The sequence below is a fragment of the Prunus avium genome, chromosome 2 (assembly GCF_965620075.1).
Source record: "Prunus avium chromosome 2, drPruAviu1.hap1.1, whole genome shotgun sequence".
Taxonomy (NCBI): domain Eukaryota; kingdom Viridiplantae; phylum Streptophyta; class Magnoliopsida; order Rosales; family Rosaceae; genus Prunus; species Prunus avium.
Genome location: NC_142285.1, coordinates 9,241,395 through 9,313,483, shown reverse-complemented (window position 1 = coordinate 9,313,483; position 72,089 = coordinate 9,241,395). Strand labels below are relative to the sequence as shown.

Below are 72,089 nucleotides of genomic sequence, written 5' to 3'. Positions count from 1 at the left end.
CTCAGATACCTAGTCCCACTCTTTATCTATGTCCGTCTCTTGGCATGATGGCCATATCTTTGTTTTCCCTCAGAGACCACACCTCTCTATCGTTGGTTTCTCTATGTCTCTTGAAATCTCCCTCCCATTTCTTTCTTTTGAACCATCTTTCTTTGTTTACTTGAGAGACACTCTCCCTCCCTGTCAAGGAGTTCTCTTTTCTCTCTCTTCTCTCTTCAACCTTTTTCACGTTTATCTTTGTAATCTTCTCTACACACCACTAATATCCCTGTGCTTAGCTCTCTCTCTTCAGCTCTATATTTCTATGCCTTCCACATGCTGGGTTTTTCTCTCATTTTCTAATATTTATTTTATTAAAAAAAAACATAATTTATTTCTGCACTTGTCTCAAGAGCCTGTCTTGCTCACGCTCCTTTTAAATTGTCTGTCTCACCGTGTGTGAAACCCCATATTTTTAATATTTCATAAAATTAAATATTTACAATTATTAATCTCCAAAAACTATATAATTAATAATATATATATATATATATATTAATTGTATAGTAAGTTATGTAAAGATAGCTATTAACTAGTATAGCCTATCCAATGTTATTGCATGGTTTTAATTATTTCAATTCATTAAAGCATTTTTTATTTTATATATATATATATACAGAAATTCTCTTATGCGAACATCCGGACGTTATTATTGTGCGGACGCAGTGTATTTTGTACTACCCCTATCTGTTTTCTTGCCTGTTTACAATAGATTCCGCACGATAATAACGCGCGGACATCCGGATAAGAGAATAACTGTATATATATATATATATATATATATATATATATATATATATATATATATATATATATATATATATATATACTTACTTTACAAAAACTGTTAGAAAAACATTTATGCTTACTAAGCATTGTTGAAGACTAACGTGTTGTAATGTAGTGTTCTCAAAACCCATTAAAGCTTGAGGTGTAAGAATGATAGTTATTCCTATATATATATAAACTTGATAGGAGAGTGCTCACTAAGCACTCTACCAAGCCAACACAAAAGGCTATTTGGGAGTCTAGGAACCTACTAATTAGGTGGCACAACATTAAGCTTCATCTAACCGACTCTAGCTTACTATAAATAGGTTTACTCAATAGTTCTTTGATCATAGGTACTTCAAGTGTGTTAGTTTCCTAAAACTCCTAGATAGAAGAAAGAAAGAGTGAAGTGAGGTGAGATTTTGGAGAAGCTCAAAGTGTTTGGACTTACAACTGGGAGTTATACAATAGCTTTGGATTTGAGGTAGGGGTTCTTTCTTGGGGAGGTTTTGCAAAAATTGATTTCATTAAATATTGTGAACACTATATTACGCTTGGTAATATTGTTTGATTATTATCCTTGATATTGGGTGTTTACATGATTGTCAATTATCATTATAATTTGATTAATATTGACATGTTCATATGTTGTCGGTGATGGTTGGAATTTTTGGGTTGATAAAGAAATTATGGAAAAGAGGATAATGGGAAGAATCTTTTGTGTAGTTGAGTCTAACCATTGTAGGGACCAAGTTCAGGCGAGCCCGCGTGCATAGTAGATTAGGAAATCGGCAGTATAATTGTCGATTGGGTGATTTGGGCTTGGAGATCAATGGTATGGACAAGATGACTAGCAAAAGGGGAATTATGGGATGATTGAAATGGGTGTTAGTTTATATAATGGGGCATTCGGAATCACAGTGGTAAAATGCATGGTATGGGACATGCAGATTTGCTTGCCCTATTATATAGATTAACGGGTTGGGTAGAATTGAAGTTCATTCATACATTGCATAAATTGTACTGAGAATGTAATGCTCACCCCTTAATGAATTTATTGCACGTTTGGAATCTGAAGTTTAGTTGTGACAAGGAAACAAGAAGAATGAGTTGCATATAGTTTTGGATGTTTTGTTAAGAGTCTGTACTTTCCTGAAATTTTGCTTGTAAAATTACAATGTAAATTACTTTGGTTTAAATAGAAGTTTTATGTTTAATTCTCATGTTTCTTGCTATTTAAATTTTTAATTTTAGTTTTTCTTTTACCTCACACTCTTAATAATTAAGTAAATAAATTGGGGTGTGACACCGTGAGACTCTCACATGGTTTTTTTCCCTCCTTTTTATCTATTTCCAATGGCAGATGTTTCTTTTTTTTTGTGGTTTTTTTTTTTATTCCCCATCCCTTTACTTTTAAAATTGTGCTTCTCTCTCTTTGTGCACGACTTTCTTGCCTTTCCCACTTGATGATGGGTTTCACTTCCCCATCCCTTTATTTTCCCGCTTATTGCATGCTCTTTAACCTACCTAGAGGGTGATTCCTATGCAGAGTTATGTTTCTCAGGTGACTAGAGTTGTTTCCTAGGTACATTTGACTTGTACAACAACCCGTCATTTTATTCCTTCCTTCCATGAGCCCATGCGCTCCTTCACTTGTTGCCCTTCAAAGGGCGTTATTTTTATTTTTCTGTTACTTTGATTCTCTCAAACTGTTGTTGCACCTATGGAGTTCTTCTTTTTGGTTTCCCTTACTGGATTACTACAGCCGACTGCTACTGCTATCTCCATCACCATGTAGTTTCTTCATTTAAATCTTGCTGTGCTGTGCGCGCTTGATTTGCGGGGGAGTATTCGGGAGTTACAATAGTATTTCAGTTACAATAGTTAATCCTACTAATGATAGGAAATGGTTAGTTGTCAGTTACGTTGTTATTAGGCCATAACTCCATATTTATGTTCATCATAATGGCTTGTTGTAATTGTAGATTGTTCTCTACAAACTTTATATATATATATATATTATATAATGATCATATGAATGACTAAGGGAAAATCAGTTTCTACAATACCCATCCCCCTACCTAGCCACACCAACCATTGCCTCCCCCCCCCCCCCCCCCTCTCTCTCTCTCTCTTCCAAATCGCTCCATCTCCTCATCCTTTCTTCAACAACCATGAAAAATAATTAAAAGAAAAAAAACATGCAAGTCATCATCTCCCCATCGTATCTCCCTCTTTCTCCTTCCCCTCCGCCTTCCACTCCCACTCCTCCTTTGATCTCTCTCTATTCCCAGCTCTCTTCCATCTCTATCTTTCTCTCTCTTTGCACTCTTTCTCTCACTTTCTTAGATAATCAACAATTTTGTTGAAGAACACAAGCACCATAGCATAATGAACCCCAAAAAAAAAAATATTAAAAGGACACAAAGGAGATGACGGGGTTGATTGTTGAAATATTGGATAAACAAAGGAGAAGGACAAAATGATCAAGGCCACAAAATCTTGACCCTAAAAGGAAAGGGGCAATAATTTCCAACAACCACTTCCCCCTCATCAACTCTAGAAATTTCCTGGCATCAAAACGTGGCAGGTCACACTGAAGGGGCTTCCATCGCCAATTCTCATACTCCCATTTCCCTGGCAATTTTGCATATGTGTCAGGATAGGGCATGTATTGTTCGTATACAATGTTCCTAATGAATCATAAATCCAACTTCCACTGTATAGATCACAGCCTACATAATACCAACAAAATAGTCAAACAATATGGTAGAATATTTTCAGATCTATTTCATTCTCCGAAAGGAGGTATTTATAATACAGGTTACAAACCCTAGTAGGGTTTAATTAGGAAATAAGTGGAATCCTAATTACATAATATCTACACAAAGGAAAAATAAATAAAACCCAAATAGAATAGGACTCGCCAACACTCCCCCTCAAGTTGGAGCAAAGACGTCACGCATGCCCAACTTGTCAAGCGAGTTGAGAAAGATACTTGTAGAAACAGCTTTCGTAAGAACATCAGCTAATTGATACTCTGAACGGATGAAGGGGAAGGACACAATCTCCGCATCCAACTTTTCCTTAATAAAATTTCGATCAACCTCCACATGCTTTGTACGGTCATGTTGTACAGGATTATGAGCAATTGCAATCGCAGCCGTATTGTCACAATATAACTCCATGGGTTTATTAGGCCCAAACCCAAGGTCTTTCAACAATCTTCTCAACCATAGTAACTCAGATACACCATGGGCCATTCCCCGATACTCGGCCTCAGCACTAGATCTAGACACCACATTTTGTTTCTTGCTCCTCCACGTAACAAGATTGCCACCCACAAACATAAAATACCCAGATGTCGAACGCCTATCTGTGGCTGAACCTGCCCAATCAGCATCTGTATACCCTTCTACATTTGTATGGCCATACTTGGAGAAAATTAACCCCTTGCCAGGAGTTACTTTCAGATACCTTAAAATACGAGTCACAGCCCCCATATGATCTACACTAGGAGAGTGCATAAACTGACTCACTATATTTACAGCATACGCAATATCTGGACGAGTATGAGCCAAATAAATCAACTTCCCCACAAGTCGTTGATAACGTTCTTTGTCAGTTGGAACTTGATCGGGATATATCCCCAACTTATGATTCTGCTCACTAGGGGTATCAATCGGTTTACAATCCAACATTCCAGTTTCTGCAAGTAAATCCAAAACATACTTTCTTTGGGATAGAAAAATACCATGTTTAGATCTGGCAACTTCAATCCCAAGAAAATACTTTAAATCACCCAATGATTTCATATCGAACTCAGAAGCCAGATACTTCTGAAGTCTCTGTATCTCTACATGATCATCTCCAGTCACAATCATATCATCAACATAAATAATTAAAGCAGTCAATTTACCTTTATGACGCTTCAGAAACAAAGTATGATCAGAGTTACTTTGCACATATCCAAACTTCTTCATAGATGCAGCAAATCTTCCAAACCACGCTCTTGGAGACTGCTTTAATCCATACAAGGATTTCCGTAGCTTGCACACCACACCCTCCTTAGAAGTCACAGGGATACCTGGCGGAGGATCCATATATATTTCTTCCTTGAGATCACCATGGAGGAATGCATTTTTGACATCAAATTGTAGCAGCGGCCAGTCACGGTTAGCAGCTAAGGATAAAAGTACGCGTACAGTGTTGAGCTTAGCTACCGGAGAAAAAGTCTTTGTGTAATCCACTCCATATGTCTGAGTATACCCTTTTGCTACCAATCTTGCCTTGTAACGGTCAATGGAACCATCAGCCTTGTGCTTCAAAGTAAACACCCATCTGCACCCAACTGCTTTTTTTCCTTTTGGTAAAGGAACTAACTCCCAAGTAGCATTCTTATTCAAGGCTTCCATCTCAACATGCATTGCATCTACCCAGTTTTGATCAGATAGAGCATCCTGCAACTTCGTTGGCACACATACACTAGATAATTGACACAAATATGATGCATATGACTTAGATAAACGATGAGTTGACATATAATGGTTAATGGGATATTTAGACTTGGCATGTATATCAGGAGAATATTGTACTTTAGGTTTCCCACGGGTAGTACGTGGGGGCAAAGAATAAGTAGGCATATCACTAGAAAGTACCTCATTATCACAACTTGATTGAGGCAATGGCAGGGCAGAGGGGGGTATATTATCAATTTCATCTGTACGAGAGTCGCCAATATCACTGTTATGTCCTTCTGAGAGAGGCTCGAAAAAACCACAATTTTGGTCTGGCGACCGGTCGTCGCTTTCCTCGCGACCGGTCGCTTCCCTCGTATCGTTACTGTTATCGCTCGTCGACGCGGGCGACCGGTCGCTTCCAAGCAGATTCATTAGCGACCGGTCGCCCACTTCTACACGACCGGTCGTATCCAGACAGATTCGTTCGCGACCGGTCGTTTCCTCACTGCGACCGGTCGCTTCCCTCGTATCGTTACTGTAGTCCCAGCTCGACACGAGCGACCGGTCGCTTCCTATGGGCGACCGGTCGTTTTCATCCTGTTCTGGAAAAATTTCCTTATTTTTCACTCCGAAACTCTTCAATTCACTCCCCCTCTCCCCCTGAGTTGAAGAGGAGGGAGACACATAATAGGGTACTTCTTCATGAAATGTGACATCCAAAGTGACATGTACCTTCTGAGTAGGCGGGTGATAACACTTATAACCTTTCTGAGTCATAGAATAACCAATGAAGACACAGCGGAGAGCACAAGGATCAAGTTTACTCCTTTGATGAGAGTAAACATGAACATACGCAACACACCCAAATACCTTCGGAGGTAACTTAGAGACCGAAACCGGAGGGGTAAGAGCACATAACACATCAAGTGGAGTCTTGAAATCAAGAACCCAACTAGGAGTACGATTAATCAAGTAGGCGGCAGTTAAGACACCATGTCCCCAAAGGTGATGGGGAACAGACATATCCAACATCAGAGAGCGAGCAACTTCAAGTAACTGGCGATTCTTCCTTTCAGACACACCATTCTGTTGAGGTGTAAAAGGAGTGGTAGTTTGGTGAATGATACCTTGATCACGAAAGAATTGGGCCAAGGTATGATTCACATATTCACCGCCATTATCAGTGCGAAATACTTTAACACGAGCACGGAACTGAGTAGACACCATGGCACAAAAGTCAGGAAGAATAGAGACAACATCATGTTTAGTCTTCATCAAATACACCCATGTTAAACGAGTGCAGTCATCAATAAAAGTCACAAACCAACGGAAACCATGAGAAGTCACACGAGCAGGACCCCAGACATCAGAATGTACTAACTCAAAAGGCAAAGCAGCTTTATTATTACTTAAGGGAAAAACAGTACGGTGGCTCTTGGCCATTACACAAGTCTCACATTTGAAACTAGACTCATCACATGAACTAAATAATGAAGGAAACAAATGTCTAAGATAACCAAAAGACGGATGTCCTAAGCGACGATGCCATAACCAAAGTTGGTGCTTGTCCTTGACACTGCCACTCAGAGCTTTATTAGCGACACAATCACGAACTGCTGCAGCCGGCAACTGTAAGTAATATAACCCCCCTATCCGTTTACCATGCCCAATCTTCTCGTGAGTCCTGAGATCCTGGAAAAAACAATGGGTAGAATAGAAGGTAGCAGAAGCGTTAAGTGTATCAAGTAAACGCCCAACAGATAATAAATTGCAATGAATATTGGGAACCAAGAGTGCATGAGATAGGGGTAAAGAAGGAGTAAGATGGATGGTACCTTCACCGGTAACTGGGGAAGGTAAACCATTAGCACTAGTAATATATGGGTCACGAGGGTTATGCAACAACTCATCAAACATTTTATCATTATAAGTCATATGATCAGAAGCACCAGTGTCAATTATCCAAGTAGTAGAACCCATACCTGGCATAGTATCAGAAGCACACAGATTTTCAGATGGAGTTGGAGGACGGGCCTCATCAGGAGTCACAGTGTAAGTGGCCTTGGGACCATACATACGAGCTTTGTAGTCAGCAAACCAATCGGGGTAACCATGCTCCTTAAAGCACTTTTCAGAGTAATGATCCCCATTACAATGGCGGCACTTAGGTGGACCTTCAAGAGAGGTGGAGGCAGAAGGACGAAACCCAGCAGAAGATCCAAACTTTTTTTGCGGCGGGCGACCGGTCGCTACTTGCGGGGCGACCGGTCGGTGACGTGCTGGATCCACCTTAAGAGCCAGCGATCCTCCTCCAAGCATAGCGGACTGACGGGTATCTTCCTCCATGACCATGGCATAGGCTTTGAGAGGGGGTGGAACAGGGCTAAGAGCAAGAATACGGCTACGAACACCATCATACGGTGGATCTAGCCCACCAAGAAAATCATAAACTCGATCGGCTTCAATTTCTTTCAGACGACGAGCCCCATCAGTAGAACAAGTAAACTCATGCGGACGCAGACAATCAATCTCTTGCCAGATAGCATGAAGTTTTTCATAGAACACTTTCACAGATTCACCATTCTGACCTATAAGTATAGATTGCCGTCGGAGTTGAAACAAACGAGAACTATTCTGAGTCACAGTATAGGTCTTCCGAGCAGCCTCCCATACATCAAAAGCAGTATCACCACGTTCGAACAAGGCACGAACTGGTTTAGTCATGGAATTTAGAAGCCATGACTGCACCAGACAATTATCTTCTTCCCATTCGGTATAGTCAGCGGAGTCCTGAGACGGAGCAGGCTTCTTCCCATTGATCCAACTTGCCATACGACGACTAGTAATCGTAATACGCGCACCACGAGACCAAGAGGCATAATTGGAGCCATCCAATTTGTCAGATGTAATCAGGGTAGAGTAATCACGCGAGGGACGTGCCTCCTTCGGTGTAGAGGCACTAGTACCAGTCACAACTATGGAATCATCACCCATGATAGATAGCAGCGGAAACAAACACAACACAAAGCAGATACGATAAACACAGCACAGGCACGGGCACAAGAACCCTAAAAAGAAATTAGGGCACAGAGTAGAACACGGGTGGGCTCAACACACACAGGTCACCAGAAAGTCGGCTCTGATACCAAGTCAAACAATATGGTAGAATATTTTCAGATCTATTTCATTCTCCGAAAGGAGGTATTTATAATACAGGTTACAAACCCTAGTAGGGTTTAATTAGGAAATAAGTGGAATCCTAATTACATAATATCTACACAAAGGAAAAATAAATAAAACCCAAATAGAATAGGACTCGCCAACAAAAATGTAAGTCAAAATCTTAGAAAGAAGTACTGAGAACAAAAATTCCACTTGAAATGGAATATATTAACTCAAGCCATGGAAAGGATGAGGAGAGGAGAGGGAGCGATTTGGAAGAGAGAGAGGGGGGCAATGGTTGGTGCGGCTAGTGATCGGTTCATAATTGTATATCATTTTGTACCCTTCTAGCTTATGATTTGGTTATGTTATTGAGTTAAACTTGTGCTTTTAATTCATTTTCTATTTTGATAAGTCCATAATTTCATACACTTGCATGCCTTCTTTACTTAGTGATTTTGCTTAGTTTCTCTTTATTTTGAGTCACTTACATTTGTTTGTGTGTTTTGTAGGTTAAGATAGCAGGAGATAACATTTGATGCAATCCATGCATGTTAAGGGCTGATTGGCATATGAGGAATATGAGCTTAAAGACAAACACATTTTGGCTACAGCCCATTTCCAGCCCAGTTTCGTAGGTCAACTTCTTGGCCTTGGATCAGCATTCTCTAGGGCTCGGATGAGGAGACATTCTTCATAGAAGTTGTTCAATTGGGTGTCTAGTATAACATATCCAAAACTCAGCCCAATTGAACATATGTGGAGTCCTTAGCCCGTCCAACACTGAACCATGCTCAGGAGGATTTGCAGCTGCCAGCTTTGAGCCTTGTCTCCTCCTTTAAGCCATGTGCCTCACCCATGCTGCAACTGACTTTGGATCCAACATAATGAGTGAAGTGGGGAGGCATTCCAGCTATGAAATTCTAAAGGAGCAAGTTGGTACATGCTGGAGTTATTATAGAGAAAGCATGTGCATGCATGTAAGTCAATTCCAGTCTCTGTTCGGCAGCCAACTTGCAAGGCCCAAAACGCACACTTCTACTGCTCCGATGGGAATACTTTCTTCATAGAAGTTGTTCCAATGGGTGTCTAGTATAACATATCCAAATTTGAGCCCCATTGGATAAGTTTTGAAACCTCTGGCCTTCCTACACCAAGTCTGGTTCAGAAGACTCGTTTTTGTTCAACAACCAAAAGAAGACCACATGGGTTGGCAGCAAAAGGCAGCCACAATTGATCACCTTTGATCCCATGTGAAGAAAGCTTGAGGTGCAGCAAAAGAAGTATGGGATGAGATTGATTCCAACCACACTAACATAGACAAGATGAAGTGTGAGTTATGGGTTGTATTAAAAGAGGAATTGTGGTGTTGGATTTCATCATGTTGTCCCTCCCTCTTAGCCCTATAAATAGAGAAGCCTTCAAGCTTCATAAATCACACCCCAAGGGGGGGAGCTCTCAAACACTTCTCTAGAGCTCCCTTCCCTTCTCTCCCTCAAAATTCTCTTAGTTTCCTTTCTAGTTTTCAATTGTTGTAATGAAGTTCTGAAATTCTGATTTAGTTTTTCTTAATTTCATTTTACTTTTCATTGTAATGTACATTCTTTCTTAAGTATTCAAGTTTAATTAGTTTCCAAGTTTCAATTATGGTTTTTGTTCTTATTCATTATGCTTATAAGTTAATAGGCTAGTTTGGATGATTGATCACCATTTAGGCTTGCATGTTAGCTATCTTGGTTTGAATTAAGAGTAGACACCATGCTTTAATTCGAATTGAACTATGAATAGGAAGAGTATGTATGGACATTCGACAACAGGGATTAGATACATACTTGGTTGTTTAAATTGTTCTTCTATGCTTAATGGGTTCCTAATGCTTAGTTTTAGGTTAGACAACAAATGATCAAATTAGGGAATTAGGAACACAAGGTTAGAACCAGACACCATGGCCTAATCATACTTTAGCTAGAATCAATCCGTTAATCTAATTGAACTTGGGAACTTATTTGCTTGAGTTATTTCCTTTTTTCTTGTTTTATTTATTTTCTTTTTTCATTTCTATTTTGTGTAGGGGAAACAAATTGGATCATTCAATCACCAATCCTCGTGGGATCGACCTCGCACTTACATATGCTATACTACCAAACGGCTCGTGCACTTGCGAGTATCACAAGTTGAGGATGCAGCTGAATCTATTTTGATGAAGTGAATTCGACACAACAAGTTTTTGGCGCCGTTGCCGGGGATTGGCAACATAGTTTGGTTCTATTTCTTTTCCCTACTTGTTTTATTTTTATTTTTCAGTTTCATCTTTTTCTAGACAGTTTCCTGAGTGAATGGCGTTAATGGACAAGTTGTGTTTGTAGTCCAACGGAATAGGACAATTGCCTAATAAGCAAGAGAACTGGGTTTAAGTCCCAGCTTACACAACCCATTGGTGTTTATTACTTTGAAGCATGGAATTAGATGTTTTAGTTTAGTTTTTCCTTTTCATTTTAGTTTTTATTTCCTAATCCTTTTAATTCCATTTCAAGTTTGTGTGTTGTTTTAGCAATTTTGGACAGCTTAATAAAAATGGAGAGAGATGGCAACCTCAATCATAAGAATGGGAAGTGTGGAGCAATGGGAGAAGTCGTGACCTCCAAGTGCATCCATGATCGACCTAATCGCTTCAAGGGGAAGCATTTCAATCCTTTCTTTTCTTTGAATTCTGTTTAATTCCGTAATTGTTTTTGCCTTTTGGTCCGCGTTGGGTTCTTTGTTTTTCTGTGCTGAATCCAACCATATAAAGAACGTAAAATTTGGACTTGCTGTTGGAAAGTTATGGGCTAAAAACTGAACACAGGTCGAAGCTGGAAAACAGAGAAACGAATCTGTCCAAATGGTTATAAAAGGGTGATAAATAGGTGATAGAAAGTGCTGTTTGTGTTTTTCTTTGGTTTATTGGTTTGTTTCTTTTAGTACAACAATTTATGTTGTTTGTTTGAATTTGTTTAGAGTACTTAGTTCATTTTCGTTTATGGTTTGTTGTTTCATTTTATCTTAATTTGTTTTTGTTTCTTATCTTAAAAAAAAAATTTTAAAAAATATTTTTCATATGAGCTAACTTATGGTAACTCCAGTGAGCACCTTTGTCAATACAGTGTCTAGGAGTTCTATAGGCGACACCTTCGGTGTCTAAGAAGTTTGGGTTTTAAGCGGGACCATTGTGACCCCTCCAACCTTCCCGGATCCCCTGGCTGTGTTTTCTGAGGCCCTTAATTGGTCATCCGTGAGTTGCTTGTATATTCGTGTGTTTTTAAATTAAGTTTATTTTTATTTTCTTTGTTTTTTTTGTAATTTTTATTTTGTTTTTGTTTGAGTCTTCGTTTTTTTATTTGTTCTTGTTTTTGTTTTGTTAAGTTAGTTTATGTTTTTATTTACGTGGTTTGGTTGGTTAGTTTATTTCTGAGTGTTAAAACACATTTTTATTTCAACCTTTGCATAAAAAAAAAAAAAAAAAAAAAAACAACAACAAAACAACAAAAACAAAATAAAAACAAAAACAATAAAAAAAAAAAAAAAAAAAAAAATTTCTTCTTCTTCTTCATCTTCTTCATCTTCATCTTCATCTTCATCATGGCTTGCCTCTATTGTCTCGCACTTGTAGAATCTGCAGCAGCTCTACATGGTCATCATTTTTCCTCTGCAGTGCTTCCACATGCTGAGTGGCACAATAGAGCCGCTTCTGCAAATCTGCCACCATAGCCTTCAAGGAAGCCACTTCCTCGTTCAGCGCTGTGCACTCCCGCATCCTCGCCAGTAATCGCATGCCCAAATTGGTAGCCGAGACCGCATGGAGCACAGATAAAGAGTGGGACTCATCCACTGCCATTTTGTCAGACCTACGTGCCACATGCAGATGATCTGCCGGTGTGAGTATACTGCCAATCATGCCACCCAACAGCACTGCTCTGTTCGGCATTGCCTCAGCAAAGTTCGGTATTGCCTCAGCAAAGTTTGAGGCCGTGCCATGATGATATGTGGAGTTTGGGAAGACAGGAGTTGGAGGAGCCCTTGTCTGGGCATTCGGTGGTGCAAGGGACAATTCAAGGTTGAGATCATCAAGGTGAGCGCATGAGGATGCCATTTTTTTTGTTTCTGAATTTTTTGATGTTTTTCCTTGAGTTTGCAGGAAGAAATGCTGGGTATCATCCGCTTGCAGAGGTGTGGTTTAAAAAGACATATGCTGATGAGAGAGAGCCAACACCATTTCGGATTTCCCGGGCATGCTCGACCTAATCGCTTCAAGGGGGAGCACATTAACTTTCACTTTACTTTTTTTTCCTCCGTGTTTTCTGGTGTTTTATATTTTTGCCGGTTACTTTCATTTTCTAGAGCTTTGTGTTTCTGCTTTTTCCTTTCGGCTATCATCTTTATTTTATTTTAGTTAGGGAACTGTGCTTTCTTTTCCGTTTGTCGTCTTCGTTTGATTTAAGTTTGGGAGATGTGCTTTCTTTTCCGTTTTCTTTTTTCCTTCTGCAAACTTACTCTTTTATTTCCCAAAACAAAATAACAAAAACAAAAACAACCAAAAAAATAAAATAACTTAAAAACAACATTTAGCAGTAGAAGTCATTTCTTCTCGGTGCTTGGTGTCTCGACCATTGGAGCTTTGAGTTTGGACCTCTGGCTGTCCTCTTCCTGGGCTTCATGCACAGCCTCTTGGGGCTCACCACTTGAGCTCCCAAAGATCGCAATCTTAGCTTGAGCGTAATTACTCTCGCGATCTACGTGCTTGCGTTTACCCGGTCGGTCTAGGTCTTCCAGCTGTTTTCGCATGTCGCGAGAATACAACTCTACCATCTTTGATAGGTTTCTATTCTCGTCCCGCAATACTTCTAGCTGGTGTCGATTCACCTCCACTATCCTTGACCTCTCCCTTTTCAAGCTTTTTATAGCAGTCTGGCACTCTTCAACCATACTTCGCTCCGCCGCCAACTGACCTTTCAACACCTCTATCTCATGGGACTTCGCAAGTAGGCGATGACCCAAACTTGCGACACATGCTGTACTCTGCACGCTCAGTGCCATGGCATCACTCGCAACCCGATTATCATCCCTTGTGCCAAACACACGTATATCTTTAGGAGTCACTAAATTTCTGCCCACTCCAATGGCAACATCGTTGTCCAGGAGTATTGAGTCAGCTACTGTCACAGGCCCCCTTGCGGAGGCAAAGTAGGGCATCCATACTGGTGCCGCTGCTTGACCCCATGTCTGAGTCGGTGGAGCTAGGTTGAGATCCAACGAAAATGGGTAGTTAGAGGCCATTTGATTTCTCACTCGTTTTTCTTTTCTCTTTTGTGTGTTTTTGAGTTTGTGTTATTTTTACCCTTTCTTTTTACCTTTTATAGACTTAGTCTGCTAAACCCTAGCCGTTGCGGTTCTAAGCTCTGTGCGGCCCTTACGGCCACCCGTTTCCCAACCCCCCTTAATTGCATTTTCACCTTTCACCACCTTCAAAGTGAAAAAGTCGTCCCGCTTCACCCAAGAGGCCAATAAGTCCGGCTTGGGGGATGTGAAAGCGGCCTCTGCGCGCCGACACGTCCCTCACCCTTTTGCCTGTCACTTCCTGGGAACCGAGGCAACAGGGACCACACTCTTTCTTTTCATAAATCCCGCCTTCGCACTCCCAATTCACGTTTCATTAATTTAAAATAAAAATAAAAATAAAAATAATAATAAACGTGTGGGCTTCGGATTTCTTTGCGGGTCGGGTTTTCACCGTTGTTAGGTTTCAAAGTGTGTTAACTTCTTTTGGGTTGGGCTTTCAATCGTTTGGGTTTTGGTTTGTGTAAGACTGTTTGTTTAGGGCTTGTTGTTTCGACTGTTTTACTGTTTCATTTCTTTTTATTTGTTTGTTTATTTTGTAATTTTTATTTTGTAATTATTTTCTTTTTTTTTATTTTTGTTTTTTTATTTTTTTTGCTTTAATACCTTCATTTGTTGTTATGACATTGCTTGTGGCTAATTTTTAAACATTGAGGACAATGTTCATTTCTAGGTTTGGGGGTATTGGAGTTTAGCAAGTAAATTTGGTTTTTCTTTAAAAAAAAAAAAAAAAAAAAAAAAAAATTTAATTAATTTCTTGCTTGTTTTTCTTTTTTCTATATTTTGAGTCTTGTTTTGTTTTGAGTCACTTTCCGAACACATTTGATGAGATTGTGATAAATGTTTGCATGACTTAAATGAAATTTTATTTATTATTATTATTTTTGTAAATTTTTATTTAATAAAAAAAAAAAAAAAAAAAAAATTGGCATCGTTCTAGCATGATATGTTTGAAACCTTCTTTGCACTTGCCATTTGTTTCGTAATTTTTCAATTAAAGGATTTGCATGACCCAAAGAATTGTATCAAGCATAAATTAGACTTATATAACCATATAATGTGAGCTTTTGAGCCTTGTGCTTCATTTCATGAGTGTTATACACATACTCATATTTTCTTGTCATCAAAGTTGTTGTTTGATCTCATTATTCATTGATTTGGTTGAACACTTAAAAGTCATTCATTCTTATGCAATTTGATTTCATGACATTTAAGAAGTGATATTAAGGCCCTCTTTGGATCGTTTGTGCCTTTCAAGCTAACCTTATGCATGCTTATGCATGACTTTCCATTGTTAACCATTTTGAGCCTACATGTAAACCTTTTCTTTCATTTACCAACTATATTTCCTCGCCTTAGCCCGAAAAACAAATATTTACCTTTCTAAGGAACTCATGAGCTCTAAATCGGATGTGTTTTTCATGCTAAGTTTGGGAAGGGATATTTCAAAAAAAAAAAAAAAAAATAAAGAAAAAAAAAGTTCATCAATTGGTGAAAGAAAAGAGAAAAGTGGTGGTTGATTGAAATTTATCTTTGGGTCTTCAAAATAAATAGGCGTTTGTTCAAATGAAGGTATAAGGAGTTTTGATCATTTAAAAGAAAAAAAAATCTAATCGTGATGATTCGAAGTATTGTAAACAATTTATTTTATGCTCTTACATTTTTGAGTTCCTTGGACTTTGTATTATCCATACCTTTCATTTCTTACTCACCTTACACCCTTGGCCCCATTACAACCTATAATAAAGACCTAAATTGATCTTAAATGTCATGTGGTTGAATTGCATTCATTTTTCTACTTTTAAGTGTTTGGCATCCTTCTTGAGATCATATTGGTTTAACTCTAATCTCATGTTTATAACTGAGTGTTGCATTGTAGCCCTCTTCTGAGTGATTCATTTGTGAGAGGACAACTTTGGTGAGATTTGAAGTTGCATTTGTGCTTGGTATGATTTTTGAAATTGTGTGAAAACTAAAATTGGGGAATTTGTTGCATTTGGCTATCACACTACTACATTTTGAGCATGTTGTGTTTTGAACTTTGCCACCTTGTAAATAATGTCTAAAATTGAGCTTTTATTGTTAAAACTTTTGAGTTATGTGCATGAGTCATCCCTCTTCAGAAAATGTTCGGAAAGATTGTTTTGAGTTTACTTTTTACTTTATTTATTTATTTATTTATTTATTTTGGTTTTGTAATTATTTTTATTTTGGTTTTTGTGTTTATTTTATTTTGCTTAAGGACTAACAAATCTAATAAGTTTTCTAACCACCTTGTTTTGTAGAGTTAGGAAAACGTTTGTGGGTGTCGTATCTGTTAAACCCTCAGGAGACACAACTCCTCCTACTAGGGATGCCTAGAGGTTTAAAGGCTTGTTGCATATGCTCAATGCAATCGAGTTACCTGCGGAAGTGGTTTACTTAACTTCTTGTTTTGTTTTTATCTTTGTTTTCCTTTTGTTTTGCTCGAGGACTAGCAAAATCTAGGTTTGGGGGTATTTGATCGGTTCATAATTGTATATCATTTTGTACCCTTCTAGCTTATGATTTGGTTATGTTATTGAGTTAAACTTGTGCTTTTAATTCATTTTCTATTTTGATAAGTCCATAATTTCATACACTTGCATGCCTTCTTTACTTAGTGATTTTGCTTAGTTTCTCTTTATTTTGAGTCACTTACATTTGTTTGTGTGTTTTGTAGGTTAAGATAGCAGGAGATAACATTTGATGCAATCCATGCATGTTAAGGGCTGATTGGCATATGAGGAATATGAGCTTAAAGACAAACACATTTTGGCTACAGCCCATTTCCAGCCCAGTTTCGTAGGTCAACTTCTTGGCCTTGGATCAGCATTCTCTAGGGCTCGGATGAGGAGACATTCTTCATAGAAGTTGTTCAATTGGGTGTCTAGTATAACATATCCAAAACTCAGCCCAATTGAACATATGTGGAGTCCTTAGCCCGTCCAACACTGAACCATGCTCAGGAGGATTTGCAGCTGCCAGCTTTGAGCCTTGTCTCCTCCTTTAAGCCATGTGCCTCACCCATGCTGCAACTGACTTTGGATCCAACATAATGAGTGAAGTGGGGAGGCATTCCAGCTATGAAATTCTAAAGGAGCAAGTTGGTACATGCTGGAGTTATTATAGAGAAAGCATGTGCATGCATGTAAGTCAATTCCAGTCTCTGTTCGGCAGCCAACTTGCAAGGCCCAAAACGCACACTTCTACTGCTCCGATGGGAATACTTTCTTCATAGAAGTTGTTCCAATGGGTGTCTAGTATAACATATCCAAATTTGAGCCCCATTGGATAAGTTTTGAAACCTCTGGCCTTCCTACACCAAGTCTGGTTCAGAAGACTCGTTTTTGTTCAACAACCAAAAGAAGACCACATGGGTTGGCAGCAAAAGGCAGCCACAATTGATCACCTTTGATCCCATGTGAAGAAAGCTTGAGGTGCAGCAAAAGAAGTATGGGATGAGATTGATTCCAACCACACTAACATAGACAAGATGAAGTGTGAGTTATGGGTTGTATTAAAAGAGGAATTGTGGTGTTGGATTTCATCATGTTGTCCCTCCCTCTTAGCCCTATAAATAGAGAAGCCTTCAAGCTTCATAAATCACACCCCAAGGGGGGGAGCTCTCAAACACTTCTCTAGAGCTCCCTTCCCTTCTCTCCCTCAAAATTCTCTTAGTTTCCTTTCTAGTTTTCAATTGTTGTAATGAAGTTCTGAAATTCTGATTTAGTTTTTCTTAATTTCATTTTACTTTTCATTGTAATGTACATTCTTTCTTAAGTATTCAAGTTTAATTAGTTTCCAAGTTTCAATTATGGTTTTTGTTCTTATTCATTATGCTTATAAGTTAATAGGCTAGTTTGGATGATTGATCACCATTTAGGCTTGCATGTTAGCTATCTTGGTTTGAATTAAGAGTAGACACCATGCTTTAATTCGAATTGAACTATGAATAGGAAGAGTATGTATGGACATTCGACAACAGGGATTAGATACATACTTGGTTGTTTAAATTGTTCTTCTATGCTTAATGGGTTCCTAATGCTTAGTTTTAGGTTAGACAACAAATGATCAAATTAGGGAATTAGGAACACAAGGTTAGAACCAGACACCATGGCCTAATCATACTTTAGCTAGAATCAATCCGTTAATCTAATTGAACTTGGGAACTTATTTGCTTGAGTTATTTCCTTTTTTCTTGTTTTATTTATTTTCTTTTTTCATTTCTATTTTGTGTAGGGGAAACAAATTGGATCATTCAATCACCAATCCTCGTGGGATCGACCTCGCACTTACATATGCTATACTACCAAACGGCTCGTGCACTTGCGAGTATCACAAGTTGAGGATGCAGCTGAATCTATTTTGATGAAGTGAATTCGACACAACAGCTAGGTAGGGGGATGGGTGTGGGTGGAATCTAGGTGAGAGGGTCGAGTAAAGAGAGAGAAAGAGGTAGGGAGAGATTTTTTTTTTGTTCTAAATTTTTTAATGTTTTATTTTAATTTTTAAATTAGTTTTAATCATTAGAATATTTAATTATATTTGTATGGTTTTTTTTTTTTTTTTATCACAAACGGTGCCTGTGGTTTGACAAATTATCATCTTTGGTCCTTTATGTTTTTTTTGTTGGACATTATTGGTCCCTTATGCTACACCTCACACATCAAGTTGGTCCCGCCGTCACGTTCAATCAAAATTTTCCATTAGATTGCTGACGTGTAACATCCCGACCCAATTTTAATTATTCATTTAAATTATTTAATTATGAAATTATAATTTTGCCCTATGTGATAGGGTTATTTTGGTCACTTTTTAATCTTGAAGGATTTTGGAGAAATGAATGGTACTATTGCGTAGATTGCGTCGATATGAGTTCGTAGACACATAATGAGCTCAAATCGGAGTTGAAACAATGAAGTTACGATCAACGGAAGCCCAGTGGCACAACCGTAAATATTTGAAAGATGGTTTTTAAAATTTGAATTTCTTTCCTCTCTCTCTCTCTCTCTCTCTCCCGTGGGCCACAACCCCAAGTTACTGTTCACCGATCTGGTTTTGGCGTCTAGCCGCCACCTCCGGCCACCCCAATCGACGGGGCTGGTACAAAAAGAACCAGTGCACCGCCCTCTTCCTATCCCACCCCATTCCTACCGCCATCCACCGCCCTGGCCATTGGAAAATTGAAAAATACGGCTTATTTTACGTAAACTTTCCAATGCCCGTTCAGGTGATTTCGTCCACTAATTTGTTCAATCTAGGTATACTTTTTCATCATCTCAATGTGTTCTAACTGATGGTTAGGTTGATTAGGATCAATTGTTGCGTTTTGGAACTCGATTTATCGCTTAAAGTTTGACCGGTTTTCGCAAGTTCCAGTCACTTTTTGGCCATGGTCCAAGAACAAAAGTTACTCTACTCATTGTCTTGATCATGTAGGTATAGGTCTTGACCGGCGGTTTGAAGATTTTTCATTCGCCGGAATTTACTATGGACACCCACGCGCTGCCAGCACGTGTGGCAGTGCATGGGCCACTTTGTGGTGGGCCATTGGGTCCTAAAATAATCCTCATGTCGTCCCAAGCACGACGGTTTGCTCGGATTTGAATTTGGTTATCGTTTGAGGGTCGATCGGATTACGCATATTACGCGTTATCCGCGTTCGATATGTTCAGACCGTTGGATCGATTCCATTTTCAAATATGTTGCTGTACGCACCTCTAGGATCGTGTAGGAATTCACGGATCGTGAATCGGAGTCCCGGATACTCCGATTCAATAAATTAAAGTTTGCGTAAAACAACGACCTTCCGATCGTGCTCTCATGAGCGATCCGACCGCTCTATATGGACCAAACTTACAGGACATGTATATTAAACCTTGTTGAACTCATAGGAACTTTCAGATCGGAAATCGGAGGTCGTGGGCCTTGTGGGCCTGGTTGACCAAGTTTGGGCAGTTTGACCCTCGATTGACCGTGAGTCTTCCAAGGTAGTTTCACCCTTCGAGAAGTAGTAGAACGACCTTATTAATGAGTCTTGAATATTATTGATATATTTTGGTTATGTTGGGATTATGAGATTGTTTTATAATATCTTATGGAATTCTTGGATATTATTTTGATAATTGAAGTTATGGAATAGATGAGCATGGGATACTTGATTGGTGGATTGTGAAAGTGAGCCTTGGGTCTCAGCTATAACTATAAGGAAATGAATGGACGTTTGTTTCTACGTGTACTTTGTTATTTTATTATGGAATTTCTTGCATAAATGAGTTTTTATTGAAAAATTGATTTAATTTGGATTAATGTGAAGATGGGATCTCTAAGGTTACTATTTATCATTATTTAATATTATTATGATTATTATTAAAGTATATGGATTGGGTAATAGCGGGTTGTGTACGAAAGTCTATTATTTTAATCGTGGAATATAATATTTTATGGAAATTATGTGTAAATAAGTTTTGATTTTTATTTGAATTACTTTTGGGTCTTTGTGGAATATATATGCTTGAGAGTTTATTTTCTATACCATGAATAAATATTTGGGGAAATTGAATTATAATATTTATATAAGGGTTATGAACCTCACCATTATATGTATTTTCCCTGGTCACTACCCCACACGTGGCGTTGAATTTTCTGGCATGTGGTAAAGAACCCAGACACATTGGATATTGGTTGTTTTATTTACACGTGGCGTTGGATTTTCCAGCGTGTGGGCTTACTTGGGTTGGATGGGCCACACATAGCGTTAGATTTTCCGGCGTGTGTGCTCACTTGGATACTGGTTACTTTACCACATATGGCGTTAGATTATTCCAGCATGTGGTAAAGGATCCGGATATTTTGATTACTGTTACTTTACTACGGGTGGCGTTGGACTCTCTGTCGTGTAGTAAAGTAATGGGGACATGAATAATGACTATTATACTATATCGGGAAAAAGAGTAATATTTAAAGGAATTGTGCTTAGCATATGTGCATTGTTAAAGGGATAGGGTTGTTGAGTTATGAGTCTTAGGTACGGAGTGAGTAAAGAAAAGTAGGTCTGTTGTTCATGGGCTGAAATATTGCGATTTTATTAAAAGGGAAATGATGATTCTAGAATTATAATTGTTGGTATGATTGAAAATAATTGTATATTATCTGGTTCGTGATTTTTGGTTTAAGAACTACGTGTGGCTTGATCCCTCACAAAGGGGTACGTAGGTAGCCTGGGGTCTAGCCTAGGTGCAGCCGCAAAATAAACTATTTGAGCTGTGCTTGTATTGTTCTAAGGTCTTCTCTGATTATTGTTACGTTCAGTGTTACGAGTGTATGGATTTGCAAACGAGTCAAAAGCTAGAACGTTTTAGAAAATCCAGCAGGTGACGTGAAGTCTGTGAATCAAAGAACGGGACCAGCGCTGGTAATGGACGATGCAACATTAGGAGCAGCGCCAAGGACATCAGTCCCAACTAACTCTAATGTTGCAATGGATGTCGACCCATGAAAAGCTGATGACAGGGTCCTACGATGGGGGAGGTAATCCGTTGGAGGACGATCATCAGGATGCATACCTTGAAATAGTTCATAGCCAAAGGGATCAAATCTCAACTCATCGTCATAATTATCTGGATCCCCCACGAAATGGTGCTCAAGGAGCTGCTAACCTTGGTGGCCCTGATCTGCTTGTTTTTGGCCTGACACTCCATGTCTCTATCAGGTGAAGCATCCACCAGTTCTTACTTAAGGTGATCAACCTCGATCAGTGTAGTGCTTTGCCCGCTTCTCAGGCTACCCCACCTAGCTTGGCCCTCCAAAATTTTTGAAACTATGTTTACATGGAGATTTTTCCAAAACATAGTATTGCCTTGACATTGCTACAGCCAATGGACCAAGTCTGCAGCCAGTGAATTTGCTGACTTTGCTGGTGTTTCAGTCTCCCCTTCTTTAGTAATTGAAAGTGTTGGGTTTGGTGTAACGCTAGGGTCCATGATTTTTGGGTATTTATTGTGGGTTGGTGTCAGACTTAGTTGGGGAAAATTGGGACTTAATGTAACGAGAGTGAAATGAGTGGGGAAGGTAATGGCTGCAAGCAGGAGTTAATATGATGGAAGTTTTCTCTTGATGCAGCTGGGTTGAGTAACTGGCGGGAGTAATTGGGTGGGAGTTATTACCCAATTGCCTGTATGACTGTTTTCCATTTAGAATTTCCCAATTTCCTAGTTTTCCCTTTTTTTTATTTAAATAATTTGCCTAATTTGGCAAAATTACCAACTTATTCAATTTGTCTAGTACGGTAATTTTCCTATTTCCCATTTTTTTCCATTTCAATTGGTCTCCAATTTTCCAATTTTCCAATTTTCTTATTTGCCTAATTTCCTTTTTCCTATATGTTCCAATTTCCTATATGGCAATTTTTCGTATTTTGTATGTGTTTTTCGGGCATATAACGTTTTTATTGCCTTACACATTGCTCCGCTCTTCATTTTGTATTGTACTATTCTTGTTTTTCTATATGACTATTTTTCTGTTTTCCTTTTATGTCATTTGGATTTTCCGTATTTTGGTTGTTCTTCAAATTTTGTCATTTTCAATCTTTGTCTAATTTGCATAAATTCGGAATTTGGCAATTTCCTAGTAAGCTATTTTTCCAATTTTGCAATTTTGCAATTCCGTTTTGTATTTTTTTTAAATTTCCAAAAATTGCTTAGTTACATACTCCATTTTTTGCCATATCTTTTGCATGTTTTATGGCATACCTACTCCTAAACCCTATATTACAGTTGATGTTTTCCTTTGATCCTATACAGCGAGTATGTATTGCATTTATATTTCCGTTTGCCGTTGTCTTTATTGTGTCTGTATTATAGGTCTTTGTCTCCTTTGTATTGCCTAGATCTTTGGTTTTTATTGCGTTGTTAGTGCCTTTTTATTATGTACATCACTATTTTGTTATGTTCGTTTTTGGACATTCGGAATTTCCCATGTTTTCATATGTTTAGGATTTTACAATTTTCGAGTTAGCTTTTTCCTAATTTGCCTCAAGTCCACAATTTCCAATTTCCCAATAAGGTTTTGTTTTTTGTTTGTAATCCAATTTTATTGCCGTTATTCTGATGCTTATAGCCAAGGAGTAATTGGTGTACAGGGCAATTCCATCAAATTAATGCACCAACTACATACCCAATTTCCTTTACTATAGAGGTCTAACTAATTCCTTCAATAAAATATAAATTAGACAAGTTGTTATATATAAGAGAAGCATAGGCACCTTCTTAACGTGAGGTTTGGGAAAGGTAATTATTCTTAACTCACTCAAAGGCAAACATTCTCCAGAAAACCTGACCATATTGTTGTTTACAAGTTTGGAGAAGTCAAAATTGCAGACTGAAGCTAACGTTTTATTTTTTGTAGACTGGAGCTGTGAATTGTCCCCATCGATATTTGAAGATGTCTGACATACGCTCTCCAAATGACCATGTCAGTTTCTCGGGAGACCAGCCGTGGCATGTGCCGTTCTCATCTCCACCTCTGACTCCAAATCACGATCCCACGATCCCACTTCATCTGGAAGTGAGGCTGAGAGCAATGATCCGCTTGACAAAATCTCTGCCGTGAAGCACAACCTCCAATATTTGTCTAAGGCAACGGATTGGTGGGAGAGCAAATGTGATATTCATGGCCAAAGGTTGGGAAACTTGTCCAACAAGTTGAACAAATCATATGCTGGAGAAGTGAAGCAAACTCTAACAGCAATAAGTCGAAGCAAAGAGTTAGAGTCCCTCAAGTTAAAATTGGAAGAGACATAAAAATATGCTGTCCAACAATTCACTAAATCTGAAGAATATAACTATGAAATGGTTGAATGTTTCAACAACGGCTTCGAGATGTTCCGAGATTATGCTTCGGTCGTCTCACCAGACTACAATTGGAGAGAAATTGATGTAGCTGGTGTCTGGCAGGTGCTAAATATGAGTAGAGAGGGAATGGCTCATCACAGCCTCGTGCATGCAACGAGAATGAAGGCCAAAATCATGGGTCTTTTGATGGACTTCTAATAATTTGCATTTGGTAGGGTTTGTGCAGCTGGGTGAGGGTATGTGCTGGTTCGCTTCAATTTGTGGTGGGTGACGCGATGTGAATGTGTTGCCTTCGTTTTCCATTCACAGTGTGGTATTGTTAGGGTTAGGTGGCTATTTATTTTGAATGTCTAAATTGAAGGTAGTCTGAAATGGATGTCTGCATATTGTATGTATATTGACCTCATGTTGCCAACCTATTGTATGTATTTTGCATCTCCTTGCTTCTGGATAGATGTGTGGGACAAAGGGCTCGTGGTACCTGCTGCCCACCCTTCCTCCTCTGCTTTGAGAACCGTGGATTGTTGCATTACTATATAGAAAAAAAAAAAAAATTGCGTATGAAATAAGCCCAAAGACTCCCGTGCCTTTCTTGGTTGATGGGAACTTCCCCCATATTTCTATCAATGTCTTCATGTCGCATGACCTCTTAATATTACACCACTGAATCCCCAATCATGCTACTCAAAAGTGCGCCAATTGTTTGTTTATTTTGCGATTGTAACCTTATATTGTCTATATATTTCATAACAATGACGGGCCACTCCAAAAAAAGAAGAAGCACAATTTGAAAACAGAATCAGAAGTACATCCCTAGTGGTATCGATTAGACGTACTAGCCAATTTCGTTTCCCAAAATGAAAATTGATGCATATTCCTACTACTAAATGAGTACAATTTATCTGCCATGTCTACAAAATGGATATAGTTTATCTTCCATGTCTACAAAATGGATACAATTTATGTGCCATGTAAGGCAATTAGCCACTGCCACTGACTATACAATATTACTGACATGGCCGCAGACCCTGTAAATGATTTCCTGTTGCTACATAGAATAACTAAAGCAAATAGTTCTATCAACCTAGATGGATCGCCATATAAAGCAGCTCCACCAGAGCTTTGATGTCTACATATTCATATAAAGGAAAAACTGAAATAATTAAATTCAGACTGAATTCCCAAGTGAGTAGTGAAGACTGAATTCAATTGAGAAACATTATCACATTTACCTCATATATACGCCTCCCCCTTGAAAGCTTCTATCGCAAGCTTCAGTCGGTAATAGGTGATCTTGAATTGGTCAACTTTATCCAAAGAAATGCCGGCACTGAGATACTCGATGAATTTGACTGTTATGATTCTGCAAGAGGTACTGTCGGGCCAATAAGTTGAGAAATTAGAACTGCACTTGTTTACAACATCGATAAACTCCACTAAATTAACATAGCTTATCCTAAAGTATGCACTATGCAGCGCGTAGGCCCCACCATTGGGTTCGGCGCTCATGCAATGGGTTCCCACGCAGTATTAAATTTCAACCATTCCTCGTGCATGTGGGCTCAACGTGGGGATTAGGCCCAACGTTAAACCCAAGGTAAGAATTAGGCTCGGCGAGTGATATTTGAATGGGTTTGGTAATAATACAGTCGTTTATTCGGACTTATCAAGTCCAAGAGAGGAAGAAGAATTGTTTGTTTGGGTTCAACCGTGAACCTCTCACGACATCATAGGCTCAATCCGAAGGAACTCAAATCTAAATCAAATTATTTTTCCCCTCCACCCGCGATGTGTGTAGAGAGAAAAAAAAAAGGGGGGGGGGGGGGGGGGCACTATGGCGACCAAATCCCATGTGACCTAACCCGTATGCCATGATTAAAAGACGTGGGGTGGTCGAGCTTCCCTCCCACTAAAGAAGTGTGGAGCGTGGAAGACATAGCCCAATCATCCCATGATTGGGGAGTGGAGGATGGTATGCGCAAAGCTAGGGAAGTGGAGCTAAACCCAAAGTGACGCAGTACAAGCAACAAAGCAACAAAGTTTTCAAACGAAAACCTTGAGTAACAAGAAATCTGGATTCCACCAGAAATTAAGAGGAATTCTCTTGGGATAATTATATTAAAATCTGAGATGCTGAAAAACGTTCACCAAATCTGTCTAAATACACATCTCTCAACCCTTGAGCTGCTAGGGGAGTTATTACATTAAAACTGAAAAAAACAGAATTTATTTCGAAAATTAACTATGAAACTTTGAATGCGGTTTTAGAAGGCCAAACGACCTCAGAATGCCAAAATCCATCATACATCACAGCAAAACTGTGAGTTTGACTCGTGGCGTCGTTCCCTTTCTGAAATGGTATTTTGCATCCTAATCGGAGCTTGGACAACAAATCTGCAAATTCCCGCTACGTCCTTTTTCTAGCTCAACCGCGATAAAATCTGCCATTTGTTCTACATCACAAAGGGATCGAAACACTAAAAAATCTTAACCATACCTCCAGCAAAGGTGCGAGAAATTGAATTGAGCATTAAGAGTTCGCTGCACAAACACTGATTTGAGTGTCGGAGTGGCTTTTGCAGGTACTCACCCCATTTCCATTGTTCGTTCTCGGAAACGCGATCCGGAGTTCTTTTCAAACAAGGAAGTGTGCGAACTTCAATCAAGAACTTGTGGAGGTATTTCTTCCTGAAAGAAATCCTGCTCCAGCAGTGATATGTGCTGACAAGACTTGCGTGTGCGAATGTCGGCGAGGAGAGCCTCTCTATCTATTGCAAGCCTGTTGAATTTAACAACATTCTCCAACGCTACCCTATAAGAAATGTAGTACCTTTGAAACAAAACTTTTCCGCATATATATCAGAAGAAATCAGTTTACAAAGGGGTCATAATAGCAACTATGTCCTTAGAAGTCATTTTACAAAAGGGTGGAAATAACAACACTCAATTTATATTGACAATCAGACACCCAAAATTCAATTCTAGTGTGTGTATCTAGACAACCAATTACTTCCGCATTTCCGTTAAATATTTCTGATGTGTTCATAAATTAACTGCAACAAAACAAAAGTCAAAGAGAGACGGGAATTTAAAAAGAAGGGAAATAGGGAATTAACTTTGTGACAACCAACAAATCTTTTTACTGTACTTAATGCGATCTTTAGATTATGTTACAACGACTTTGTGAATTCATGTATTGTCATCTACCAATAATCATTTCAGAGATGAGATTTAAAGCTTTGTGACTAATCAGCACTTGAAGGAAGCTTCTTGGTAATACTAATTAGGATGATTATCCTAAAACCACAATTAAACACAATTTAAATATGTAGTTTAGCTTGACCATGCTTGTTGTGAGAAGAATAAATATAAATGCAGTTATAGTAAGGCAGAGTAGTTGATAAACAAACGCATTTCCGTTAAATATTTGGTCCCTTATAGTTTAGTTATTTGAGCTTTTTTTGTTCCTAGTCTTTTGTTTGACCGGGTCGAACACCTCTTGTTTGAGCTATTTGTTCGTGCTCGGACTAATCTTATGTAATAAGTATATCAGTTTTTATCATCCAAAACATTTAAAATTCCGAATTCTTCTGGTTTCATTCACACAAGTGGAATATTGAAGTCCTAAAATCTAACAAAGTAACGAAAAGAATCAAGGGTTGATCCTTCTAAATGTTAACGAAAGTGAAACAGAGAGAGAATTAAGAAGAAGATGAACTTTTCTGTATTATTTCTCAGATAACTATACAATACAGAGAGTTAAGCTTTATAAGGCTCTAACTGATTACAACGGCTTACTAACTGATTCTAACATCAGTCAATGACTAAGTGACACTTGTCACAATCCTAGCTCTACATCACAATCCTAGCTCTACATACTCTAACATTCCCCCGCAAGATCATGGGTGGAGAATCCAACCATGAGATTGGAACAATGCGTAAACCAAAGAAGCAGAAAAAGCGTTGAATTTTGCTGCAGTTGAAGCAGAGTAGACTTTTTTTTTTTTTTTTTTCTTTTCGTTGTGTTTGGAGCACCAATCCAAAGCTTGAGACATAAGAGTACTCATGTGAAGCATAACCCAGCAAAGTTGGCCAAATTGACACGTATAAAAAAAACAGTACCAACTCCAGGCCATCATTTTGTTATAAAAAATATAAAAAATATAGTTTTCCTTTTCCGTAAAGCCAAACACAAAGAAATATTATATTATAAATAACATATAAATAAATAGGAAAGCTTTTAAGGTATAATGAAATTGAAGAAAACAAAATAATAGGTAAGTAAAAGGAAAATAAATAATAAGTAAGAAGGTGAGTTTGGTACGGTGAAGCACGTCAAAGACGCTGTCCTAAAGCCTTTGTAGCCTCCCTACGTGCAGGTACTGACGGTCTACAAGACTCCAAGATACGACCCCTTGTACACAAACTCAAGATCCGCTATGAGCACGTTCATAGACGGATATGGGTATCCAAGTCACAGAACCATTGCCAAAATAATAATATAAAGTAGAGAATATATATAAAAGTAGAAAAGGAGAGAATTAGTTTATGGTGGTGATTGTGGTATGTGATATTCTGATGGTGTAATGTGTGTATATCAAATGTGAAGGAGGAGTGGCCTTTTATAGGCATCCAAAAACATGTAACCTTCACCAACCATAAAAGTTCACCAACCAAAAAATTAAGGCATTCACCAACCAGAAATAAAACCTAAATATAAAATATTTATAACCCCCACAATAAATAAAATAAAACAGAAAAATAATTAAATAAATAAAACGGTTAAAATTTTAAAACCTTTTTAAAATTCCAACACATTTTTCCTCCAATGAAGACATGCTAAACCCTCCACTAATCCAGAGAGAGTATAGGAACCACAGACAACTCAAATACACCCTATAAAACTTTGGCAACTGATTAACAAGTAATATCAGAGGCATAATACATGCACCATCAACACTTCCAGTCAACGAATTTTGCTACCTTATTGACCACAAATGATTAACTGTGTGCCTATGAGATTTACCATCTGATTCACTGTATGAACCATCAAGTATCCCAAATGTGCCAAATAATTGCATCCTCATTAAGCAAGTCAAATCAATTAAGTAATCAGACCCCCCACATATAGAAAGAGATAGAATAAGAGAAGAGGGAAATTCTTTGTTCCCTAAAAATTTAAAGAAAGGAGATAGAAAGAAAGAAGAATTGGGAAATCCATTTGTTCCCTAATCAGAGAGATTGTAGAAAGGACATAGAAAAGAGGAAGAATTGGGAAATTTTGTGGTACCCTTAGAGATTGTAGAAAAGAGATAGGAAAGAGGAAGAATTGAGAAATGTTTTTGTTGCCTTAGATATTGGAGAAAAGAGATAGAAGAGAATGAGAAATGGGAAATTCTTTGTCCCCTGAGATAAGAAGAGTGAGAAGAGAATTGTGACAGAACCATATAAGGATTGATTGATTGATTGAAGATTTTCTTGTTCTCCAAAGAAGTGGAATTTAAGAGTCAAGAATAGGGGTACTGAGATTTTGGATGCACTAAAAAATTGACAAAGCAAATTACAAATGAACCATCAATATTTGGTCCATGGTGATGTATTCAAGAACAGGAAGGTGATGTTATAGCAAGGATTTCAATATTTGATTTGGGAGCATCTACAATAATTATCAAAGGTGGATAGAAAGCTTGAATCTTTGAACATAGTATTTCTCTAATTATTGAAATCAGAGAGATAGAGGATGAACAACAGACATACCAAAAGAACATCCATAGGATCCAAATAGCAGGAATGAAACTAATAAATATGAAATCCACCATAGTTGAGGAAATAGAACCTCCGTAGGCAGACATGGAATTGAAGTCAGCGAGTCGAATCAATCGCAAATCAATGGAGAATTATGCGAAGCAGATATGAATTTGTAAATCCCCAATTCGAAGGCTTGAAATCAGCAATCTCATATAAAAGCCCCAAAATTGACTAGCAATCGAACAAGAACATTGGAAATTCCCAAAACAGCGACAACCCTATTGAGACGTACTCGAATCAAATATGAGAATGAAAATCCCCAATAGCAAGCTGAATAGAAACCCACACCTTGATTCAGTTTGACAAAATTGAGAATCCAAGAATGATATGGAAGAAGCAGATATTGACGTCGATTTCCATGGAGGTCCAGAAAAGAATGCCAAGGCATAGAAAGCGGAAGCAGAAGAACTCAGGATCGATCCATGGCTCTTGATACCATGTTAACGAAAGTGAAACAGAGAGAGAATTAAGAAGAAGATGAACTTTTCTGTATTATTTATCAGATAACTATACAATACAGAGAGTTAAGCTTTATAAGGCTCTAACTGATTACAAAAACTTACTAACTAATTCTAACATCAGTCAATGACTAAGTGACACTTGTCACAATCCTAGCTCTACATACTCTAACACTAAACCCTAGGAAGAGGCGAAGGTAATATTGATTCTCACTCAATTTTGGTTTTCTCTGCATTTGCATTTACTTTATGTCTTTCTTCTAGATAGACAACGGTATTTTTCACCTACTATCATGTGAAATACAACATTACGACGGTGTTTATTTACCGTCTTGTGAAATTTCATACTCCAACGGTAGGTTATACTAAATCATCGTCTGAAATTTCATATCATGACAATTTTGTAATCATTGTTGGTATTTTACTTTGTTGAGTTGTATTATGGCTAGTTTTTTTTATAGCTTTCCTTGACAACTTTGTAATAGGACATGTAATGTATTTCCCAAGCTCAAGGTTATTAGACTAGGTTAAATTGTTATCTAGTTACTCTCCTTTGGCTTTGATCATCAATGGCTTAACATAATCAAGGGATGACAAAGGTAAATTTTGCATTACATTCATTAGAATGCATTAGGTTATGACTAGTCAACTTGTATGTGTTTGACTAGTCATCTTTTGTGCATCATGAGGTCCTAACAAATTTTGTCTTATTCTCATACATTCTTCTACTGTCATCTGTTTGTTTCTGACCTATGAATTTTGGGTAAATGGCCCCTTCATTCTCTTTGGTAGCCGTCACTTCAGAAAATATGTTTTTGAGAGGTTGTGAGTTTTTCCTCCTTTGCTCTCATTTCCTTTGGAGTGATTTCTTCTTCTTTTCATAAGTGAGTTTTTCAAATTGTTTTTGAAAACTGATTTGAAAATGAAATATGCATCTAGCTAAATTAAACACATACTCTTATAGATCTAGGTCAGATTCTAGATTGATTTCTCCAAGAGTATGGTTTCTTGAAGAAATTGATCACTTAATTTTGAATCCAAATTTATTGTTCTTGTTTGGAGTTGAGTTGTGTAAAAGAAGAGGAGGTAGATGCACGAGCTGAGGAGGTAGATGCCATTGCTATGAAGAACTAGCTACAAGCTTTGCTAAGTTTGGAAAAGAAGATTGTATGGAGGAGGTATAGCTTGTTTCCTAAATAGATCTAGGTTTCTTTCAGCTTGCATGTGATTTCTCTATAAGAATCTTCTTTGCTTAGTGGATTGCCTGGTCGGATGATGACTCCTAGTTTTTCCCAATGGTGGGTTTCTGGGTGAACAATTTTCTGGGTTCATTGTTCATGTTTTTCTGGTGTTGTGTTCTTGTTGTTGACTAATCATCACATGAATGTTGCTATTTATTTGATCTTGATGTATTCACACACACTTCTAACCTTAGTTGTTACTAGCACATGAGATGCCTAGATTGACAGGTCCTTTTGAGTGCCTAGGTTATCACTAGTAATCTTCTAGGCTTGTAGGTATATTGGTTATTTCCTCTGTGTGTGATTGTTGCTAGTTTATGACTAACAGTTGACTAGTCATATTGATCTCAGGTTAAGTTAAGCTTTGTGCAGTTGGTAAGTTTTTAAAGTCACTTTTATTTTACCCCCTTTCACATAAGTACCAATTTCATACTTGTTCGACAAGCTATCTTATATATCTAAATATTTATTGCAAAAAATAAAAACAAAGCAACTGCTTTTCTCTCTTTGCATTTTGTTTTATATTTTTTTTTTATGTCTTTTTTTTACAGAATTGTGGTTTTCTCCACATTTGCATTTTTTTTTGTCTTTCTTCTAAATAGACGACGACTTTTTCACTTAACGTCATATGAAATGTTACAACACGACGATACTGGTTTACCATCGTGTGAAATTTAATATTACGGCAGTATGTTTTACCAAACCATCATCTTACACACATACCACGACGATTAAGTAACCGTCGTTTTTATTTTACCTGTTGTAGAAGCTATCTTATTTATCTAAAGATTTTTTTGGAAAAAACAGAATCCAGGCAGCTGCTTTTCTCTCTCTGCATTTGCTTTTATCTTTTTTTCTTCTTTACAAAATTTTGGTTTTCTCTGCATTTCTGTCTTCCTTCATTATAGACGATGTTTTTTTACCCACCATCGTATAAAACGTAACACGATGACGGTAATTGTGTTTCTTTGTTTGACTTTTTACACTATGACGATAGGTTGTAATTTACCGTCGTCTTAAATACCATACCACGACTATTGTGTTACCTTTGTTTTTATTTTACTTGTTATACAATCATATATATATATATCTAAGGATATTGTTTAATGCTTAAAACATAAACGAGGCAAGTGCTTGGACTTTGGTGAAGGAATCCAAATAGATTACTCAAAGATAGAAATGCCACCTTCTATGAAAGTCCTATGTCAATATGCGGAGAGAGGGTAGCAATGGAACGAAGGCGAGAGCGAGGACGAGGGCGGACTGATGAGAGAGAATGGTGAGGAGATGGTAACGAGCACGACAACAGTTGCGGACAGTGGTGTAGACGATACCATACCTGACCCAAAGCCTAACCCTAAGTTGATGGCGTTAGTCCCTCCTCGCACACAAAGAGATGTTGTAGGTTGTACATCAAATCATACACAGTTCACCTCCAACCATTATTAATTATCCTTTCAAATTTACCGAACGTTCTTCAGTTTTCACAAGGCTTTAAGCTTTTTTTTTTTTTTTGGTCAACCAGGCTTTAAGCTTTTCAAGTTTAAATCCAACTCTCTTTTAATTTATTTTTATTTTTATTTCTAGTACTTTGAGAATTGTTTGTTGCATGATAAACATTAGAATCCACAAGACAATTTTCTAAACAAACAACAACGCTACTCTTCACAAAGGATGTCTTATTATTTACAAGCTCACCTCAACATATATATATATATATATATATATATATATATCCTCCAATCCAAGAGAAAGTTATCCTCCAATTAATTTTGGAAACTAGGGGACTTCTTATATATTGCTGAACACTGCAACGCACATTCAGCTAATCCAAAAAGAAGCACGAGCTTGAGAATGCCAGTTTCTAAGAAGTGGCCTAAAACAAAACCACAAAAAAAAAAAAAAAAAAACTAAAGTGAAACTTGTGTTGAGAAAGACAAGTATTTAATTTGGCTGAAAGTAAATTACGTACCCATGTAAAAAAATCATAGGTTGGCCTGTGAAGTGGATGCAATATCAAAATCAATATGCCTCCGCTTTCGAAGATTATTCTCAGGTTGATCCAAAGACAAAGAATGCCATTGCTCTTGATCATCTTGATGATCAACGTTGTCGTTAGTAGTAGTCATTGCTCCATGAGGCCTCTTTTGGGGACTTGTTCGTCCTAAAGACAAGGAAACCTCACTATTGACGTTGGTATTATCATTGTCATCACCACCATCATCATCAACCGTCATGACAGCTGAGGGTTCATGATCATCCACATGAGTATCATCACCATTACCATCACCATCCTGAGGGTACAGTAGGTGGACCCCACAACTCAGGAATTTGACGCATTTGGACCTCCCAACCCAATCAAATGTAAATGTTACTTCACAGCAGCTCCCTCCATCCGGCTGTCCCCAGGATATATTCCACGGAGTGTAATAAGTGAACCACACATGAGTGGACTCCGTCATTGTCAAATAATGACCATGGGGAAATGATTCAACAAGTCTTCCATTGATCCTAACGTGCACATCGCACATCAAACGATATTCCCCACTCTCCATAAATCTGTCATCACTTTTCGTATACTCGAAAACAACACACACAACCAATCCTGCCTTCTCCCACACTAAGTTCCAAGGAATTTTAATAAACCGGGAAGAGGGGATCTCTAAAACAGGTTCATGCACTATACAACAACTGAACCACCTGGGGACTTCATTGCCAGGAAGTATAATTTCGAAACGAGAGCGCTTGAGATTCCTGCTGCATTTTTTGTAGTTAAGAATCTTGATTTGATAAGAATATTGGCATTAAACTTAACAACAATTTATATATATATAGAGAGAGAGAGAGAGAGAGAGAGAGAGAGCGAGCAACCTGATTTTGAAAAAAAATTCCAGCTTTGCCAGGTAATAATCACCCTTGTCCGCGCATAGTCTTTGGCAATTAGTCAAGTCTAGAGCCTGAAGCTCTGGTAACTCATCATGTTCGAATATACTTGGCAGCTTCGAAATTTTTTCCAATGATTTGCAATCGGCAAGGTTGAGGTCGTTCAGTTTTTCTGGAAGCGCTTCTGGAATTTCTCGAAGCAGCTTGCAACCAAACAAGTAAACTCTATCCAAATTGACCAATTTGCTTATGCACACAGGAAGGGCAACAAAATTGTTTCCCGAAAGATTAAGACTCAGGAAGGGACCACTTTTGGAGAGATTACACTTGTCTTGTGAAATATTTGAGTCAGCTGAAAGCGGCCTTGATCCAGCTGAGGATGAAATTTCCGAGTTTATCATGTTTTGTAATGTGCCGAGTTTTGGGCACTCTCTGAGATCCATATGCCCATAAACTTTCGAGTCCACTGAGATATGCAATTGATGAAGGTAATTCTCTTATGCCACTTTCTTGGATTTCCAATCCCCTAAGGGAATCCATCTTGTCTACAATTTCTGGGAAATTCTCAAGCCTTTTGCAACCGCTAAGAATCAACATCTCTAGAGATTTCAACCTAATCATTGGTGGAAAATTCACAAGGTTGGTGCATCTTGAAAGGTCCAATGTAGCAAGTTTATCATGAAATCCTATAGAAGAATCGACCTCAATTAAACTCTTACAACCACTAAGGGTCAAGTATTTTAAGTTTTCCATTCCAGACAAGTCAGGGATTTTTGCTAGGAATTTACAGCCTGTTAAATTTAGGGACATCAACTTCGCCGGATTCTGTGAGACCAAAAAACAAAAAGGAAATGATCAAATGATAAGGTTCCAAAATAAATAAATAATAAACTCTTTGAAATGATAATGGATGAAAAAAAAACTTCAAAGTACCTTACACCCGTCTCCAAGTTGTTTGATACGACTGCAAGGCATACTGAATAGGACAAGATCCTTTGGTTGGAAACTGGATGGCAAATATTGCAACTCACAGTTGCCCCAATCAATCACTCTCAACTTGTTGGAGAGATAATCAACGGTATCTCCAGAAAGGCTTGCATTATGGTTTATAAAAAATTCAAGGTTCTTCATGGCTGAGAAGCATTTTGCATTCAAAGGTATCTCATCAGGTTTGGGCAAATTTACTATGATGCCTTTAAGTGTATTTGTCCCCTGTACGTAGTATTGAAAAGCAATATTATTAACCAACCAAGCCCTTTTATCAAATAAAAATACGAGTACTGTTTCAAATTTTGTTTTCTAGAGGAGATTTGATAAGAAAAATATAAGTTACTTGAAGCCTTTTCTCAACCGAATATAAGAATATGTGTAGATACATATGTATATTCTACTTACAGAATTGTCAGCTAGAACCTCGCACACATCCTCATGAAACCACAATCTGCTACGTTTTCCCAGCTCATTGGGAGATTCTTCATGAACAATATCCTTACCCATTTGTTCAAGTAAGTCGTGCATCAAAATCATATTGCATTCAAGAGTTATGATGGCATTCTCTACGAGCACCCGAATACAGTTCTCAGGCAAGTTAAGCTTAGGGCCTTTAAGTACTTGTGTCACATAGTCCACATCTTCACCCTTAAAAAAACATGCAATGTCCAGAAAAACTTGTTGCACATGATAATTCAATCCATCATAACTTGTTCTAAGTATTTTCTGAATATCTAAGTAAGGATCAGCTTCATAACTTCTTAATGTAGCATCCCAATACTCTAATTTTTGATTACGTAGATGTGAACCTAAAATTGTCAGAGCTAATGGAAGGTGTTGACCATAGGCTATTGCACGCCTTGCAAGTGCCAAATAATCACCTGGAGGCTCCTTTCTTTTGAAGGAAATCATACTGAAAAGCTCAAGTGCATCTCGATGAGCTAATTTTTTGACCTCATATATTAACTCAATTCCATGACGAGCTAGCAATCCCCTATCTCTTGTTGTTACAATAACTCTACTTCCCTTACCAAACCAACCAGTTCCAGCTAACTTTTCTAACTGATCCAACTGATTCACATCGTCAAGAATTAAGAGAATCCTCTTACGGCTCAGCCGGTTCTTGATAACATTGATTCCTTTATCAAGACTGAACAATTGGAAGTTTATGCTTCCTAGGACCTGACAAAGAAGAGCCTCTTGTAATTTGATTAGTCCTCCATACATTGATTTTTCTCTAACATCGGCCAGGAAACAGCTACCTTCAAACTTGTTTGCAATTGAATTATAAACAGCTTTCGCAATTGTTGTCTTGCCTATTCCAGGACTCCCCCATATCCCAACCATGCAATGACCATTTCCATCAACACCTAAAAGCTTATTGACATCTGTTACACAAGGCACTATTCCAACTGGGTATGCTGGCCCATCCAAATATGTGTTGTTGAGTATTTGAACTGATATCTCCTCAACGACTTTATTGATAAATTTAGCTTCATACCTACCATTTTAAAAGCATATGATAGATTTAATGTTTATTCATATATTTATATTTTCATATTTATTATAAAACCGTATGAAAAGAATAGAGATTAGCTGCTGGAATATATATTAAAAGGCCAACAGAGTGAGGAATGTTAGATATGTTGTGAAAATGGACAAACACTTTCACTCACTCCCCTAATGATCTTGTTGTTGATGGACTTTGTGACACACACAAGGATGGATGAATCACACACACACACACACTAGAGAAACCAACCAAGCACAAAGTGACACAAGTATTTTAGAGGTTCAGCAATTGCCTACATCCTCTTGGTGATCCCCTTGAGAAATTCACTAATGAAAGAATAAGTTACAACTTTGGTTTACAAAGAAACCCCCTTAGAACTCTATTCTCTCCCAAGCTCTCTTTTCTCTCTCACCCCTTGCTCAACACTTGATACACTTGTGAACACTCTCACAACTCTTGGTGTTCCCCCCCTTTGGTGTCTAGACTACTCAAGACTCAACTCAGCTCTCTCTTGAACTGATTGCCTTCTCTCTCTTCCTCCCTTGGTGAGATAACCTCCCTTTGAACACAATAGCTCCCAGCTACTTGACAACTTTGAGATTAACCACACCTCTTGATGTCTTGCTTCCTCTTCCCTTTAATACACAAGCCTTTGGACTTCAGAAGAGACTCCTTCTTTCCTCCCATGTTCTGCCCTTGGTTACCTAACATGGACCACAACTTGGGCAGACCAAAGGCTAGGCATTGATAGCTGCAACTTCAGCCACCCTATCTAGAGCTATAGGGTAGGTACTCTTTGAAACAAGTCAACTATCCTCATTCAATGGTGCTCCAGCTTTTCCAGCACCTTGCTAGACCTCCTAGAACCCATAACACACCTTAAAGGCCCGAGAGATTAGGTAGGGAACCAATACATGTGAAATGCACCTTGAAAAACGCATGGAAAAACGACTCAGCACGTCTGGCGACCGGTCGCACGTTCCTAGCGACCGGTCGCATTGCAACCTGTCTGAAAGCGACCGGTCGCTTGCACCTTGCGACCGGTCGCTGGTCACGATTTCCAGCTTCTCCTCCAGACTTCGAATCTGCTCAAAACGACCGGTCGCAAATACCCAGCGACCGGTCGCTTCCTCCTTCACTTGCATACTTAATGTGAGCCATTTTTCCAACAAGATATATGTCTTAGAAACCAATTTAAAATGGAATATTCTAATGACATAATATAATTAATATAATCAAAGAGGCGTGAATGTTACTCTCAGATACATAACATACACAAAGTAACAAGTCCATGGATAAAGATATGAATGGAAAGCAATCTAAAGAAGTTAGATTCACGAGACCTTTCCATCATAGTAATATTGAATCCTAAACTGTTCCTGGTGATATGATCACCAATTAGACAATAATGGTAATCCGCAAAGACTAGTACACACTATTTCTGCTCAATTGAGAGGATGACTAGTCTCAAATTATTCGTGTAGAGACATTGAGACATGTGTGTAGGTGCTCTATAAAGATGGAGTTCACTGAACATGATCAACTCAAGAATTCTTGTATGGAAGACTTACTCAGAAGTATCAAACAAAGAATTTTAAGTTATGACAATGCAAATTAGTCCTTAGACGTGAGACATCACGGTTGTCTTGTGTATGGGTTATTTGTCTTTGAGAGCACAATATAGTCGTATCAAAAGGATGTGACTTTAAAGTGTTCCTCAAGATACTCAGCCTATGCACAAAGGCATGTGAATATACAATAAGGAATCTCTACTCTTAGTAAGAAGAGATAATACTCTAAAGATATGAATCGTTTAATCTTTGGCCAAAGTACAAGATGAGAATTGAAACAAGAACGTTTGCAATTGCATCCAACTGAATTATATAACCTTGAGATGTCATGTTAGGGATTTGACACGAGTTATCTATATCCCAACAACAAGACATAGAGTATTGTAATAGAGAAGGACCAAATTGCATTGTAATCACAAATTTACTAGGTTCCCTAAACGAATTTTATTTACCTTGGGTAACCATGACATACTGCTAGATGTCACTCATGGTTTGTGGAAGCCCTGTATGGATCGAGAATTTTAAAGATAATAAATGATTTTGAGGCTTGGTCAAATTCAAAGTCAAAGGTCAAACTGTTGATTTGAGACTTGACGTGGTCAACAAAAGGTTGACTAAGACCAATGCTTGTTAGACGAGTTAGTCATTTATCTAGTTAAGTCATTAAATCAATTAAACTAATTGGATTAGTTCAATGAATTAATTAAAGTTATGAAACTTTAGTTTTGGTCCTACATGACTTCAACATTATTTATAGGAAAATGGACCTTACAGACTTAGGCAAAGTGTGACACATTGTAAGATTAATGTGGTAGACCAAAGTAACCCAAAAAGGCCAAGGAAGAGGAGGGTGTGGCACATGTGTGACACTATGTCTCTACATAATCATAGCCATAGCACAACACCTCCTTAAGGTTTCAAGTTAGGCATTTAGGAAGAGAGGAAAACATCAAGCCTCCTCCCCAATGTCCCTTGGCCGGCCACCATAGAGAAGAAAAGGCTAGCACCCATTTCTTCTCTTGGTTTCTCATTCTCCTATTCTCATTCTACCTTGGTGAATATACTTTGGGGAAGCATGACTTCATTGTGCCTATTTGGAGAATAAAGTGGAGAGTCAACAACCAAGGGACCATTCCCTCTACTTGAACACCATCCTTGGTTTCAGGATTTGCTCAAAGGGTATATGTTCTTAATCCTCCTTGCAATAGTTAATTAGAGAGTCATTGGTGCTACTTTCATAAACCTATTAAGATTGGGACCTAAGATGAGACTTTTATGAACCTCTAGCTATTTCCTTGTTTTCGCTTTATTTGATTTCATATTAGATATGCATATGGTAAATAGTTCATTCTCTCATAGCTTCTTAGGATTTTAGAAATCTCTACAATAGAAATTCCCTCAGGGAACCTGCCGGTCATACATTTGTGTCAAACACGTTCACTTAAGCATAGCAAAGAATATGCTGGTCATACACTTATGTGAAACAGGTCATCAACTTGTGTGAAAATCGTTCACACAAGTAGAGTGAGGGATATGATGGTCATACACTTGTTTGAAATACATTCACAAAAGCAGGGCGAGCAATGTTTTGACCATACACTTGTGTGAAACACATTCACACAAGCAGAGGGAGGGATATACTTATCACACACATGTATGAAACACATTCCCACAAGCAAAGCAATCACCTCTAGTCCAAGTGCACACAAACTCTGAACTTAATGGAATTGCTGAATCGGGGAAGTATACTTAGTTCACTTTATAATACTCGTCTTTAACATTTCAAAGCCTTCTCATAAATCCTCAATAACTACTAAACGCGCCGATAACTTTAAGAAAAGTACGTAACTAAACTCACTACATCCATATGGATCATCATTTGGCCCGCATCCCTCGTACCAAAGTGGGTAGCCTGAGGACCGATGGGCCAAAGCTTGGCCCAACCTGCTCTAAGGTTGGGTAAGGCTTGCGCTTAGTGCCTCTTTTTTTGTCAAGTTCAAGTTTAATTGTTCAATAAAGAATTTGAAAGCTTATTTTGGTTTTATTAATTTTAATGGAGGAAGTTGCTTTAATTTTCATGATGTCAATCTTAGTTTGGGATAGAAGTAACACATTTTCATAAGAGTTTTTAAATATATTAGCTATTGGTCTAGGTTTAGTAAAAGAGTTTGACTATTATATTTTGGTTTCCTTCAGTTATGTAGTAATCTATCGAACAAACTACAAAAGAGCCCCCGAATTATGAGGTCATTTTCAAGTTCATACTCACTTTTAGGGACAATTACACTTACATACTCAAACTCGCAGAAAACCTACAATTTACCCACTCCATTACATAAACCATTAATGAATTTGTTAAATGCTTGTGTGTCAAAGATGGGACCCATTGTTTAATGACATGGATTCCACGTGGACAAAAAACAAATAAACTATTATACAAAGCAAGCAAAATTATTAAATAATTAATTTCCATTTAAAAATCAAAAGAAAATTAAAAATAATTGTCCCTCTTCTCCCAACCCCTCAGCCCAACTTACCCTACTAGACCCAAACCCACAACCCAAACACCCACCTTCACGATACTGTCGTCGATGCCAACTTGCCTATCCTCGCTAGAATCCCTTCTCTCCCTCCCTCTCTCTCTCTCTCTCTCTCTCTCTCTCTCTCTCTCTCTCTCTACCTCCAAATTCGCCCACCCAACTATAAGATCCTTGAGCTTGGGAAACAAGAACGATGACCAATCCCACATTGCTTGGAGAGGGAAAGATGAAGTGCCTTATATGTGTTGACACTTTTCTTCCTAGTAAGAGGCCTTTTGGGCAAGATAGTATTAGCTTGAGCCCAAGAACAAAACCATGAGGGGGAGACCCAAAGTGGACAATATCTTGCTAGTGGAGTCGAGTTGTGCAAGTAAGGACGCTTGGTCCCGAGGGGGGTGGATTGTAAAATCCGTGAGCTTGTGAAGCAAGAATGGTAAGTAATCCCACATTGCTTAGGGATGGAAAGTTGAAGTGCCTTATATGTGTGGACACTTCTCTTCCTAAAAAGAGGCCTTTTGGGCAAGATAGCATTAGCTTGAGCCTAAGAACAAAACCGTAAGGGGAGACCCAAACCGGACAATATCTTGCCATTGGAGTTAGATCGTGACTCCAACACCCTAGCCCCACGCCTAGAATTTCTGAGCAAACCCCAGTGCAGTAGTGCTTTAACATTTCTGAGCCCTGACACCCCACACCTACCCTCCTCCAAGCACCCATGCCCCTTACCTAGCCACCCCAACCTTGTCGACCCCATTCCTATATGTGCAACTCCAACCCATTGCCATAGTGGATTAATCAGTTTTTCACCGATTTACACCGAAAAGATGAAAGAATGTGTATTTAATTGGGAAATTAGGGATTTGAGGTTGAAATTGATTGAGTTTGAGAGTGGATTGCTGCAGGTTTGGGTGTGGTCGGGTAATGGGAGAGGAGAGGATGGGGTTGGTTGGGGGGGGCGATAGGAGGATCGCTGACATGGTGAGTAGGGGAGACATTTAATTTTTTTCTTTTAATTTTTAATTGTTCTCATTGTAAGTTGTGCCTTCTCCGGGGCTCACAGTCATAAGCAGAGAAAATGAGCCTCCATTTGGACTCAAACTAGTAGATGGATCAAATGACTCTCCATATGAGATCATACTAATTCAAGGAACAAAATTACAAGGTTCTAAATAAGTTGATGGTAGTGAAAACAAAGTAAATACATAAACCCATCAGATTTTATGAAGGAGAGAGTTAAGGTGGTGGGGTGGGTCAGATGGGCTGAGAGTGGTGGGGGTGGATCGGGAAGGAGGAGGGGCGGAGAGAGAGAGAGGAGAGATTTAGATTTTTTATTTATAAATTTGTAATTATTTAATATTTTAAAATTATTTTTAAAAAGTAGATAATTTTTTATTAGTTATTTGTTCATGTGGAAGTCCATGTCATTAAAAAAAGGGTCCCACAGGAGTTAAATTGTAAATTTTCCGCGAGTTTGAGTATGTAAGTGTATATGTCCCCAAAAGTTAGTATGAACTTGAAAATGACCACATAGCGCGGGTGGTCTTTTTAGTTTGTCCTAATATACTATTGTTTAAGAGAAGAGACTTTATCCACCACTATTGAAAAAAAAAATGTGTTACAAAAAGATTTAAAACACTTAGAAAAATTAAAAAGCCTGGCCCAATGCCAAACCCTTTGAAACCTAGGCTCAGCCCGAAAAAAAACCATAGAATGAGGCCCAAACCCAAAAATTTTAGGCCCGATGACCAACGCTAATCCATCATATGCGTTTCAAAGATTTCGCCGCAAAAATGTTTATAGAAAATCCTGTGGTCCAACACTAAAATCTTATCTAACAATTTCCAAAACTAAGTCGTAAACACTGATGACACCAAAACACCATGATTGACATCGTCCGACCGAAAGTTACTAATTGAGGTCGAATGGGCCCCACATCACGACTACACCTTCGAAAACCGACTCGGGTTCCTAGCGTCATATTTTCCGATCCAGAAGTTGTACTAGGCCAAAATGAGTCACAAATGTGCATCGATCCTATCAATTTGGCCACAATCCAACAGTCGGATCTTTGTAGATCGCACGATCTGAGCACGACAACGAGAATCGAAGATCCAGGACCTAAGGAACTCTGATTCTTGATTTGAAAGTTCATAAACAATCCTAGAAAACACCCACAAGGGAATACTAAAAAGTAGGAGACGGTCTAACGGTCTAATTTTCATTGATCGCCATGACCATCAGATCACATCATCGAGAATCATTCATTTGGGACCGACAAACGTCTGATTCTCGATCCATCAGTTTCTACACCCTCCTAGTACCACCAGCAACAAGATATCAACATTTAAAGTGAATCTAACAGTCCGATCATTGTTAATCAAACAGTCCATATTAGAAATTATGTCCTATATATATATATATATATATAACGCAATTATGTCATGCAATAATTATTAGAAATTATGTACCCGCCCTCGTTGAAATGCAACCCAGACAAGTTTGCTGCTTCCGTAAGAGCTCTCCTCCATTCGAGTACTTTCTCCATGTCATCCTTGAATTTGAGTTCATGGTCAACAAGTGCATCACCAAAACTACTTCTTTGATTTCGTACATCTGAGGGATCCACCTTGTAGAAAATTGGCCTAACGAGTTGTTGCTTTGATTTTTTTATATTCAAGGATCTTAACAAGTTCATCCAAGCACCAACTTGAAGATGCATAGTTTTCTGAGAATACAATGACAGAAATCTTTGACTCCTCGATTGCGTTCAGAAGTGCAGGTGATATTTCTTCTCCTCTTGGAAGCTCATCGTCAATGAAAGTGTGTATTCCCTGACGGTCCAAAGCGGTGTATAAGTGGTCGATAAAAGTTTTGCGTGTATCTTCACCTCTATAACTCAGAAACACATCGTATGTCCATGATTGAGTGAAAGAAGAAGAAGAAGAAGAAGAAGAAGAAGAGGGAAAAGAAGGAGATGGAGGAGAAGAATGCTTTCTCATCATTCGACTGTAATAAAAGTTAAGATGGAGGAGAAATGTAAGGTTCTTAGCTTTACTTAAACGGATTCTTCAGTAATTTTGACTGTCACTTTATAAACTGAAAAAAAAAAAAAAGTAAATACATTACTCATATATTAATATGGTACAAAATAAGAATAAATAACGTCTTTGACGCAACGAGAGAGGAACGGAAGAAGACCGAGAAGAAGTTCGGTGAAGGAGCAAAAAACATGAGCATTCCAAACCTCATGCCAAGAAAGTAAACTAGAGTCCAAAAAGGAATAAAAGAAACAAACCAACTATAGCGCCAAATATTAATAAGCGTATTTTAGAAAGAAAAAAAAAATCACACAAAATATGACTCATCGAACAAGTTATGGAAATAAAGTTGCTTAGCTGGAGTCCGGTTATCTATATATATAAAGCAAAAGGCAGAGAATGGTGAAACATTCAAAATACCAAAGAATGTCCTTGGTTAATGCAAATATTAAGAATTGAAATTATTAATTAAATGAGGATAATATGGTAAATTCACACTTTTTCATATTAAAAAAATTTAAAATGAAAAGAAAAATCAGATAACGGATCCTCTTTTTATGGAACACAACTACCCATTATCTTTTTTAATTCTAAAATAAATTTAATTTTTTTTAAAAAAAGCCTCTCGCAAACGCGAAAGCGCGTGCAGAGAGGCTAGTTAGTATTAATTCACCAAAAACAAATTACACAGGCAGTTGTAAGTAGGAAAAATTGAGTTACAAAAGGAAAACTCTATAATAAAAAATTATATATATTTTTTTATGACTTTTTTCTATTGAGAGAGGCGATAATATACCAAACTCACACATACTACATGGATTCTAGGACACTTCCTTGACTATAAATTTATTTTTTAATAATATGGGATCTTATGATTCTTTTGGATATTAAAATTCTTTATTTTAACTAGCCCCTTGGCACACGCACAATTGATGGGGAGAGTTTCAGACAAGCTTTTACTCTCAAAGGTTTTGGGTTGACGAAATTGCCCATTGCACCGTCAAAGAAATTGACAAGAATACTAACTTGTTATTGAATTTCTACAAATATAAAAATACAATGGCAAAATTGACGGAATTGAAACTACTGGGTCAAAAGTTGTTGAGGTACCAAACTACAAGGACTAAACGTGACTTTTGGCCTTACATATATAGATGAAGTAAAGGAATGAAGTTAACTGATTAATATTTTTTTTGATAACTTGCGTATTAGTGGTCTCAGGTTTGAATCCAACCTTGATAATGTGTGTGAGAAACGCCCCTTCCCTATAATTTAGAGTATCCTTTGTACTAAAAGTACATATATAGATAGTCTTTCTTTTGATGTCAAGCAACATTACATCAAAAGAGAAAACAGGCAACTGAGGCTATCAGAAGTAATTTTCTTTGCAATAGCCCGTTTGTTTCTTCCACGAGAAAAGAAAGAAAGAAAGCCACCCTGCCAAGAAATGATGTGAAAAAATTCTATTGACATAGTCCACACGACAGAAAAATAATGAAAAAGATTCTTTGCAAAGGCACTCATAATAATTGCCTTGTGTTCAGATAGTCGACACGACTATTGGGCTTACAATTGCAGCTAATGTACAAAACTTCAGCAGAATCGTTTTTCCAAGATTATACAAATTCTATAACAAGGTTCCAAAGTAGATTCTTTTTCTTTCTATTTTTGCCGTTATCAGCACGATAGTTTCCTTATCACCTTCAATGTGAATTAAGTCGAAGATGAAGAACTTTCGTCGCAACTGCAAGTGATTAAATAGTGATATTTGTTGGCGTGAGTTATTTTTCTGGGAATTTGGTGTCAGGACAAAATGGACACAAAAACTTTACCTTCATATTTCTGGAGATTTTGTCTCAAGACAGAATGGGCAGATTCATGACTCCATGATTCTAGAGATTATTTCTTTCCCTTTTGTACAAATATTTTATAATTAGGAATATATCCCCAAATAAGCAATGTCAAATGGGCACTAAAGACAACAAACAATTCAATCCCAACTTTCCTTTCAACTTGGTATCAGAGCAGGTTTCGGCCTTTCTCTAGAAGCCAAAATAAAACACAAAAAATGCGTAAATCCTAGCCACCATCTGTTCCTGTTTGCACCCAAATTAAACAGCCAATGAGGGCAAGACACGTGGAGGAAACTGGGCTTGGTCAGAGGCACCCTCGGCACCCTACCTGCCGATCTCTCCATTAGGGCAACGTCCTCTCCTGGGACACGTGGCGCGCTCCCAAGCGACGCCCACAGTCCCACATCGAAATAATCAACAAAATGCACACCTCCCAAGAGCTATAAAAGGAGGCCAACTATCCCAAAATGGAGGTAATCAGAACTTACGGCATACAAGCCTATTGATCTGTCAGTTAAACTTTCTATTCCCGAACTTACTTAAGCATTGGAGAGCCTTCGGCCGGTACCACACCGGTGCCCTTGGTCCTACCATGCGTTTGCTTTTATTGCAGATCGCACAGTCTACCGAAGCATCAAGTCTACCGAAGACACAAATTTACTAAGTTGACCCTCTAAGTCAAAGAACCACTTTTTGGCGTCAACAGTTTGGTGCCGTCTGTGGGAAACGATAAAATCAACCCTTTATCCCGAACATATGGGGACCACTGAAAAAACTACGTTCGTACCGCGAGAGGGGATGCCGTTCGGCATGCCAAGCGGGGTAAGCCCTGCGCCAGCCCCCTACACACCGGCAACAAATCCCCCTGCGATCCAAGCTGCCGACAACGCGGAGCTTTTAGCACAAGTCGTGTCCCTTCGGCAGGACATGGCTAGGATGCAAGAACACAACAATCTCCTCTCGACCAGAGTGGAAGAAACGCAACTGCTGTTGAACCAACAGCAAACGCAGAACATGCCGACAGACCGATCGTCCGAAAGCCTACAGACTCCTCGTCGGCAGAAGAAGGGCAAGAAGGTGGCAAAGGCAACGCCTGCGCCGTCTAAACAGTTGGTGGTCCCGGCATCCAAAAATAAGCCCCATGTACCGAAGAAGGTCTATTCCGATTGCCGACACCGGCTGCTGGAGCGAGAAGTCGAACGGCATTCCGAACGGCAGTAATCGCCGATCAGGATCAACGCCCGCTTGGACGATCCCCGACTGAAGAACATGGGGAGAAAGTCTCCGATACGGAGGACACCAGTCCTGGAATCCACGGCAGAGTCTGACCATGAGTACACTCCTTCCACCAACCGGTCATCTCCCTACCGTTCGGCAACCCCGACGAAGTTCTCGGAGGTGAACCCTGCCAGGTCCCAGCCGCGATCGGTGCATCAAACGGCGGAGGAGATACCGGACAGAGACCCAGTCATCCGCCTCCTCCTTCAAAGGGTACAGAAGATGGAGGACGATCGGACTCGTTCACAGGAGCCGGACTGGGGAAGGCTTCGGCCAGGACCATTCACCGAGCGCATAAGGCACTCACGGCAGGATAGGGATGTGCAGCCCCTCCGCATAACCCCCTACACAAGGGTGGAGGATCCACTGACGCACCTCCATTCTTTTCAATCGGCAGTAGGATGCCGAGGGCTAAGCGACGAAGGCCTTTGCCTTCTGTTCCCTTCCTCACTCACAGAAGCAGCTCTGAATTGGTTCTACCGTCTGGAACCAGGGACGGTCGACTCCTTCGACGAGCTGAACCAAATCTTCCTGAACCACTTCATGATTCAGACAGACAGACTGTACTCTGCCGATGATCTGTATACCATCCGACAGAGGGATGACGAACCATTGCGCGAGTATGCCGCACGATTCAGCCACGAGTACTCGAGATGCCCGGATACCGATGACAGGGCAGCCTACGGCGCCTTCAAGAGTGGCCTACGGTCCTCACACTTTCGGTATCTGGTGCACAGCAGCAATTGGCGTACGTATGATGAACTCATGAAGCAAGCGGCAATCCACGCCAAGGCTGAATACTTCAACTCGAGGGCCGAGCCCACGGCTCGGCAGAGCGAACCAGTACAGCGCCCCTCCACGGCACAGGCATCGCCGTACGCACCACCAACCCAGACTGCGGCGTACTCTGAGAGTCACAAACGCAAAGATGCCGGAAGCTCCCAAAAGGGGCATTCCAAGAAAAACAAGAGCAGGTACGGCAGGGACAACTACCGAGCCCCACTAACGGCACATAACCAGGGAACAGAGGTGTTCACCCTGCTCAACACCTCCTACGAGGCAGTGCTGCTGAACGAAAATGAGATAATCCCGAAGCCATCGTTCAGAAAGCCTAATCAGCAGGATGACAGGGATACCGGGAAATTCTGCCGATACCATCAGCAGAATAGCCACAACACCGAGGACTGCATAAGCCTGCGAAAAATCGTTGAGCGGTTAATTCGGGAAGGCAAACTGGACCAATACATAGCCAGGCCTCAGCAGGCGCCAGTCCCGAACGCCAATCGGCAGATCAACATGATCAGCACGATCAGCGGAGGCCTAACCCTTGCCGGAGCATCTAACCGATCGATGAAGCAGTATGTCAGGGCGGCACAATATCCCCAAGTCCTCGGCATTGAAAGCAGCCGGCATACAAAGATGCCGAAGGTCAGGTGGGAACCCATCACCTTCTCCGAAGCAGAAAAGGAAGGGATCATCTACCCACACAACGACCCTATGATCATCCGGGCCGACATCGCCGAGTTCGATGTCGGACGAATTCTGATCGACAATGGCAGTTCGGTAAACGTCATCTTCGCCGATGCATTCAAAGAACTCGGAATTGATGACAGCCAAGTCAATCGGCAACTCTCGCCTCTCCTTAGCTTTTCAGGAGACCTGGTCCAGCCGATCGGCAGTGTCAGCTTGCCAATCGCCTTCGGCACAGCACCACGAAGAACCATGGTCTACGACCAGTTCCTTGTGGTAGACTGTCCTACGGCGTACAACGTAATTGTCGGCCGAACGGCGCTAACGGCAATAAAGGCCCATTTGTCCCCCCACATGCTACTCATGAAGTTCCCAACCTGCTACGGCACGGGGGCAATCAGGGGCGATCAATTGAGCGCTCGAAACTGCTACGCCACGGCGTTGAAATCGGCAGCTCCCAATAAGCAGAAGGAAACCCTCATGGTCGCAGACTTGCCGAACGGCAATGAACCAGTGGACGATCCAAGGGAGGAAACGCCCACTCCAGTGGCACAACCTGCCGAAGATCTGGAAACGGTGGCGCTGGACGAGAATCAACCGGACCGGTGTGTGAGAATCGGTACCATGCTGAATGCCACCCTCCGTGCCGAATTCATCCAGTTCCTTCGGCAGAACTCAGAGGTCTTTGCTTGGTCCTACAACGACATGCCAGGCATATCCCCAGACATCATCAGCCACAAACTAAGCATCTCGCCGGCATTCAAACCTATCAGGCAAAAGCGCCGATCCTATGATGCCGAACGGTATGAGGCCATGAAGAACGAAGTGGACAAACTCTTGACCATTGACTTCATATGGGAAGCCATATACCCGGACTGGCTGGCAAACTCAGTCATGGTTCGGAAGGCAAAGGGCGGATGGCGAATGTGCCAGGACTACACCGACCTCAATAAGGCCTGTCCAAAGGATAGCTTCCCGTTGCCACGCATCGATCAGCTGGTTGACGCCACTGCCGGTCATGAACTGCTCAGCTTCATGGACGCATACTCTGGGTACAACCAGATCTTCATGCACCCTGCCGATAGCGAACACACGGCGTTCATAACTGACAAAGGCCTGTATTGCTATAACGTCATGCCGTTCGGCTTGAAGAATGCGGGGGCAACCTATCAGAGACTGGTCAACCGAATCTTCGCTGAGCAGATCGGTAGCACCATGGAGGTCTACGTAGATGACATGCTAGTAAAGAGCCGAACGGCAGGGGAGCATTTAAAAAACCTATCGCTCATGTTCGGCATCTTGAAGGATTACCGAATGAGACTCAACCCGACGAAGTGCGCCTTCGGCGTATCTTCCGGAAGATTCCTCGGTTTCATGATCAGCCAGAGGGGTATTGAGGCAAACCCCGATAAAATCAAAGCCATAATCAACATGGAGGTGCCGAAGACACAAAAGGACATCCAGAGCCTTACCGGACGAGTGGCAGCCCTCACTCGCTTCATCTCCAAAGCTACAGACAAATGTGCACCGTTCTTCAAAGCCTTGAAAGGGGGCAAACACCATATAGAGTGGACTGCCGAATGCGATAAAGCGTTCCAAGACTTGAAGGACTACATGGGCCGAGCACCGCTACTGTCGAAACCCCTCCCTGGAGAAACGCTCTCTCTATATCTGTCGGTATCCAGCACTGCCGTCAGCTCAGTACTGATACGAATCCCAGAGAAGGCAGAGCTGCCGATCTTCTACGTCAGTAAGGCCCTTCAGGGGGCAGAGTCTCGGTACCCCCCACTCGAGCAGCTGGCTTTAGCTCTGGTCGTTTCTGCCCGGCGGCTAAGGCCCTATTTCCAGGCCCACACCATCATCGTTCTGACCAACCAGCCCCTTCGGCAAGTTTTTCAAAAACCAGAAACATCCGGAAGACTGGTGAAATGGGCGATCGAGCTAGGGGAATTCGACGTACAGTTCAAACCTAGGCCTGCCGAAAAGGGACAAGCCGTAGCAGACTTCATCGCTGAGCTGACACCTTCGGAAACTTCAGAAACTGAGAAAACCCCTCCACGGGAAGGCCTACCGAACGGCAGTCGTCTCGACCAGTCAACTCCTTTCTGGATCCTGCATGTTGACGGTTCGGCAAACCAACAAGGATGCGGAGCAGGTCTGGTACTCACCGCTCCCGATGGAGCCAAAATTGAATATGCCATCAGGTTTGGCTTCCGAACGTCCAACAACGAAGCCGAATACGAGGCACTTTTGGCTGGCCTACGGCTCGCCAGAAGCATGTGGGCAATTCAGATCAGCATCTACAGCGACTCGCAGCTAAAAGTGAACCAGGTGACTGCCGACTTCGCAGCTAAAGACGCATCCATGACGGCATACCTTACGGCAGCACACCAACTGCTAAACAAGTTCCAGGCATACGAGATTCGGCAGATACCAAGGAACGAGAACAGTCATGCCGACACCCTCGCTAGACTGGCTTCGGCAATCAACGACAAAGTGGGTCGAAAGATCCCCGTCGAGATACTGGCCCTTCCGAGCACCGCCACTGCCGAGATCTGCGCTGTAGAGTACAACGATACGTGGATGTCGCCTATTCACGCTTACCTAACAAACGGTACCCTCCCTACGGATAAGGCCAAGGCCAGACAGCTGCGTTACCGATCGACGAGGTACATTGTCATCAACGACATTCTGTACAAACGTGGCTACTCGACCCCCTACATGAAATGTATCACCGAAGAGCAGGGCGAGTATGTCCTTCGGGAGATCCACAGTGGTGTCTGCGGCGATCACTCCGGTTCTAAATCCCTGGCCCACAAAGCCTTTCGGCAGGGCTACTATTGGCCATCCATGCACAGGGATGCAATCGCGATGGTAAAGAAGTGCGACAAATGCCAGAGGTTCGGTAACATCCCGCACCTACCTGCCGAACCCCTCACGCCTATCATAAGCCCATGGCCATTCGCCCAATGGGGACTCGACCTAATTGGGCCAATGCCGCAAGGCAAAGGACAGGTCAAATACGCAATCGTTGCCGTGGACTACTTCACGAAATGGGTTGAGGCCGAAGCCTTAGCCACCATAACGGCAGCCAGAGTTGAAGAGTTTGTCTGGACCAACATCTGTTGCCGCTTCGGCATTCCCTACGCCATGATCACTGATAACGGCAGACAGTTCGATTCGGCGCTCTTCAGGCAGTTCTGCACTCGCCTCAAAATCAACCTGTTCTTCGCCTCGCCAGCTCACCCTCAATCGAACGGCCAGGTTGAAGCCGTAAATAAGATCATCAAGAAACTCTTGAAACGGCAACTCAACAGTGCCAAGGGCGCTTGGCCGGAGAAGCTTCCCGAAGCTCTGTGGGCCATACGGACATCCTACCGAACCTCCACAGGGGAAACTCCCTTCAGCCTTGCATTCGGCTCAGAAGCCGTCGTTCCAGTTGAGATCGGCGAGTCTTCTTACCGAACGGAAAGCTTCGAGCCGAAGGCTAACGAGGCAGCACTCGCGATAAGCCTGGATTTAATCGAAGAACGGCGAACGGTAGTCAACCTTCGGAATGAAGCTTACAAACAGCGCGTCTCTCGGTACTACGACTCAAGGGTCAAACCGCGTTCCTTCAGAATCGGGGACTGGGTCATGCGCAAAGTTTCGCTTGCAACCAAAAACCCAACGGAAGGAACCCTCGGACCTTCTTGGGAAGGACCTTACGAAGTCATCGGCATCCTACGTTCCGGTACTTACAGGCTCCGAGGCACAGATGGGAAGACCCTCGGTCACCCGTGGAATGTGGACCATCTCAAGAGTTATTTTAAATAAAGCCCCCTAGCCAACGGCAGGGAGGAATTTGTATTTTTGCCTACGGCATATATAAATAAAACGAGATTATCCAGTCCCATGTATTCGGAACGTAACTTCCTAGCGGTATCCGCTCAAAAAATATTTCGGTAGGGCTCACCAAAATGAGCCACAGTAACATTGCCTACGGCAACTAAAAGTAGACCACTGCATGCTTACTGCCGATTCCAACTTAGCTTGCCAATTTTTATTCCAAGTTAATACAATATGTACGAGCCTACGGTAGTACAACGCCCTAGAATTACCTACGGTATTCTCATCGCGCAAAGACTACAAAGCTATACGGTATCCTAGACGTGCCCACGGCATCTCCATAGGCGAAAGGCTTTGTGGGACCTTGTTCCTACCGATACTTTGGTTTGTATACCGAAGGTAAGGGCACTTTGGTTAAATCCAAAGCAAACCGACTTCTAAGTGGCCAACGGCCCAATCGGTAGTTATCCTACAGTTATTAGCCTACGGCAGTAACAAGCATGGATAAGAATTCAAACGTAAATTAACAAAAACACAAGTTTGAAAGGACAAATTACTTTGAAATTAAAAATGCCCTCGGCATTAGTGTGCTCGGAAATTTTGCCAACGGCAATTATAATACAAAAAATTACTATTATAAAAATACAGCTCATGCCACGGCAGCACGACCTCCCTGCTCTTCGGTAGCCTCAACCGCGGCATCGACGGTCGCATCAGGGGCATCCTCGGCACTCGGACCCTCGGCATCCTCAGGGGCGTCTTCCCCCTCATATTCCTCGATCATCTCTTCTGTGAGGCCTTCCGGTAGGGGAGGAGGATCGGCAGCGAAGTTCAGGTTCAGCTTCTGGCCCGGATTAAACCGCTTGAAACGGTAGATGAGGTCGGCCATCTCCGAAGCCAATTCATTATCCACCAAAGAGGTGAACTCAGAGGAGGAACGGTATCCCCCGATGGCTTCGTTAACGGCAGCCTCTATCTCCGCTGCCTTCGACCGCTCGGACGCCTCCAGTGCCGTCAGCGCCTCCACCTTCGCTCCTTCGGCATCCCTGGCCGCCTGCTCAGCGCCGTCCAGAGCCTCACGCATCTCGGCAAGCTTTGCCTCATGCGCTTGAATCTGCCGTTCGGCAGCATGCATGTCCTGCACCAGGTTGGCGTGGTCCTGGAGCGCCTTTGTAGCGTCGGCAACCTTGGAGTGGCCGTCCTCGTAGAGCCGTTTCGCGCGTTCGGCAGCATTGATGGCTCTCTTCATGCACAGCCACATGTCCATAGACGCCTGAGAAACGAAGCCACAAGTCAGTATCAAACGGAAGATAACTATTGACAAAAGCACGATTGAAGTTCGAAGGTTACCGTGGCCTGCAGACGGAAGGCGCGCCCAGCCTCCTCCCGAAGAGCCCTCTTCGGCAGCTCGTCGATCTCAGCAAGGTCCATCTGCGAACCCACGATCATGTGGTTCGCAAACTGGACCGTCTTCGAAGGACAGGCCAGTGTGACCACCTCGGTAGGCCCCCCTTCCTTCTCAGCGGCAAGGATGGCCCTCTGGGAATCGGCCAGCCGCGCCCGCTTAGGAGTGGATACGGCATCCAAATCCACCTGAACGGGCCGCTTCCCGGACGCCTTGGAGGTAGGCGCCTCGGCACCATGCCTCGGACCGAGTGTCGGTTCTTCCACCGGCACCCTTCTGATCACAGGCTAGGCCTGGCGCTGCCTCTGCCGTTTCGGCTATCGGCTGCTCCTCGACGTCCGCCTCCGAGACCCTCTCGGCAGAGGCCTCTGGCTGCCGTTTCTATTTCTTCCCCTTGGCAACCACTTGGAGGCGCCTCTTCGAGGTCTCCGACATCTTCTTGGCCTCGGCAGTCTTCCTGGCCTCTGACACTGCAGGAACGGTGGAGTTAGCAAAAAAAAAAAAAAAAAAAAAAAAAAAAAAAAAAAAAAACAACTCAAGTGAACTTACTCTCGGCAGGGTTCACGAGATGGGCTCTGACGAGGTTCTCGGTAAATAGGAATTGTGGGTATTCCCTGTCACCGGCAGGAACTCTCAGCCGAACTCTGTCAATCTGCCGAAGCTCTGACTGTGTTGCCGATGGTTGCTTCAGTTTGCCTACAAAAATAACGAAAGAGGTTAATCCATTGAACCGAAAAATCTGATCTACCGATCGGCATGGTGGCAACCTACCGGCAATCTGAAAAGTAGTTGGGATATTGAAGCGAACGGGAACCCCTGAGGGCGATTCCCAATCGCCAGAGAGGAGAACCCGCCGATTCCTCCAGGACTTCTGGGAGGTTGGCACTGCCGTAAGAAAATGGCCCATTTCGGAAGCCCTGAGACAGTTCGCCTGGACCCAGCCACCATGATCGGTACTCTTCGATTTGGTGATGCTGTACAGGTGGGAGAATTGTTCGTAGGAAGGCCCTTCCTCATCGGCAAGTCCGAATGCCGTAACTACCCCCATCAGAACAGCCCAGAAGTTCGGATTGAACTGCCCAGGGGCATATCCAATCTGGGCCAAGATTCGCTGAACTGGGGGCTGCAACGGTAGCCTAACGCCCTGCTGAAGGACGTCAGTGAAGAACGCAACCTCACCGTCCTGGGGGTTGCTCAGAGATTCGGTAGGGCTTGGAATCCTCATCCCTACCGATTGAGGAATCTTGAACTCCTCCCTGATCCTCGCCAGCTCTCGGTAGGTCAGCTTGTTGGGCGGCAGATAGTCTACGTCAAAGAGCTGCTCTCTCGGTACACCCATCGGCACCCTTGGGTTACCGCTGTTTACTATCGTCACCCTCGGTACGGTAGGTGACTTAGAAGGCTCTCCACGGCCTGAGGTGGAAGCCTCCGGACGGTGACTGGAAGATGCCTCCGGCATCCGAACGTTCTCCTCAGATTCGGGATTCGAGCCCAGCCCAGCTTGACGACCGCTGCTATACACGATCGCCAACGGTAGGGGCTGGCTAGTCATGAGCCCCTTACCGATCCCATGGGTAGGCGCAAGTCTGAACCTCTCGCCCACCACTTCCACCTCAGAACCACTATCGGTATCGGTATCTTGGGGTGACTCTTCACTATCAGTAGTCTTCCCCCTATCTGGAGACTCCTCCTCAAAGGCGTTGGGCTCACTCTCGAATCCCGACTCGCTATCAGACATCTACAAAAGCAACGGAAGGAAACTAAGGGCCATGCATGGAACTATCCTACCGATGCCTACGTCTCTACCTATGGCAACTAGACTACCGAACCACATCCCACTTGCATAAAGTTCTAGTCTAGTTCAAACCAAGGAAGGACGTATGCACAATGAAAAGAAGAAATGAAAATTACAAAGTTACCGAACGGTACCTTATGTATTGGGAGTAGAAAGCTCAAATCGCTTCTAGTACCGTTTGCTGTTGCCGGAAATCGCCTGTATTGCCGTTTGCTCACGCCGGAAATCGCCTATGTTACCGTTCGCCTTCGTCAGAAATCGCCTGGACAGAGCTCTCGCCTTACTCACAAATGCAAAGTGAGTTTAGCCTCAGAGACTCCCTCTATTTATAGGGCGAAAGTTGCAACGGTACTCCTCGAAATTCCAAACGACGCATTAATGGCCCTGCTCCGCGTGATAAGACACGCCTCGTGTCGAGCGCTGAATGGGATCTCTGAGAGCACGCTGGGTGCAGAAGACGAAGCGTCATTCTATCCCATCATAACTCCTCGCTGTGCGCAAGGTCGCATGAGAAAATATCAAACTCGCCCAAGTTAACAGGGCATCGGCAATAATCTCTCGGAACCCTTTAAACATACTAAGACCTACCGAACGGTAACCCTCGAAGTGGCGACTCTTGAGTTTCCGGGCAAGTCTTTGAAGTCGATCGGCACCAGGACAAGGCCCCAGCGCGCCTCCCTGATAGACTACCGAACGGTAGATTAACCGAGTGATTACCGAAAGACATACAAGTCCCCGACCGGGAAATCTCGCTCGAGAACTTGGGGGACTCCTGTTTGCACCCAAATTAAACAGCCAATGAGGGAAAGACACGTGGAGGAAACTGGGCTTGGTCAGAGGCACCCTTGGCACCCTACCTGCCGATCTCTCCATTAGGGCAACGTCCTCTCCTGGGACACGTGGCGCGCTCCCAAGCGACGCCCACAGTCCCACATCGAAATAATCAACAAAATGCACACCTCCCAAGAGCTATAAAAGGAGGCCAACTATCCCAAAATGGAGGTAATCAGAACTTACGGCATACAAGCCTATTGATCTGTCAGTTAAACTTTCTATTCCCGAACTTACTTAAGCATCGGAGAGCCTTCGGCCGATACCACACCGGTGCCCTTGGTCCTACCGTGCGTTTGCTTTTATTGCAGATCGCACAGTCTACCGAAGCATCAAGTCTACCGAAGACACAAATTTACTAAGTTGACCCTCTAAGTCAAAGAACCACTTTTTGGCGTCAACAGTTCCCATTGGTAGCAATCCCTAACCACTACGGCGTCATTTATTCCCATTGGCAACAATCCCAAAACAAACGTCGCCATTTGTTCCCGTTGGCAGCAATCCCAAAATACAATGCTGCCATCTATTCCCGTTGTCAACCCTCTCAAACCCGAAACCGAGAAAGAAAAAAAAAACTTCACCAGTCTACCTAGATCACCATGCCAGGAGGGTTCCATCGAGCAAAACCCTTCCAGTGAGGCACTTGTCATCACCTCGACAGTCACCGTTCATAGTGACTCTTTCGCTACCAGTCACCAAAAATGAATAGGTTCTCTCCCTTCTCTCTCACATGATCATCCCTGAGGTGTCAGAAGCCACAGGTAATCAAGGAAAAACCTTCATTGCATCAGAAAGTCGTGATGCAGGTTGGATTATCGATTCTAGTGCTACAAAATCATATGATATATGATAAAATTTTCTTTCAATTTATTATGACTTTTCCTAGCAAAACAAGTGTGGCCATTGCGAATGGTGAATCAAAGCCAGTAAAATGGGCTAGTTCAATTTCTCTCTCTCCGACTTTGTCCTTACATAATACCTTGCTCGTTCCTGCCTTGTTAACAATTTGTTATCAGTTAGTCAAGTTACGGAACAACTGGATTGTCTTGTATTTATGTTTCCTATGTTTTGTTTGCTTCAGCAGATTCTGACGAGAGCGATTATTAGGAGTGGTACTAAGAGAAGGGGTTATATTATGTTGATGACATCACACTTGGAAGAGTTCATCAAGTTTGTGGCACCAACATTGAGGTAGAAAAAATGATTTGGTTATGGCATCAACGGATGGGGCATGCATCCTTTGGTTATCTGCAATCTTTACTTCCTTCGTATTTTAGTGGCGTAAAAATCTCAAACTTTAAGTGTGAGATTTATATTCTAGCAAAAAGTCATCAGGCTTTTTATCCACGCAGTTTGAATAAAAGAACGACTCCTTTTTCTTTAGTTCATTAGGATTTTCGGGGTCCATCCCCTATTACCATACCGTCTGGAATTCTATGGTTTGTTATTTTTGACGATGATTTCCTAGACTGACGTGGTTGTATGTGATGAAAAATAAAGTGAAGTCAGCTCCATTTTGCGGATGTTTTATCAAATGATCCAAACACAGTTTAAAGTATTTTAGAGTATCGTTTGTACTAAAAACATATATATATATATATATATATATATATATATATATATATATAGCTTTCTTTTGATGTACAGCAACATTACATCAAAAGAGAAAACGGCAACTGATTAGGCTATCAGAAGTCATTTTCTTTTCACCAACCCGTTTGTTTCTTCCACGAGAAAAGAAAGAAAGAAAACCAACCTGCTGAGAAATGATCTGAAAATTCACATGACACAGTTCACACGGAAGAAAAATGTTGAAAAAGATTCTTTGCAAAGGCACTTATAATAACAATGACATGGAAAAATTGCTTTGTATTCAGATAGTCAACACGACTATTGGGCTTAAATTTGCAACTAATGTACAAAACTTCAGCAGAATCGTTTATCCAAGATTATATAAATTCTAAACAAGGTTCCAAAGTAGATTTTTCCGTGTTTGGGTTAGTTAGAGGCTGACGTGCACCCGGTGGTGACATCTTAGTGGATGGCCTTCTAACTAAGTTTTTCCTAGTTAGTTTAATTTCTCTTTGCCTTGATGTTGTGTGGTTGAGTGGAGGTGTTTGTTCCCTCCTTCCTGGAGACTTTATGTTGGTTTCTCTTTATTTCAATGAAGCATCTCTTTGACCAAAAAAAAATTTGGTTCCAAAGTAGATTCTTTTTCTTTCTATTTTTGCTGTTATCGGCACAATAGTTTCCTTACCACCTTCAATGTGAATTAAGTCAAAGATGAAGAACTTTCGTCACAACTGCAAGTGATTAAATAGTGATATTTGTTGGCGTGAGTCATCTTTCTGGGAATTTAGTCTTAGGACAAAATGGACAGAAACTTTACCCTCATATTTATGGAGATCTTGTCTCAAGACGAAATGGGTGGATTCATGACTCCATGAGTCCAGAGATTATTTCTTTCCCTTTTATATTTAGGAATATCCCTTGTAATTAGAAATATTTACTTTCCTTGTTTTACTCTAGTAGGGTTTACACCATTGTGCACCATTGTGCTGTAAATACCACCCAGTTTGAATAAAAGAACGATTCCTTTTGCTTCAGTTCATTCGGATGTTTGGGGTCCATCCCCTATTACTATACCGTCTGGAATTCTATGGTTTTTTATTTTTGTCGATGATTGCACTAGATTGACATGGTTGTATGTGATGAAAAATAAAAGTGAAGTCAACTCCATTTTTCGGACGTTTTATCAGATGATCCAAACACAGTTCTTTCATGTTTCTATCACCTCCTCCGTTAATCTTACTATCGTATTTTTGGATGTGTAGGTGTAGCTTATGTACATCTCCACAAAGATCAAAGGAGTAAATTGGATCCATGTGCTCTTCGTTGTGTGTTTATGGGTTTCTCTCCACAACAAAAAGGATATCGGTGTTATCATCCGTCTTCCGGTCGGTGGTATACTCCCATGGATGTTATATTCCAGGAGAGTGAACTGCTTTTCTCCCCTGAGTTTACCAAATGTGTTCTTCGGGGTAGACGACTAATAATTAGTCGGAAGAACACATTTGGTTTGAGATCAACATGGGAGAAAGAACTATAACAACCGGTGATGAAACAGGTACTAGAATCAGCATCCAAGCCTAGCCTGATAAACAACCAATGCCATTGCTGACCAGTACTAAAATCAGCATCCCAGCTGAGCCACAAAGTAGCCAAGCCGAGCCAACTGAAATCAGCATCTCAGCCCAGCTAGATACATAACCAATGCCAAAGCCGACAAATGCATCCCCCTCGCACACCACAACAGTACCCGCTCAGTCTCCTCTGAATGTTCTTGAGGTAAGTAATTCGAAACCTAGTTCAAATAATCCTATTGATATTGTTGGACAATCTTACCAGTTTCCTCACAAAGCAAATAGTGGAAAATTGTTGTGAAAAAAGGACAAAACAATTTCACTCACTCCCCTAATGATCTTGTTGTTGATGGACTTTGTGACACACACAATGATGGATGAATCACACACACACACTTGAGACAATAACCAAGCACAAAGTGACACAAGAATTTATAGAGGTTCAGCAATTGCCTACATCCTCTTGGTGATCCCCTTGAGAAATTCACTTCATGAAAGAATAAGTTACAACTTTGGTTTTACACAGAAAAACCCCTTTAGAACTCTATTCTCTCCCCAAGCTCTCTTTCCTCTCACACCCCTTGCTCAACACTTTGATGCACTTGTGAACACTCTCACAACCCTTGGTGTTTCCCTCCTTGGTGTCTAGACTCTCAAGACCCCAACTCAGCTCCTAACTTGAACTGATTGCTCTCCCTCACGTTCTCCCTTGGTGAGTTAACCTCTTTTGAACACAATAGCACCCAGCTACTTGACCACCTTGAGATTAACCACACTATGTTTCTACTTCAGCCACTTCCTCTTATTCAACTTGTTTTCTCCCTTGTGTTATCTTACTTCATCCCATTACCTACACAAGCCAATGGACACAAGATAAGGCACCATCTTGTCATCCACGTTCCTTCCTTTAGTCTCCCACTTAGACTAAAGATCAGATCATGCAAGTAAACAACTCCCACTTCAGCCACCTTCCACTACACCAGAAAATGGAGAGTGAATCTTTCAAAGCAAGACAAACAATTGGCAATGAGTGCTCTCCCAACTATCCAGCAGGTAGTCAACCCTCTTTTACCTCAGAAGTGACCCACTAAGCCTCTGAAATCTTGTGGAAAGCGATAGCCCTCGAAAACACAGTTGAAAACACGTAAGAAAACGTCACAGCACGATTTGGGCGACCGGTCGCCAGGAACTGGCGACCGGTCGCTTTTGGGCAGAGTCGAAACACATTGAATCTGTGCTAGGGCGACCGGTCGCAAATAGCTGGCGACCGGTCGCTCGTCTTTTTCGATTCAGACATTAAACCTGCTTCAAAACGACCGGTCGCCCAAACCTTGCGACCGGTCGCTGCCTCCATCACTTGCAACCTTAATGTGAGTCAAATTTCCAACAATCTCCACCTTGGCGAACCATTAATCACCCCGTGAACCATTGTTGACTTCTAGAACCTCTTCAACCTCTTAGAAACCGTTCTAGTAATTTCCAAGAGCTCCACCATGGCAATACACCTCTTGCCTCAATGCACCTTTGGTGGAAGGTGCTCCACCCAAGCCTAAACTTGAGTAACATGGACCTCTTGTGCAGAAAAGAGTTCCCCCTTGCCAAATTCATTGCTCCTTGCCTCCTTGGAACCTTGAATCTTGGACTTCCCTTGATATGCAAACCACATACCAAACCTTTGTTCACTAAATCCCCATTTAGCACCTCTTGCTCTTGGATTTAAGAACACATTTCTTTTCATCAATGCACTTCTCCAACTTTCCCGCTTCATGCTCCCTATAGCACTCCGAAATGTGGTTGGATCTTCTTGGTCCATCCATCCAAAACCTAGGGAAGGTTTGATGGATTCCTTGGGCCCGGACCTTGCAATTGATGATGACTCCACCTCAAGTAGAACCCCTTTGTGAGTTTGTTGTTGTTGCCCTCCTTCTTCAGCCCTTGTGTCAAGCTCCACCTCAAATGGAGTCCCTTCCATGACCACCTTGGCAAGAAGCTTCTCTTCAACAACATCCTCCCCATCATTTCTTATCTTGACTTCACTTTCTGCAGCTTTGAAATCAAGCACCTTTGATGATGAACCGTTAGTCATACAACCTTGACTAACCTTCCTTGCCCAACTTCTCTTGAGCACACTTGCAGCTACATTATGTTGGACCGGCTCCTTGACATTAAGACTTGTTGCTTGCTTTTCCTTGGTACAAATCTCTGCACCACTCAAAAGCTTGTATGTGTTGTTTGGTTGAATCTCCCCTCTCATAACCACCACAGAACCTTGTGTGACCATGAGCTTCCCTCCTTTGGCCTTGTAAGAACAACCTTCTCTATCCAAAGAACCAAGAGAGACTAGATTCGTTCTTAGTGCAGGTACAAACCTTACCTTACTAAGAGTCCAAACTTCACCACCTTGCAACTTGATCTTCACAGTCCCTATGCCCAAAACTTCACATGTAGTTTTGTCTCCCAACATAATCTTGCATGCATCCTTATCCTCATATGTGTCAAACATCAACTTATTTGCACACACATGATATGAGCACCCGGAATCTAAAAATCCAACTTGAAGAAGAATTCTTACACGAAGAACTTGCCATGACTTCCCCGTTACTCTCCTCCGTAACCGTCAAGAGTTCATCACATGTGTCCTCATCACACACGTGGACTGAACTTCCAGCTTTCTTCATCTTGTTCAGCTTCTCCTTCCATACCGGACAATCTCGTCTCCAATGATCCATAGATCCACACTCGAAGCACCCTTCATTGTCCTTGGACTTAGTATTCCTTTTGCTGCCCTTGCCTTCTTGCTTGCTTGAACGCCTCCCTGCGAACAAGCCAGCTTCTTGAGAGTTCTCCTCCGAACGTTGAGACATCCTGTGATGCGTCATCACATCTTGCACCACCTCCTCAAAATTCAAAGTACTCTTCCCGAACATAAGTGTAGTTCGGAAGTGCTTATAAGACGGAGGCAAGGATGTTAGAAACATGAGTGCCTTATCCTCCGTATTATACAACACATCCATTCTTTGCAAGTCAGCAACACATCTATTGAAGCTGCTCAAATGCTCCATTAGATTACCTTCCTCCGCCATCCGAAGATTTAGGAGTTCCTCCTTGAGGAAGAGCTTGTTGGACAGCGACTTCCCTGCAAACATCTCTTCGAGCTTCTCCCATGTTTGCTTCGTTGTGTCCTTCATCACGTTGATGAGCACCTCATCGGAGATGAAGTTCTCGATGGCTCCTCTAGCCAACTCATCTAGCACACCCCACTCCGCATCTGTCATGGTAACCGGCTTCTTCTCTTTGCCTTCCAAGACAACACTGAGATTTTGTTGTGTAAGGGCTGACTTCATCCTCCTTTGCCAAAGTGTGAAGTTCTCCTTCCCTGTGAAAGGCTTCAACTCCACCTTCATGCTGACAGATTGTGGTAGCCTCTGATGCATAGAGCTACTTCCACCTTCAGCTTCCTTGTCACTTGCCATCTTCAACACACTAGCACTTGCTGCTCCAACACAGCTCTGATACCACTTGTTGTGAAAAAAGGACAAAACAATTTCACTCACTCCCCTAATGATCTTGTTGTTGATGGACTTTGTGACACACACAATGATGGATGAATCACACACACACACTTGAGACAATAACCAAGCACAAAGTGACACAAGAATTTATAGAGGTTCAGCAATTGCCTACATCCTCTTGGTGATCCCCTTGAGAAATTCACTTCATGAAAGAATAAGTTACAACTTTGGTTTTACACAGAAAAACCCCTTTAGAACTCTATTCTCTCCCCAAGCTCTCTTTCCTCTCACACCCCTTGCTCAACACTTTGATGCACTTGTGAACACTCTCACAACCCTTGGTGTTTCCCTCCTTGGTGTCTAGACTCTCAAGACCCCAACTCAGCTCCTAACTTGAACTGATTGCTCTCCCTCACGTTCTCCCTTGGTGAGTTAACCTCTTTTGAACACAATAGCACCCAGCTACTTGACCACCTTGAGATTAACCACACTATGTTTCTACTTCAGCCACTTCCTCTTATTCAACTTGTTTTCTCCCTTGTGTTATCTTACTTCATCCCATTACCTACACAAGCCAATGGACACAAGATAAGGCACCATCTTGTCATCCACGTTCCTTCCTTTAGTCTCCCACTTAGACTAAAGATCAGATCATGCAAGTAAACAACTCCCACTTCAGCCACCTTCCACTACACCAGAAAATGGAGAGTGAATCTTTCAAAGCAAGACAAACAATTGGCAATGAGTGCTCTCCCAACTATCCAGCAGGTAGTCAACCCTCTTTTACCTCAGAAGTGACCCACTAAGCCTCTGAAATCTTGTGGAAAGCGATAGCCCTCGAAAACACAGTTGAAAACACGTAAGAAAACGTCACAGCACGATTTGGGCGACCGGTCGCCAGGAACTGGCGACCGGTCGCTTTTGGGCAGAGTCGAAACACATTGAATCTGTGCTAGGGCGACCGGTCGCAAATAGCTGGCGACCGGTCGCTCGTCTTTTTCGATTCAGACATTAAACCTGCTTCAAAACGACCGGTCGCCCAAACCTTGCGACCGGTCGCTGCCTCCATCACTTGCAACCTTAATGTGAGTCAAATTTCCAACAATAATCACTAGAAAAATATTCGCCAGAAGGCAAAGTGAGATATGCAATTGCTGACTATGTGTCCACACATAGATTATCTACACAGTGTCAAGCTTTTGTGAATCAAATGGAAGTAGTTGTAATACCAAACATAGTAGAAGAAGCTCTGAGAGATCCCAAGTGGACCGATGCTATGAAATTGGAGATGGAAGTGTTGAAGAAAAACAAGATTTGGGATACAGTCTCATTGCTCCAAGGAAAGAAACCAGTGGGATGCAAATGGATATTCGCAATTAAACATAAGGTAGATGGGACGATTAATCAGTATAAGGCAAGGTTGGTGGCGAAGGGATATACACAGACGTATGGTGTTGATTATCAGGAGATTTTTGCTCCAGTAGGCAAAATGAACACTATCCGTGTATTGTTGTCTCCAGCTGCAAATCTAAATTGGCCTTTGAAGCAATTTGATGTGAAGAATGCATTTCTTCATGGAGATCTAGGAGAAGAAGTTTACACAAAGTTCCCACATGGTTATGGATTGACTAATAACACTGAAAAAGTATGCATATTGCGAAAGTCTCTTTACGGTTTGAAATAGTCTCCTTGAGCGTGGCTTGGGAGGGCAAAATGGGTATCGAGCATGGGGATCCCCGAACTTGGAAAATCTGCGACAGATATAGACTGGGGATGGTATTGACGTCATCTCCGTCCTCGAACTTGGCCCGATATGTATATATTTAATTTTGAATTAATAAATGTATAATATAATGCTTAAAACATTCAAATGGTGATGCCAATTAGGGGTTTCCAACCCCTGACCTCCGAGATAGAAACTCACAAGCTTACCACCAGAGCACACCCACACTCTTTATTCTATAATTACATCTACAATGTTATTTAACCCAACTAGCCTACTGTAAGACCCTTACAAGTGCCATGGCCAAGTGTGGCAACAGCCGTGGAAAAGGTTTGACAGCAGTTGTCGAAGAAATGAGCAAGTCTACCTTGGAAGCCTCGACAGCGCATGTGGGACAAGTGCGCAGTGCAGCAGCGCGCAGCGCACAGTGCAGCATAGCACAACAGCGCACGCAGGCAGCGCATGCTGGCAGATCGTGGGCAGTTGCTGGCAGATCGTGTGGGCAGTTGTCTAGCAGGTTGTGCATGGGTTGCTGGCAGATCGTGCAGGCAGGTTGCTGGCAGATCGTGCAGGCAGTTGGCTGGCAGGATGTGTGACGGTTGCTAGCAGTTTTGTGTGCGCAGTTACATGGGCAGTTGTGAGGAGAAATTCAAGCAGATGTGCAGCGAGATAAAGGGCATGTCTGGGTGATCACTTGTGAGTGGCATGCGGGATGCATCATGTGGTGAAGGCAATGTCAATGTGTCGGCATGACATGGCCTTGACATTGACACATGGCGCCACGAGCAAAAAGGAAGCCTTAAGAATAGGAGTTCGTGGGTTCCTTAGTGGGATAGTGGCATGGCGGTTTTTAGGAGGAAAATTACCTATGTCATGGTGGCTGCATGCATGGCAGACACATCACCAAAGCAGTTGGGGTTGTGCAATTCCCTAGAATTGCCAACCGATCTGTTTTTCTTAATACTCAAACACCACAACAGCATTGAAATACTATAACAATCCTGTAAGCAAAAATTCCAGAATATGCAAACAATTGCACAAGGGACACACGATATGTTGACGCAGTAAAAAACCTCAAGATGAGGAAAACAACTGCGGGCACTATGCCGGAGAACAAATCACTATGAGAAAGAATACAAAAAGGTCTTACAAGTCTCAACTCACAAGACTAACGCTCACCAGGCAGACTTGCCTACTCGCCTTTGCTACTCAACCTAATCAGCGATCTTGTCTTCCTTCGTCAACAAGAGATGGCACAACTCTGGTCTCAGCTGCTCACACCTCAAGGCACGATTGCTGATCACCAACATGCATAATGCTCATGAACTCACACATATATGAAAAGATGATGATTTAATCACTCATGGAGGCTAGCAAGGAACAACCACATGAGTTTTCAATGTGAACTCTCAAAAACCTCTCTGCAAATATTTTGTGGTACTTAGCTATTCAACGTTGCAGACCTAAAAGCAAAATGGCTAAGTTCTTTTCTTATATTACACGCTTCAAAACTAGGTCAGAGACCAAAAAAGGCTTTTAGCAAAAATGGGCTTTTTAACAAATAAAATATTTCATTAAAACCGATAAAGCCACTAAATTAAAAACCCAGCTGTAAAGACAAAAGAACCATTTCGCTTAAATAAACATCAAACTAAGGAGTATAAAACCATCATTAAAAACTCACTGATGTCTAGCACTAGATTACGTAAGACTGAAACCATATATCAGTTATGTACATCTGATAGCCACTTTTGATGATCTTGCAAATATGCAAATATGAATGCATGGATGCAAAACACACCTTGGCATTGTCTCTGAGCCACACTGATCCAGGATAGCAGAACGTCACTTGAAAAACTATAGGTTACACTCAAAGACCTACTCTATGTTTTTGTAACAGGAAATTGCCAATATAACAAAAATTGGTCCTAACAATCTCCCCCTAAACCAATTACAAGTGAGTGAAAACAATTCCTCAAATATGACCACTTGCAATATAGAAGGTAACCTGAATTTTGCACCACTAAACCAAAAATAATCAGTGAAAAGCATGTATGACTGAAAATACAAAAAGTAAAAAAAAAACTCAAAACGTTTACTCCCCCTTTTTTGGATAGGCAATGGCAAACTCCCCTTCAAGTAAATAACCACTTGCACATCAAAAAACCACTCCCAGAAAGAACAATGGAGGCAAAAGTTCCAAATTATGAATTCTCGCATGAATGTATGAAAAAACGTAGGTAATAATGAATGAGCAATGAGGCACACAAGATATGAATTTTTCAAACCAGTGTCACAAACGAGATTTCTAAGCAAAGCTTGTAAGGAGATATCAAGTCAAAATTGAAGAGTAACAATGAGAACCCACAGCATCAAGTGTTTTTAAATATCTTTGCACGTTAGGCAACAACATATAATCAAGGTTAGCAAAAATTCACAGGAGTCCTTGGTATGAAAGTGAACCTGTTATAAAAAATATAGTTTTCCTTTTCCATAAAGCCAAATACAAAAACATTTATATTATAAATAACATAGAAACAAATTGGAAAGCTTTTAAGGTGCAATGAAATTGAAGAAAACAAATTAATAGGTAAGTAAAAGTAAAATAAATAATAAGTAAGAAGGTGAGTTTGGTACGGTGAAGCATGTCAAAGACGCTGTCCTAAAGCCTTTGTAGCCTCCCTACGTGCAGGTACTGACGGTCTACAAGACTCCAAGATACGACTCCTTGTACACAAACTCAAGATCCGCTATGAGCACGTTCATAGACGGATATAGGTATCCAAGTCACAGAACCATTGCCAAAATAATAATATAAAGTAGAGAATATATATAAAAGTAGAAAATAAGATAATTAGTTTGTGGTGGTGATTGTGGTATGTGATATTTTGATGGTGTATTATGTGTGTTTCAAATGTGAAGGAGGAGTGGCCTTTTATAGGCATCCAATAACATGTAACCTTCACCAACCAAAAAAGTTCACCAACCAGAAAATTAAGGCATTCAATATAGAAATAAAACCTGAATATTAAATATTTATAACCCCCCACAATAAATAAAATAAAACAGCCAAAATAATTAAATAAATAAAACGGTTAAATTTTTAAAACTTTGGTAGTCTCCATTTGAGGAACCTGAGTATATATAGTATTGAACTCGGCACCTTTGACCTAACTTCAACATATCTCACACATAGTATTAGTTGAGACTTGGATGCGGGGTAGTGCTATTTATGGCCATGTGTTGCTTCGATTCAGCTGCACCAAAATGGATTCAGCTGCATCTTCAACTTGTGATACTCGCAAGTGCACGAGCCGTTCGGTAGTATAACATATGTAAGTGCGAGGTCGATTCCACAGGGATTGGTGATTGAATAATCCAATTCAGTTTTCCTACACAAAACAGAAGAACAAGAAAGAAAATAAATAAAACAAGAAAGAAAGAAAAGAAAATAACTCAAGTAGATAAGTTCCCAAGTTCAATTAGATTAACGGATTGATTCTAGCTAAAGTATGATTAAGCCATGGTGTTTGGTCAAAACCTTGTGTTCCTAATTCCCTAATTTGATCATTTGTTGTCTAACCTAAAATTAAGCATTAGGAACCCATTAAGCATAGAAGAACATTTTAAACAACCAAGTATGTATCTAATCCCTGTTGTCGAATGTCCATACATACTCTTCCTATCCATAGTTCAATTCGAATTAAAGCATGGTGTCTACTCTTAATTCAAACCAAGATAGCTAACATGCAAGCCTAAATGGTGATCAATCATTCAAACTAGCATATTAACTTATAAGCATAATGAATAAGAACAAAAACCATAATTGAAACTTGGAAACTAATTAAACTTGAATACTTAAGAAAGAATGTACATTACAAATAAAAGTAAAGTGGAACTAAGAAAACTCGAAGGAAAATTTAATAAAAACATTATTGTTACAACAATTGACAACTTGAAAGGAAACTAAGAGAATTTGAGGAAGAGAAGGGAAGTGAGCTCTAGAGAAGTGTTTGAGAGCTCCCCCCCTTGGGGTGTGTTTTGAAGCTTGAAGGCTTCTCTATTTATAGGGCTAAGAGGGAGGAACATCATGATGGATTCCCACACCATCCTTCATATTTTGCTGCTGCACCTCAAGCATCTTCACATGGGTTCAAAGGTGATCAGTTGTGGCTGCCTTTGCTGCCAACCCATGTGGTTGCCTTTTGGTTGCTGAAAAACGAGGTTTCTGAACCAGGCTTGGTGTAGGAAGGCCAGAGGTTTCAAAACGTATCCAATGGGGCTCAAATTTGGATATGTTATACTAGACACCCATTGGAACAACTTCTATGAAGAAAGTATTCCCATCGGAGCAGTATAAGTGTGCGTTTTGGGCCTTGCAAGTTGGCTGCCGAACAGAGACTGGAATTGACTTCATTTCATTTCATTTCTTTCTTTTTGCTTCACATGCATGCACATGCTTTCTCTATAATAACTCCAGCATGTACCAACTTGATCCTTTAGACTTTCATAGCTGGAATGCCTCCCCACTTCACTCATTATGTTGGATCCAAAGTCAGTTGCAGCATGGGTGAGGCACATGGCTTAAAGGAGGAGACAAGGCTCAAAGCTGGCAGCTGCAAATCCTCCTGAGCATGGTTCAGTGTTGGACGGGCTAAGGACTCCACATATGTTCAATTGGGCTGAATTTTGGATATGTTATACTAGACACCCAATTGAACAACTTCTATGAAGAATGTCTCCTCATCCGAGTTGTGCAGATTGCTGAAATGAGACCTGCAAGGTGACTTACGAAACTGGACTGACAAGGAGTGTGGCCCAACTTTGGTTTTGTCTTTAAGCTCTTGCTCTTTGCCAATCAGCCCTTAACATGCATGGATTGCATCAAATGTGATCTCTTGCTATCTTAACCTACAAAACACACAAACAGAGGTAAGTGACTCAAAATAAAGAGAAACTAAGCAAAATCAATAAGTAAAGAAGGCATGCAAGTGTATGAAATTATGGACTTATCAAAACAGAAAATGGATTAAAAGCACAAGTTTAACTCAATAACATAACCAAATCATAAGCTAGAAGGGTACAAAATGATATACAATTATGAATCGATCACCATGTGCTCATCTTGATTCTCATGAGAGTTACTAGAGAATAACACAATTCTCATTGTTGCGGCCTCACGACGTCTCTCACTTAGGTGAGTTCTCCAAGAGTACATGTGACTTGCACCCTGCGGGAGTTTGCCCGCCTCGAAACTCATTCAGGGATAGATCCCTTCCTAACGTCACATAAAATAGCACTTTTTCCTTAGGGATGTGCAGAAGAATATCTCAAGGATATCTCCATAGTTTTATGAGTGCTATATATGAGTCACGCAGTATGGATGTTTCTACCACATTAAACTTCCTTCATGGGATCGCTAATCACAGAAGTTGGGTTACCTCCCTAGGTGACTCCCTTATGGGCTTAAGCACATCCCCCTCGACATTTTACATTAATAGCCTCCTCCACGAAGCATGCATATCAGGACTACCCTTCACAAGGCATATATAATGTAGGTCATGTCTTTGTTCTCCATTTTAGCGCGCTTTAAACCTGCATGTTATTAAAATATTTCCTACACAATCTTGCACACAAATAATTAGTGGATTTCACCTCAGTATAATTAGAAATTAAATATGCATTGTTATACAGTTAAGCATAACGGAAATACATCGTACATTAAATCTTATGATCACACTACTACAAAAAGGGCAAAAGACGACCAGGAAACAACGACGGTAGATAAAAAAAAAACCATCGTTGTTTTTTAAAAGACGACGGTAATAGAAACCCGTCGTAGAAACATAACTTAAACACCTAAAAAACCGGTATACGCATAGATATTTTTAAACCACGACGCACCAAATTAAAAAGCGTCGTCTTATTACAAAGGTTTTGTTCCGAGTTAAAATCTGAACCTAAAAACAACGACTGCAGCTATGAAATCACCAACGTAGAAAGTAAAGACGACGATTTAAAAATAAGACGCCGTGTTAACTCATTAATAAAAACGACCCAATTTTCGTAGTCAGCGACGCATTAATTCAAAGAAATCTACGACGGTTAATTACAAAAAAAATTCACCAATTTAAATTAAGTTACCACGAATGTAAATATAAATTTATCAACTTTTTAATTACTGTATACTACGACGGTATCCATAACTCTACTGTCCGCATAATTGTACTAACCACGACGGTTTGTTAAATTAACGACGTACAAATTTTTTACCATTATACGTCTATCATTATCTACAAACCGTCGTCTTAATTTTAATTGCTTTTTAAGATTTATTTATTTGATTTTTTTCCCTACGGCGGTAGATAAACAGTATGACAAGATTTGTGATAACCCACGACGGTTTATATAGGAAACCGTGGTCACTATCAAATTAAAGTGAAGTCTTACAAGAATGAACAATGTTCCTCATCATAATCGAACCAACACACAAAGGCAATATTTTAGAAATTGATGATGTGTGTGTCTTTGTGTCTTTGAGATACAAAGACACAAAGACACACACAACAACATCCAAAACATTTGCTTCCAGAAAAATGACGACCGCAGCAGAAAGACAATTTTTGAGATGATGTGTGCGTGTTTGTGTCTTTCAGATACACAAACGCGCACACATATCAACATCCAAACTGAAAAATGAAAGCAAGAAGAAGTTCAGACAGAGAGGTGATGTGCCTCCAGAGAGGTGAGACAGAGCCAAGGGCAAGAACAAGTTGAAACCCTAAATGAAAAATGAAGACGAAAGAAAGACAGAAAAACCCTTATTTATAAACTAATCTTATATACCACGTCGGCTATATTAAATTATCGACGTTTATATGAAAACATAAACGTCGTTTAAAACTAAAATAACGTATAAATTAATTCACAACGACGCCATATAAAAAAACGACGTTGTCATTTTTTGGAAAACTAATTTATTGTGTAATTAAAAAAGTTACACGTCGGTATGCGTAATTAAAACGACGTGCTATTTATTTTTCACGTCGTTATTATTGAGTATAAGGTCGTTGGGTAAATTTAAAAATGACGGGATACATCTTTTTGACGAAAAATGCGTCGTGTAATTGGATATAAAAACAGCGTTCCTTAAACATATGCGTCGTGGAAACTAATGTAATAGGGAGGCATAAACCTATAGTGCCGTATAATGTCTCATACCAGGGCGTTTCCTTAAAACTATGTGTCGTTTTATGACGCGGTCTGTTAATATTTTAAACTTTTCGCCTACCTGACCTACACTTGCACTATTTCCAAACCCAAGAAAAACTTTCAAGCTTCTCTCATTTTTCATTCTCAAAGCGCTGTTTCTGTATCTTCGAGAGAAAACTTTTCGTCTTCCTCTCCTCTTCGTCTTTGTCTCTGAACTGAAACACCAAATTCTAGGAGAAAACTTCCATTGCACACAACTAAGTAAGCATTTCTCACTATTTTTGTTCCTGTTTTGCATGCGCATATCATTTCGTTTTTTA

General features: G+C 40.8%; 2 protein-coding genes across 2 annotated transcripts; one reads left to right on the top strand and one right to left on the bottom strand.

The window, feature by feature from the left end:
* Positions 1 to 33,169: 33,169 nt before the first annotated feature.
* Positions 33,170 to 43,680, bottom strand: LOC148296426 (disease resistance protein RML1B-like). The gene is given in 7 exon segments (XM_088248524.1): positions 33,170 to 33,964; positions 34,085 to 34,538; positions 34,540 to 34,892; positions 35,001 to 35,279; positions 35,463 to 36,558; positions 43,150 to 43,358; positions 43,360 to 43,680. Coding segments are annotated over 7 exon segments (3,507 nt in total).
* A 3,161-nt stretch (positions 43,681 to 46,841) lies between these two features.
* On the top strand, positions 46,842 to 52,136 carry LOC148296425 (uncharacterized). Its single transcript, XM_088248523.1, has 3 exons — positions 46,842 to 47,557; positions 47,663 to 49,274; positions 49,929 to 52,136. The coding sequence occupies exons 1-3, from the start codon at positions 46,842 to 46,844 to the stop codon at positions 52,134 to 52,136; spliced, it is 4,536 nt and encodes a 1,511-aa protein (XP_088104649.1).
* Positions 52,137 to 72,089: the final 19,953 nt, after the last annotated feature.

Excerpts from the sequence above, each read along its gene's own strand:
- LOC148296425 (XM_088248523.1), top strand. The coding sequence starts at position 46,842 with ATGGGGAGAAAGTCTCCGATACGGAGGACACCAGTCCTGGAATCCACG. Across the intron at positions 47,558-47,662 it reads GCCTTCAAGAGTGGCCTACG|GGCCGAGCCCACGGCTCGGC; the intron begins GTCCTCACACTT and ends CTTCAACTCGAG. Across the intron at positions 49,275-49,928 it reads ACTACACCGACCTCAATAAG|GACTACATGGGCCGAGCACC; the intron begins GCCTGTCCAAAG and ends CAAGACTTGAAG.